Source organism: Lolium rigidum, chromosome 4 (assembly GCF_022539505.1).
Source record: "Lolium rigidum isolate FL_2022 chromosome 4, APGP_CSIRO_Lrig_0.1, whole genome shotgun sequence".
Taxonomy (NCBI): Eukaryota; Viridiplantae; Streptophyta; class Magnoliopsida; order Poales; family Poaceae; genus Lolium; species Lolium rigidum.
The window spans coordinates 161777273-161849361 of record NC_061511.1 but is presented as its reverse complement, the minus strand read 5'-3'; the positions used below and the strand labels follow the sequence as shown (position 1 = coordinate 161849361).

At 42.4% G+C, this 72089-nt stretch overlaps 2 protein-coding genes, 1 long non-coding RNA gene and 1 pseudogene across 3 annotated transcripts; 2 read left to right on the top strand and 2 right to left on the bottom strand.

Annotated features, from left to right (window-relative positions):
- The first annotated feature begins 12941 nt into the window (after positions 1 to 12941).
- On the top strand, positions 12942 to 14122 carry LOC124647721 (annotated as a pseudogene).
- An 11283-nt stretch (positions 14123 to 25405) lies between these two features.
- On the bottom strand, positions 25406 to 26870 carry LOC124649628 (pectin acetylesterase 9-like). Its single transcript, XM_047189225.1, has 5 exons — positions 26726 to 26870; positions 26419 to 26631; positions 25879 to 25958; positions 25705 to 25791; positions 25406 to 25534 (listed from the first exon to the last, which is right to left on the bottom strand). Exons 1-5 carry the CDS (start codon positions 26868 to 26870, stop codon positions 25406 to 25408), a joined length of 654 nt encoding a protein of 217 aa, XP_047045181.1.
- Positions 26871 to 32128: 5258 nt separating this feature from the next.
- LOC124708703 lies at positions 32129 to 34613 on the top strand. Its single transcript, XM_047240373.1, has 2 exons — positions 32129 to 33985; positions 34287 to 34613. Exons 1-2 carry the CDS (start codon positions 32129 to 32131, stop codon positions 34611 to 34613), a joined length of 2184 nt encoding a protein of 727 aa, XP_047096329.1.
- A 12982-nt stretch (positions 34614 to 47595) lies between these two features.
- LOC124706464 lies at positions 47596 to 49617 on the bottom strand. The gene is made up of 4 exons (XR_007004422.1): positions 49582 to 49617; positions 49361 to 49493; positions 48019 to 48063; positions 47596 to 47936 (listed from the first exon to the last, which is right to left on the bottom strand). It is a non-coding gene; the product is annotated as an uncharacterized LOC124706464 (long non-coding RNA).
- Positions 49618 to 72089: the final 22472 nt, after the last annotated feature.

Below are 72089 nucleotides of genomic sequence, written 5' to 3'. Positions count from 1 at the left end.
AAAGATGTTTTGCAAAGGGGTTTGGGTGGAAAACCAATCATCTTCATAGCTACACTAGTGATTCGAGAAGTGGCAATTTGTGGTAAAACTTGATTTATATATGTTTGTTAAGGTTTTCTAGGTGGCGAGGTTGCGTAGGAAGACTCCATGAGTAGTTGCCACTATGTTTTTATTTTTTTGGATTTTTTTGCGCATGAAATGACTCAATTAGCTATGTTAATCTCATTTGTTGACTCTCCGTTGACCAGCTACTTGAGGGTAAAACTGAGTATATTGCACTTGCCGGTCTAAGTCCTCGAGGGGAAAACCGAGTACGGATAAAATTTCTGTATAAGGCTCGAGGTTATAACTGAGTACACCAAACGTCCCAGGGTTAGACTCGTGTAGCGGTGCACGCTGCAGCCGTGCATAGCGGACGCGTGTTGCGGTACACGTCACCTTCGTCTTTATAGAGCCCCTCTTTCTCTCCATCGACGCACGTTCTCACTGGCTCACTGCAACCGCCTCTCCTGTCCCATCATCTTCTCCACAACCGAAGAAAAAACCCCGAAGAAAACCGCCGGCGATGGAGAAGAATGAGATGCCCATTGTCGGCACATGAGCCGCCGCCCCCGTCCAGGCCCCCGTCGCTGCTTCCAACGTAGCGGCCGGCGCATCGGCCGCCGCCCCCGTCCGGGCCCCCGTCGCTGCTTCCAACGTAGCAGCCGGCGGATCGGCCGCCGCCCCGTCCGAGGCCCCTGTCCCTGCTTCCAACGTAGCAGCCGGTGGATCGGCCGCCGCCCCGTCCGGGCCCCTGTCGCTGCTTCCAACGTAGCAGCCGGCGCATCGGCCGCCTCCACCGTCCGGTCCCCGTCGCTTGGGACCCGTACGAACCGAGTGCAATACGACGCGCCGGAGAACCCCTACGACACCGAGCATCGTCGACAACGAGCCGGAGGTAACCCTTTGTTCCCTTGTTCTTATCTCATTTCAATCATTTTGTGTTAGATCTAGCGTTATTACGGTTCGTACTGTTCCTAGTTCAATCCTTTTGTGTTAGATCTTGCGTTATTACTATTCGTCCGTTCCTAGTTCGATCCTTTTGTGTTAGATCTTGCGTTATTAGTGTTTGTGATTTGCTTTTGTTTAAGATTTGTGCCGATGATGATGAATATTTGGGCATAAATTGATTCAGGGTTTGGTCGGTAAACAATTGGTGTGTACAAATTTGTTGTGCATGATCTTTGGTTTGCTGACTCAAATCCTGGATATAAGTGTGTCCAATGTAACCGAGGCTACCTCTTTTTTCGAGCCCATATTATCATGCATGATTTTTTCTTCACTCTCTGTTCCATCATCGTTGCAATTGACTCCGTTTTTTGCACGATCTTTGGTGCTACGTGACAGGTGCGGAGCAGCGACGTCGGCCGACGACGACGAGTCCTTCCACACCAAGACTCGTCACGTCCTCGGGAGGCTGCAGTCCGGCCATTACGATGGCCCCTTTGCTCGAGGCATTTACAAGTGCCCCTTACGCAACAGGAAGCTCCGCGCCACCGACTTCAACTCCCTGGTGAACCATGCTGAATCCATTGGCGGATGTGGCGCTAGAGTTGGAAGGACCGTGAACGTGCATGCGTACATGGCCAAACACAAAGCACTTGGGATTCACCTGCGCAACCTCCAAGCGAGTCACACGCGCTACCTGGAGGCGTTGAACGTGCCTACTGCACTCTCTGTATGTGACTGCTCTATCTGTAGAGCAGCTTAAATTCATGTAAAATGTAGCTTATGTTGGATCTATCGGTACTACTTTTGGATCTGTCCTGAATATATCTATGCTCTATGTTGGTTGCTGTATGCAGCTTATCCTATATTTTCTCTCTGGATTTGTGCCCTAGATTTCCTACACGATTGGGTAAAAACGAAGGCATAAAGAAATGAATGGCGTTAAAAAAACGAAGGACAAGCTGCTCTAGATTTGCTACCAATTTGGGCTATCAAATATGAATGAGATCGAGCGAGAGAGAGGAAAAAGGTACATTGAAAACTGCTAATCCGGGCGAAAGAGACGGAAACCACTCGTGCTCCCGTCCGGACCCACACGGCTCCACACGCTACGGCCCCACAAACATGGTCTCGTCCCGTCCCACGCGGTCCCTTCCTACCAGCCCCACACGACGCGGTCCCACACGACGCGACCCCACAAACGACACGACCCCACTCGTCAGCACGGAACGGTCAACTTAACGGATTCCTTCCGTCCGAGCTCCTTCTGCGGGTTCAGACAAGGGCTTGGGGAAAACTGAGGAAAAACTAAGGAGCTAGGGAAAACTGAGTACAACTAAGGACCCGAGGGCACGAAAATAGAAATCCCTTTATCTTATTGGAGAGACACCACTAGTGAACTGTGGACCCCAGTCCATTCTTTTACATCTGAAATACAATCAACTGCAATCTCTGTTCTCTGTTGTTCTTCACAAGCAAACATCATTCTCCATACCATACGTTTAATCCTTTGTTTACAGCAAGCCGGTGAGATTGACAACCTCACTGTGTTAAGTTGGGGCAAAGTATTTTGGTTGTGTTGTGCGGGTTCCACGTTGGCGCCGGAATCCCTGGTGTTGCGCCGCACTACACTCCTTCACCAACAACCTTCACGTGGCCTTCATCTCCTACTGGTTCGATAACCTTGGTTTCTTGCGAGGGAAAACTTGCTTGTTGTACGCATCACACCTTCCTCTTGGGGTTCCCAACGGACGTGTGCTTCACACGTTATCAAGCTCTTTTTCTGGCGCCGTTGCCGGGGAGATCAAGACACGCTGCAAGGGGAGTCTCTCACATCCAATCTCTTTACTTTGTTATTGTCTTTCTTTGCTTTATTTTATTTCCTGTTTTGTTTGCTTTCTTTATATCAAAAACACAAAAAAATAGTTACTAGTTTTACTTTATTTTATTATGTTCTGCTTAGTTTATCTTTATTACTGTTAAAATGAATACTCCTGAGAACACTAAGTTGTGTGATTTCACTAGCACCAATAATAATGATTTTATATGCACTCCTATTGCTCCACCTGCTACTACACCTTCTTTACTAAATCTTGTTATGAGAGAGCAATTTTCTGGTGTTAGTTCTGATGATGCTGCTGCCCATCTTAATAATTTTGTTGAACTTTGTGAAATGCAAAAGTATAAGGATGTAGATGGGGACATTATAAAACTGAATTTGTTTCCTTTCTCCTTAAGAGGAAGAGCTAAAGATTGGTTGCTATCTTTGCCTAAGAATAGTATTGATTCATGGACTAAATGTAAAGATGCTTTCATTGGTAGATATTATCCTCCTGCTAAAATTATATCTTTGATAAGTAGCATAATTAATTTTAAGCAATAATGAACATGTTGCTCAAGCATGGGAAAGAATGAAATCTTTGGTAAAGAATTGCCCTACCCATGGACTAACTACTTGGATGATCATCCAAACTTTTTATGCAGGATTGAATTTTTCTTCGAGGAACCTATTGGATTCAGCTGCTGGAGGTACTTTTATGTTCATTACTTTGGGGGCGGCAACAAAGCTTCTTGATAATATGATGATCAATTACTCTGAATGGCACACTGAAAGGACTCCACAAGGTAAGAAGGTAAATTCTGTTGAAGAAACCTCCTCCTTGAGTGATAAGATTGATGTTATTATGTCTATGCTTGTTAATGGTAGATCTAATGTTGATCCTAATAATGTTCCTTTAGCTTCATTGGTTGCTCAAGAAGAGCATGTTGATGTGAACTTCATTAAAAGTAATAATTTCAACAACAATGCTTATAGGAATAATTCTGGTAACAACTATAGGCCATATCCTTCTAATAATGGTAATGGTTATGGTAATTCTTACAACAATAGTAGAAGTGTACCCTCTGGTCTTGAAGTCATGCTTAAAGAATTTATTAGTACACAAACTGCTTTTAACAAATCTGTTGAAGAAAAGCTTGGTAAAATTGATGTTCTTGCTTCTAAGGTTGATAGTCTTCTTGCTTGATGTTGATCTTTTAAAAGCTGAAAGTTATGCCTAATGAAGATAAAGATATTAAGTCATTTGCTACAGCAAACGCCATACAAGTTCGAATTAATGACAATATTAGATTGATGGCTGAATTGCATGCTAGGTGGGAAAGAGAAGAAAAACTTGCTAAAGAGAATAATGTAGCTAAAGTTTGGACTATTACCACCACTAGTAATGTTGGCAATGGTAAAGTAATTGGTGTTGGCAATGTTTCTACTCCTAGTACAAAGCGTGCAAAATTGCCTGAAACTGCTGAAATTGTTCGTGATAAAAGTGCTAAAAAAATTCAGAATATTGAGGACATTGATCCCATTGCTTTAGATCATAATGGTTTAGATTTTGATAATTGTAATATCTCTGAAGTTATTAAGTTCTTGCAAAAACTTGCTAGAAGTCCTAATGCTAGTGCTATAAACTTGGCATTTACAAAACATATCACAAATGCTCTCATCAAAGCTAGAGAAGAGAAATTAAAACTTGAAACTTCTATTCCTAGGAAGTTGGAAGATGGTTGGGAGCCCATCATTAAAATGAAGGTCAATGATTTTGATTGTAATGCTTTATGTGATCTTGGTGCAAGTATTTCTGTTATGCCTAAGAAACTCTATGATATGCTTGACTTGCCACCATTGAAATATTGTTGTTTGGATGTTAACCTCGCTGATAATTCTATAAAGAAACCTTTGGGGAGGATTGATAATGTTCACATTACGGTTAAAAATAACCTTGTCCCCGTTGATTTTGTTGTCTTGGATATTGAATGCAATGCATCTTGTCCTATTATTTTGGGAAGACCCTTTTTTCGAACTGTTGGTGCTATTATTGATATGAAGGAAGGAAATATTAAGTATCAATTCCCTCTTAAGAAAGGTATGGAATACCTCCCTAGAAAGAGAATGAAGTTACCTTTTGATTCTATTATTAGAAAAAATTATGATGTTGATGCTTCATCTCTTGATAATACTTGATTTACACTTTCTGCGCCTAGCTGAAAGGCGTTAAAGAAAAACGCTTATGGGAGACAACCCATTATTTTATTTCTGCAATTTTTGTTTTATATTTGTGTCATGGAAGTTGTTACAACTGTAGAAACCTCTCCTTATCTTTACTTTATTGCATTGTTGTGCCAATTAAAGTCTTTGATAGTAAGGTTGATACTAGATTTGGATTTCTGCGCAGAAACAGATTTCTTGCTGTCACGAATTTGAGTAGATCTCTCTGTAGGTAACTCAGAAAAATCAGCGACAAATCATGAGTAATCCTCAGATATGTACGCAACTTTCATTCAATTTGAGCTTCTTCATCTGAGCACGTTAAGTGCCTCTAAAAAATTCGTCTTTACGGGATCGTTCTGTTTTGACAGATTCTGCCTTTTATTTCACATTGCCTCTTTTACTTGTGTTGGATGTAATTCTTTGTTCCATTAACTTTCAGTAGCTTTGGGTGATGTCCAGAAGTGTTAGGAATGATTGTGTCCTCTCTGAACATGTGAATTTTTGATTATGCACTAACCCTCTAATGAGTTGTTTTGAGTTTGGTGTGGAGGAAGTTTTCAAGGGTCAAGAGAGGAGGATGATACAATATGATCAAGAAGAGTGAAGAGTCTAAGCTTGGGGATCCCCCGTGGTTCATCCCTGCATATTTCAAGAAGACTCAAGCATCTAAGCTTGGGGATGCCCAAGGCATCCCCTTTTTCATCGACAACTTATCAGGTCACCTCTAGTGAAACTATATTTTTATTCCGTCACATCTTATGTGCTTTACTTGGAGCGTCTGCGTGCTTTTATTTTTGTTTTTGTTTGAATAAACTCGGATCCTAGCATTCTTTGTGTGGGAGAAAGACACACTCCATTGTTTCATATGAACACTCGGTGTTCTTAGCTTTACTTTTAATGTTCATGGCGAAGGTTGAAAACTGCTTTGTTCATTGCTATTTGGTTGGAAATAGAAAATGCTCCATGTGGTAATTGGTATATTGTCTTGAATAATTTGATACTTGGCAATTGTTTTGAGCTCTCAATTAGATCATGTTTAAGCTCTTGCATCATGTAGTGTTGAACCTATTAGTGGAGAACTATTGTAGAGCTTGTTGAAATTTGGTTTGCATGATTGGTCTCTCTAAAAGTCTAGATATTTTCCGTAAAGGTGTTTGAACAACAAGGAGACAGTGTAGAGTCTTATAATGCTTGCAATATGTTCTTATGTAAGTTTTGCTGTACCGGTTCATACTTGAGTTTGCTTCAAACAACCTTGCTAGCCAAAAGCCTTGTATCGAGAGGGAATGCTTCTCGTGCATCCAAAACCTTGAGCCAAAACCTATGCCATTTGTGTGCACCATAACTACCTACTACATGGTATTTCTCTGCCATTCCAAGTAAATTGCTTGCGTGCTACCTTTAAATTTTCATTCCTGGTCTTTGCAATACATAGCTCATGGGAAAATAGCTTAAAAAACTATTGTGGTATTGAATATGTTGCTTATGTATCTTATTTCTTATAAGTTGCTTGTTGAGCGGTAACCATGTTTTTGGGGACGCCATCAACTATTACACCTTTGTTGAATATCATGTGAGTTGCTATGCATGTTCGTCTTGTACTGAAGTAAGGGTGATTTATCATGATTAAATGGTTTGAGTATGCATATTGTTAGAGAAGAACATTGGGCCGCCAACTAAAGCCATGTATCATGGTGGAAGTTTCAGTTTGGACATTAATCCTCAATCTCTTATGAGAATATTATCTGTTGTTGAATGCTTAAGCATTAAAGAGGAGTCCATTATCTGTTTTCTATCTTTTCCGGGTACGGATGTCCTCAAGTTGAGATCTATCAAAAACGAGAAATTAAATGCGATCTATCTCCTTGGACCTTTGTACAGGTGACATAGAGGTACCCCTTTGTGACACTTGGTTGAAACATATGTAATGCAATGATAATCCATGGAAATCCGAGCTAATTAGGACAAGGTGCGAGCACTATTGGTATTCTATGCATGAGGCTTGCAACTTATAGGATGTTTTATGCATAACACATATGAATTATTACTACCGTTGACAAAATTGTTTCTATGTTTCCAAAATAAAAAGCTCTAGCACAAGAGTAATCTCTGCTTCCCTCTGCGAAGGAGCCTTTCTTTTACTTTATGTTGAGTCAGTTTACCTACTTCTTTCTATCTTAGAAGCAAACACTTGTGTCAACTGTGTGCATTGATTCTTACATACTTGCTTATTTGCATTCATCATATTACTTTGTGTTGACAATTATCCATGAGATAAACATGTTGAAGTTGAAAGCAAGCTGCTGAAACTTATATCTTCCTTTGTGTTGCTTCAAAACTTTCTACTAAGAATTTATTGCTTTATGAGTTAACTCCTATGCAAGACTTATTGATGCTTGTCTTGAAAGTACTATTCATGAAAAGTCTTTGCTATATGATCGGTTGTTTAGTCATTATCTTTACCATTGCTTTGAATCACTTCATTCATCTCATATGCTTTACAATAGTATTGATCAAGATTATGATAGCAGGATGTCACTTCAGAAATTATCCTTGTTATCGTTTACCTACTCGAGGGGCGAGTAGGAACTAAGCTTGGGGATGCTTGATACGTCTCAAACGTATCTATAATTTCTTATGTTCCATGCTAGTTTTATGACAATACTCACATGTTTTATATACACTTTATATCATTTTGATGTATTTTCCGGCACTAAACTATTAACAAGATGCCGAAGCGCCAATTCCTGTTTTCTGCTGTTTTTGGTTTCAGAAATCCTACACAGGAAATATTCTCGGAATTGGACGAAACAAAAGCCCACGGTCTTATTTTCCACGGAGCCTTCCAGAAGTCCGAAGAGGAGACGAAGAGGGGCCACGAGGCGGCCACCCCACATGGCGGCGCGGTGGGGCCCCTGGCCGCGCCGGCCTATGGGGTGGGCCCCTCGGGCGCCCCCCGACTCTGCCCCTTCGCCTATTTATTCTCTCTGTCGCGAAAACCCTAGTACCGAGAGCCACGATACGAGAAAACATACTGTGACGCCGTCGCCGCCAATCCCATCTCAGGGGATTCAAGAGATCGCCTCCGGCACCCTGCCGGAGAGGGGAATCATCACCGGAGGACTCTACATCATCATGCCCGCCTCCGGATTGATGCGTGAGTAGTTCATCCTTGGACTATGGGTCCATAGCGGTAGCTAGATGGTTGTCTTCTCCTCTTGTGCTATCATGTTTAGATCTTGTGAGCTGCCTATCATGATCAAGATCGTCTATTTGTAATGCTACATGTTGTGTTTGTTGGGATCCGATGAATATTGAATACTATGTCAAGTTGATTATTGATCTATCATATATGTGTTGTTTATGATCTTGCATGCTCTCCGTTGCTAGTAGAGGCTCGGCCAAGTTGATACTTGTGACTCCAAGAGGGAGTATTTATGCTCGATAGTGGGTTCATGCCTCCATTGAATCCGGGACGAGTGACGAAAGTTCTAAGGTTGTGGATGTGATGTTGCCACTAGGGATAAAACATCGATGATTTGTCTAAGGATATTTGTGTTGATTACATTACGCACCATACTTAATGCAATTGTACGTTGTTTGCAACTTAATGCTTGGAAGGGGTGCGGATGCTAACCCGAAGGTGGACTTATTAGGCATAGATGCATGCTGGATAGCGGTCTATGTACTTTGTCGTAATGCCCTAAGTAAATCTCATAGTAGTCACCATGATATGTATGTGCATTGTTATGCCCTCTCTATTTGTCAATTTCCCAACTGTAATTTGTTCACCCAACATGCTATTTATCTTATTGGAGAGACACCACTAGTGAACTGTGGACCCCGGTCCATTCGTTTACATCTGAAATACAATCAACTGCAATCTCTATTCTCTGTTGTTCTTCACAAGCAAACATCATTCTCCACACCATACGTTTAATCTTTTGTTTACAGCAAGCCGGTGAGATTGACAACCTCACTGTTAAGTTGGGGCAAAGTATTTTGGTTGTGTTGTGTAGGTTCCACGTTGGCGCCGGAATCCCTGGTGTTGCGCCGCACTACACTCCTTCACCAACAACCTTCACATGGCCTTCATCTCCTACTGGTTCGATAACCTTGGTTTCTTACTGAGGGAAAACTTGCTGCTGTACGCATCACACCTTCCTCTTGGGGTTCCCAACGGGCGTGTGCTTCACGCGTTATCACCCCACCTCTCTCCAAGTCGCACCAACAAGGGGGAGGAGATAAACCTCTCCCCAAACCTTTATCTCTTATTTAAACCATTCAAATCTAGAGATAGATCTTATCTCTAATTTAAATCACCTAAATCTTATCTCTAAGGGGCTGGCCGACTTGGGCCCACATGTCATAGTGTGCCTAGCCCACTAGGCCATGTAGCACTCATGTGGCCCCTCCCAGGGTGGTGGGCCCACCGGTGGCCCTATAGAACCTCCTAGAAGTTCCGGTCAAAACACCGAAACTTTTCCCGAACCCCGGAAGATGACTTCCATAATATGAATCTTATTCTCCAGACCATTCCGGACATCCTCGTGATGTCATGGATCCCATCCGAGACTCCGAACAAACTTCGTCTCCATCTCATATTCCGAATCTACTTATGCGACATCGAACCTTAAGCGCGTCACCCTACGGTTCGTGAACTATGCAGACATGGTCGAGACTCCTCTCCGACCAATAACCAACAGCGGGATCTGGAGATCCATAATGGTTCCCACACATTCAGCGATAACTTAGTGATCGATTGAACCATTTACATACGATACCGATTCTCTTTGTCACGCGATACTTTACTTGTCCGAGGTTGGATCATCGGTATCTCCATACGTAGTTCAACCTCGTTACCGACAATTACTCTTTACTCGTATTGTGGTATGTCATCTCTTGTGACCCAGTCATATTCTTGCAAGCTAATTAGACAACAATCCACCGAGAGGGCTCAGAGTATATCTATCCGTCCTCGGGATGGACAAATCCCACTCTTGATCCATATGCCTCAACTCACACTTTCCGAACACTTAATCCCATCTTTATAACCACCCATTTACGCAATGGCGTTTGATGTAATCAAAGCATCCTTTCGGTGTAAGTGATTTACATGATCTCATGGTCGAAGGACTAGGTAACTATGTATCGAAAGCTTATAGCAAGTTGAACTTAATGACTTGATCTTATGCTACACTCATTTGGGTGTGTGTCCATTATATCATTCATCCAATGACATAACCTTGTTATTAATAACATCCAATGTTCATGATCACGAAACCATGATCATCTATTAATCAACAAGCTAGTTATAAAAGAGGCTTACTATGGACTCCTTGTTGTTTACATAACACACATGTATCAATGTTTCGGTTAATACAATTATAGCATGGTATGCAAACATTTATCATAAACACAAAGATATTATAATAACCACTTTATTATTTCCTCTTGGGAATATCTCCAACAATCTTCACATGTCCATTATCACTAAATGGACAGTAATCTTCAAGCATGATATTCTCGATATGCTCATCTTGAACTTTCCCTTCTCAAACTGACGATCAACACTTTATGTCATCCTCTCATGAGCTATATGTAATCTTTACTTTTGATGCATGCCCATGGAAATATACTTGACCCACATAGACAAGACAAATGTACAAATATAATCGATTAGCTCATGAAGCATAATTTACAAGACTTACCATACCACAAGATCCCATGCTCCCATGTGGTACACTTTTTATGCTTCATGTGTTGACCAACTTGAATTCAGTCTCCACTCTTAGTCTTGGTCAACATTGTATCTCTTCATGCTCTATCATAATAGATCATCTATTTCTTAACACATGAGCTAGAGCATGGCTAAATTAAGTTCTACACAAGAACTCCATCTTCATATCTTCTTCTTAATCATATCATATTTTTCTCTTCAAATCAATGATCTTGATTCCAAGAGTCAATGTAATTATTTTATCTTCATGGCATCTATACTTGAATCCAACACATGGACTACAAGAATTACCTATGGAATATTCCTTCATATAAACTCAAAGAAAACATTAATCAATATGGATTGTCATTAATTACCAAACCACACACATAGGCAATGTACCCTTACAAATTACACCCCGCGCTTAACCTTGGAAGTACACTCACACGTGACACGCATCATCACGGGAGCACTCTACTCTACACCAACGGATCTTCATGAAGGTCAGCCTCTTATTAGTTGTGACGCATGTTTTCTCCCGCAAAAAAATTATTCCTTTCGTTTAGGGTACTAATAATAAATTTGGACGCTAGGCGTCGGCCGCCTCAGCCGGGCGAAAAATTAACCATCGTGTCGGCCCATGAGAGAGTTCTCAACTGTCTCATGTTACACAATGAAACTTTTTCATTTTACTCCTTTAGTTTTGGGGAAATTAATATGCAGTTCCGAGCTCCTCACTTTAAAAATAATGGCTATATATATCGGTTTAACCTTAACATTCCTGATATTTACAACAAATATGCCACCATCATGATGTACCACTAGTATTCCAATAAAATTCACGAACAAAAAATGTATACTATTACAACAAACTCATTGCAACATTTCAAAATGCTACAAAAAAATTATTAAAGGTTATTTCGCAACAAAAATGACAACACTTTCAACAAAAATGACAACACTTTCAACAAAAATAACAATTGCAACAAATTTATAGCGAACCCTTAGAAAACATTGCAACTTTCTTGCTAAAGGTTATTTTAAAATCACAATTAATCATAAGAAACGGCAAATAAGATCATCGAAGAATCCAAATCAAGAAACAAACTTGAAGTAAACGCTTCAAAAACTTTCCACCATCTCACAGTAAAAGACATAAGCGTTTGCTAAATTTTGGGAGCATGCACACACAACACGCGCACACGCAAAGTACGCATAAATTTTTTCTTCTAAATATTGTTTGCAACAAATATGGCCAACACTTTCAACAAAAATCACAAATAACTACAACAAACTTCTAGCGAACCTTCAGAAAACTTTGCAGCTTTCTTGCTGAAGGTTATTTTAAAAGCGCATTTAATCATAGAAACGGCAAATAAGATCATCGAAGAATCCAAAACAAGAAACAAACTTGAAGTAAAAGCTTCGAAAACTTTCCACCATCTGCCGTGCAATCTCGCAATAAAGGACATAAGCGTTTGCTAAATTTTGGGAGCATGTACACACAGCACACGCTTACGCAGTGTATGCATTGTATGCGTGTGGGGGCCAAAAGAATAGAAAAGGAGCGCACAACACGCTATCGGTCCGATAGCCGCACACTGAGCACTGGCCACGACGACCGAGCAGACGCGACGCGTGTGACCGGTCGCCGGATCGCAAGTCCTTTATGTTTCCTAAAATAAATGAGATCTTTCTAATGTTTGGAAGATTTGATTCCATTTATCTTCACCAGGAAGTATATTTCATTTTTTTGGGAGGACTTGAAACAAGAAATTGATTTTGAGATATACTACACTTATTGTTTGAACGCGAATGAGAACGGCAAACGCGTACATATCAAAAGGAGTAGTCCATTTAAACGGTGGCAACAATTGTTTTCCATTTTTGTTCTCCAATTAATAAGGAGATTTAAATTTCAATTATTACATCCCTGCGAATCAAAAAGTAACACGAATATGCATTGATTGGTAAATATTATGGACGCAGCAAGATTTTCTTTTAAATAGTTCCCAAATCCAACGAAATTAATCCGATGCATTTATCAGGAAATTGCGGCGCGCGACCATAAATAGTTTGGGCGCGTGCCCTCGAGGAGACCCACGAAGACCAATCGACCGACCCACCCGGCCCGCTTCCCCTCTCGCGCCACTCTCGCCTTGCATGCATCCTTCGACTCGACGGCGGGCCATGGCGGCGCCGCCTCCCAATCCGGGGAAAGGCCCTAAGCCGAGGGGATTCTTCCCCGGCGACCGCCTCTTCGCCTCCCTCGCCCCCTACGTCAGCTTCGTCGACTACCTCAGCATCCGCCTCGTGTGCCCCTCGTGGCGCTTCTTCTGCCGCCGCATCGGCCGCGCGCCGCCGCCCTTCCCGTGGCTCATGCTCCCGGAGCCGACCCCCGCCTCGCCCTCCGCGCCCGCGCCGGTCACCGTGCGCCGCCAGTTCTACGACATCCCGGGGGGCCGGCCCTACGCGTACGACGTCCCGGGGAGGGCTACCACCGCTGCGTCGCGTCCTCCGCCTACGGGTGGCTCGTGTTCGTCTCCGTGGACGCGCCGCGCCGCCTCGTGCTCGTGAACCCCATCTCCGGCGCGCGGGTGGTCGTGTCCTGGCCGTTCGGGGACAAGTCCCCCAACGCGCGGTTCCACGCCGCGCTGACGTCCTCGCCTGCCGACCGCAGTGCGTTCTTCCTCGTCGTCGCCACGGACAGGCTCGTCGCCTACTGCCGCCCAGGGCAGCAGGACCAGGCGTGGCGCACCCTGCGCGCCCCGGGGTTCCGCTACGACGCGGCTGGCAGCGACATCGTCACCGTCGGCGCCATGGTGTACCTGATCGACAGCAGGAGGAAGGTCTGGCGCGCGGACCTCGGCGATCCGGAGCCCAAGGTGGAGCGCAGGAACACGGCGTGCCCGCTCCCGTTCCCGTCCGAGGAGGGGAGCCTGCGCCACTACCTCGTGGAGTCGCTCTGGAACGTCCACCTCGTGGTCACGGACGAGCACCACGCGCGCGTCGCGCTCTTCAGGCTGGACTGGGACAAGAGGACCTGGGTGGCGATGGACCGCGTCGGCGGCGACCGCGTCCTGCTGCTGGGTCGCGGCTGCTCGGCCTTCGTGCCGCCAGCCGCAGGCCGTCCTCCGGGCATGGTGCTGTTCGCGCACCAGCCGTCGCTAAGTCTGGCTGACGTTGACGTCGACGGCGGCGGTGCGGCTCCCGCGTGGTTCTGGTCGGAGACGAGGTTGAACAACGGGTCCGATGGTATTCTCGTGATGAAGAAGAAGATGAATCACCGGGAAGGCGCCTTCACCGCCGGTGACTCCTTCTGGTTCTTCCCGGCCATTGATCCAGATGAAAGCGCTGTGCGAACTAGCTAGTTGGAACATGACATTCTCGCTTGATCAGGTAGGCTGATTTCGACCTGAACTATACTACTCCAGTATACTGATGTAATAGTATTCTAAGAACAATGGGTCGGTCCTGCCAAAGCTGTATCTTACTTCTTCTGTTAAAAGTAGCAAAATCTTCCAAAGAGCTGCTGCTTCAGCATCCTTCTATGTATGATTTTGCGATGCAACTCGTGATAAATATATGTAATTCCTAGTAATCATTTCATCATTTGTCGACAACAACTGATGCGCCGAATTGGGTGCGGTGCATGGGCATATCCGCATATACATGAAGAAACGGTGGATAAATCATACGTACAACTTTGCATAATCGGTTTCTTAGAGCATTTCACTGGAATTCCTTCAAATTTCTCCCATCTAGCTTGCGTTCTTTGTAGAATTCTAAACCATAGAAAATTATGGCATGCACAAAATCCATAAGAAAAAAATTCACTTTTCCTAGTAAACAGCTAGCTGTTTTGCAATTGACAAACAGACACTTTTTTTTACCGTCCAATGTCCTCACCAATCTCGGAGCAACTCTCTCTGGCTTCTAGTCTGTTTCTCTGTCGAGGCGTGGTGGGAGTTTCCTTCTACTATTTATTTTGAACATTCATTTATTTTGTCCGAGACCCACCGCTCTGTCCCCTGTTGGTCCTGCGACTGCGAGGAGGCGGAAGTATGGCGGAGAAGCTCCAGCGACGTCGCAACATGCTCGGCCGCCATCGGAGGCGCGGTGGCTGCAGCGACGCCGCATCCTGCTCGACTGGTTTGGGAGAGGGACGGTGCTGCTCGAGACGGAGGAGTGCTGCGACGCCGCAGCCGGCGCTAGTAGCGAGGGGGAAAGTTGCTGCTCGTGTTCTTCTCCGTCCACCGGGGAAGAGGTCAACGATTCGCGAGCACGGAAGGCCTGTGCGTCGCCGTCGTGCTGGGTAATCTCTTCTCTTCCTTTCCTCGGTCTTTTCTGTTCTATGATTGGGGTGGGTGGTCTGTAGCCCACGAGGTCCGACATCCGAGATTTGATCTATTTTTCACAGTTTGTGAGTTGTTTGGAGCTGCATCTGTTGAGAGTAGCGCCGGGTATGTGTGTTGTAGTGATCGATTTTTGGGTGTTTAGCTAATTTGTCCTGAATCTATCCATTTGTTCTGGAGCTCGATGCAGATGTTTTGGGCGTTTGGGTGATGTTGACTTGTAGTTGGAGGAACAGGTTGTACAGATTAAACGTGCATCTTGCACCTTTGGCTGAATGCTACGAACGACCCTTGGGCTGGTGTAGCGATTGGATTCTCATCCTGTTTTCTCAGTTGAATAATTCAGTGAGTAATTCAGTTAGGAGCTTGGCAATTACCCTGTTGTCATTTTCTCGTAGTAACTATTTTTTGAGATGTATGGAGATGTAATACAATAAATGGTAATGTCCAGAAATACCCCCAAGTCTGTGTAATGACAGATAATTTAAGTACAACTTAATCTGCAAAGTGACCATTGAGTACAGCTCAGAACTACTACTACAGGGGCAATGTGAGGCAGTGAAACGGTAGTCAGTCATGGTTGAGTCATGTTAAGGTCTTACAGATAGAAAACTTCCATTTTCTAATATTGGATGTTCTCAGGTTTCCCAGGCATGCTGTGCTTTTTATCCTTATTTAAGTGATGAGTCTGGCTGTTGCCCATCCAATGTTGAAACTTGAAAATTGTGAACAAAGAAGTGCATAAAGAGATGTGGTAGAGAAGTCACGGTTGCATCTGCTATACATGTTACATACATATGTTAATAAGAAGAAACTTTCTTAACGCTTCCAATGAACTTTGTATGCATGTTTACTCAGTAAATTGCAAGCTATAATTTTTCTCGAGGAAGGGAATGTAGAGGACTTTCTCCTTTTGTATTGTCTTCTCTGAATATTGGGGGTAGCAGGCAGTGTTTATTTGTAAACAAATATGCTGATGTAAGATTCTTGCTTAATCCTGTGTTATGTTCCTGTTTGTTATAAATTTAGTTAAATTTCGTAGGATGATCAGCTAGGTAAACTCCGAAATGACATATATAGGAAAGGACAACAATCCATTCTGCTTTTGTGTTTCAGTCAGTTTGTGTGTGGAAGTTTTAGTTGGTTTACTCTGTCTATCACAATCCAATTAAGACCTCCGTCTATTTTTCATTCATACATCCATTTCTTCAATTCCTCAGTCTTGATTTTTCAGCCATTAGTTTCTATTTCTTAAGAATTAAAATTTTTAGTTTGTCGATTCATTCTTCAGTTATGATTTGTAAGTCTTAATTGGTTTATCTTTCTTCATTTATCAGCTTTCAGAGTTCACTTGTGTCCTCTTGATTTTTCATTTATCAACTCATTCTTCAACCATTATTTGTTTTCTGTCTCTTCATTAATGTCTCTCTTAGTAATTTTCTGTATCTTAGCCTCTCAGGTTTCAGTATCATTTCTATCAGTTTCTCTCAGTTTGTTCTCTTTCTTCATTTGAGTCATTCTATCCTTGAGCATTTAGTCTTAGTTTGTTTTTTGTCCTCAATCTTCTTTAGGGGTTTTTCAGTTTTTTCTAAGTAAAGAGGATCTCTTAGTCTTCAACCTCTTTATTTTTCATTACATTAGTTTATTTCTTAGTTGTTTCAGTTTTAATTTTTCTTTAATGTTTCTTTACTCGTCATCAGTCTTTAGTCGTAATTATATCGGGCTTCATTGTCTATTCATTTATCATTAGTATTTTTGGGCAATTATCTGTCTCTCTGTTTCTATTTTGTCGGTCAATCTTAGTATCAGTTATCAGTGTCTCCGCCAATAGCCCCACTCTTTCTTTTCCTCAGTCTTCAGTTTCCAAGTATGTATTTATTCAATTCAGTCTGGCTGACAACTATCTCATTATTAATTTAGTTATTCAGTCCTTTATTATCTATTCTTTATTTTGCCTTTGCAGTTTCTCATTCTTTCCTTAGTCTTCAGTCATATATTTCAGTATTCATTCAATTTATTTGTCCGTAATTTTCAATCATGAGTATTCCAATTTTCAGTACAATTTCCTTAGTTCATCACTAACTCAGTTATTTTATTAAGTCTCTCATTATTTCAGTCCCTCATTTTTTGGCACTTACTCAATATCTTAGTTGTTCATTTTTTTTAATCTTTGTAGCTCAGTTTGTTTCGTAAGTCTCTCAGTTCTTCAGCACTCATTTCTTGGCATTTTAAAACTCCATTTAATATTTCAGTTTTTCAGTCACTCATTTCTCGGCATTTCAAAGCTCAATCCTGATTCTTTTGCTTTGAATTTCTTGAGTTGACTCTTCAGTTCATCATTTACCTCCTTTTGATTTGGTCATCAAGTATCTATGTCTTGTCTTAAATTGTAAGCATCCTTCTTTCAATATAGTATTGGATCAGTATCTTCTTTCACTCCTAAATCATAATATTCTTCTTCATTACTCTCTCTCTCTCTCTCTCTCTCTCTCTCTCTCTCTCTCTCTCTCTCTCTCTCTCTCTCTCATCTTTGCATTGAATCTTTAGTTTTAAGTATGTAGGGATCTCACTCCTTGCTCTTCATATCTTACTCTCTTTTTTCCAATGTTCAGAAAGTTCAAAGTTAAGAGGTTGTTGAGGTTGCTGAGTTCAGAGTTCAGATGATCTTTCTTCATATTTGGAGATTTTCATCATTCACTTTTGTTTTGGAAGTTCTCTTCATTTATGTGTCTTTGGTCTTTTAATTATCAGCAAGTTAACACGGTGGTGTAGAAAGTATCAGCCTGGACGAAAGGTAAACTCTTTAGTGACTTTTTTCTATGTAATACAAAAAAATTTCTTACTAAATTTGTCCCTCTTAACACCAGTGCAACGCCACCCAAAACATGTGATGCATTGTCACTTTTCTATCTTAATATCATGAGAGCTGAAACTTCTTTATTTTCCCTTTTTTGCACTTTGGGTACTTGTGCATTTGCATACCTTATCATATCACCTTTGATCACCCTTGTTAAGAGGGTATCTCAGTGTTCAGTTTTTTTTAGGGTAAGAAAGGCTTTCATTCATATACAACAGTTTTACAATCACTCAATACAAGTTGATGAGCGTGTGTCGGGGCGTGCTGGTGCTAGACTCCAGTGAAGTCTTCGCTATGGCACAACCAGATAGTACATGTGTACAACATTACTATCTCTCTTACTACTCAGCAAAACGGGAATGACTTGAGGCAATCATCTGTAGGTGGAGCAGAACTGGGATATGTCACTCGTTATTTCAACCACAAGTCCACAACAGCGCAACCACATTCTGCAGCCGGTTGGTAGATGTCATTATCCTTGCACAAGCTCAGATCTTGAAGACTATCCTTGCACAAGCTCAGATCTTGAAGACAGGCTAGAGCCTTGGCTTCTTCAGGTTCACATCTTGCCAAGAAGTTCATAGCTGCCAGGATCACTAAACCCTTGGAATTTCTAGCATCAGGAAGAGCCTTGGCTATTTCCCTCCATTCTTCATGTGGGAGTGTCTCGTTCTCCCATAGTTTTTGCGCGGATTCTGGACGAGGAGCAGTGGCGGCTTTTTGCGTGGATCATGTGGTTGTAGCATGTGAGATAGTTTTTTTTAGGGAGAAGATCTGACAGGCGTGTCTGGTCTTACAAGGGGATGCCCCGTTCTTTTTTATGGGCTTCTGGCCTTTTTGTTTTGTTTTGTGGATTTTATTGTTCTAGGCTTAAAGAAGTAATTCGAACTCAATGTTAAATGAAGACTCAAAACTGGAATGCTGAATATGGGGTGAACTGAAATCTGCCTGTTTTGTCTGGGCGAAACAGACACTTTTGTAAACTGAGGCTGGTTCATTGAGTTTTGTATTAAGTTAACAGTTGTCATCATTTCATTGGCTAGAAAAAAGTGTCTGTTCCCCAATTAGAAAACAGACGGCTGTTATCTAGTCACTCCCAAAAAATTCTTCGTTTTTCGTGTGGGAAACATGTACTATTACACATTTAGCGTTTTCAATTTCGGTAGAGTTGCATGATATCTAATGTTTCGATTTTCCTATTCTACCATTTTGAAAGGAATAATTTCACACTAGAGTACTAGAGGATATGTGAGCTTCGCCTCGCAGCCTGCATTCCGTTTTGGCATGGCGTGGTCGCGTGATAGAATTGTAAGCGTTTTCGTATGCCCCACTGCCGTGAATAACACTATTATGTTTATTGACATTTTGTTTTAATTTCACAAGTAGATCTAAACCGGTTGGTCGTGCATTTTTTTTGTTGCGGTATGTGCTAACGTACTAGGCATAGATGTGATGTACATGGCGACGCAACCTGGCTGTAGGATTGGCCTGACATGCTGGCGGTTGCATATGAAGTTTTGTGTTTACGCGCATAAGTGTGTTTGTTGGGTCACTTTATATTGCCGTTCACGACTGCTCCGTCCTACAACGTGTTTCTGTGTGACTGTGTGAGTGTACCGTTGTGCGAGTACCATCACATTTTCACATTTCGATTGAATTGTTGAGTTGATCTTTATTGCTTTTCTTGAGATGGTGGGGATAATCCACGATATCATTCATAGATTTGTGTACCGTTCCACCTTTACACTACTACAACAATGCCCTGACAAATATACTTCCAAATGGTTGTTTCTAACCAAACTTGCATAAATCATGAGCATCAAATGTAACGACAACCTTGGTCAACATCTTTGTTCATGCCAGGAAATTTCATATTGATGTCAAAGTCGGCTTGGTCTTACAGTTGCAGCTGCTAGGAACAATACCACTGCATGTTTCATCGTCTAGTAAAATCCTTTGGAGAATATCATTATTTTAGCATGTTATAAGCGTGCCTCCCAACCCTTGTGGCACCTCCCATACTCGCAAGCGTCCATTAATATGCAAAAGGAAGAATATCTAACTGATTTTCCAGAGCCTTTGTAGATATCATGGTTAACACATAATATACGATGCTAAAATCACTAAACAACATTGGTTGTTAGTCCTATGTGCATATAACCCAGCTGCAATGGAACCAACACTCACCACATAGGCATATTCATAATTGGAGAAGCAATGCCTTTGCTTTTCAATGCAGGAATAATAGAGATAGAAATTTGTACGTATTTGCTATAAAATAATCAACGGCATGAGCAAGCGCTGAACTTGCTTGAAAACTACAAGGTAATACTATTCGATGCTTTGAGATGACCTGTGACCTCGGGTTCTTAAATGATAGCTTCATTATCTGGTAAAACAATGCTTGAAGATTCAGTTGATGCGATAATGCATAATAATGGCATGTATTCATGTATTTGTGTCTTTTACCCCGTTTGTGAATTTGTTGTGGTCTTAAACCATTTAAACACCATTTTTGGCATTTCATAATGTTTTCTTGAATATTCATTTAATAATATTTATTTGATTTGAATGAATTGATTTGATTTTCCATTGGACCTTTTAATAAAAATAATGGTTTTGGATTTTACTAAGATTTTTCTTGGATTTAGTTACTTAAGAAAAATCTTTTTTGAATCAAATAATTCAAAGTTATTTTTAATAAAATATCATTATGTAGAATCACAATCTTCTCTCGATTTAATATTTCTTATAAAAGAAAATAGTTTTTAGAAAATTTATGGTAGTTTCGTCTATTTTAATTGTGCTAAAAAAGGTTTTAAATAATTTAATGAATTTCTCCAGGAATTATGAAAGTACTAAATTTCCCCTGGCCCCACCAGCCAGACCAACCCGAGTGGTTTAGGTCTAACCTGCAGTCGTGTCAGCGAGACCGACCACACCACTCTCTCCCTCGCCCTTTCCCTTCTCTCTTGTGACGCTGCTGGCGACCGCATAGCTGTCGCACACGTCGCACGATTTCGGCCAACTCCGTCCTCCTCCGTCGTTGCCATTGGTTACTTTTTACCGATTTTTCAACGAAAAATAGCCATAGCCCATTGAGTGCTCTACCCAGGCCATCGACATCCAAACGAACCCACATCACCTCCTCCATCTTCATGTCCGTGTTGATTCACTTTTCCTCTCCTCTCGCGGCTTCGCGCACACCTCTACGAAACCTTGGGTTTCGGAGATGTGTCTTCTCCAATCTCTGTGGACCTTTCTGGTTCTCTGATGCCTTGGGTGGCTTCGTGATGCTCATGGAGTGGCTCTTCTTTCTGGTTTCGCGGCTAATCTCAGCTGTCGGGGTTATGGAGAACATAGTAAACCATGATGGGGGGCCAAGATTAGCAAGCCCGGTTGGCCCAGTGGGCTGGTTAAGAGATAGGTCTAGCCAAGCGGCCCATTTCTAGAAGATGAAGGTATAGCCGACTAAGGAGGCCCAAACCGAATTTCGTAAGGTTCGGAAAGACGAGGGACTTGAAGACACCACTCCTGCCTGTCATGGACGAAACACCTATACGGCATGAGTTGAAGTGTTGAAGTCCTAACCCAAACATGGTTTATTATAATCTGATTGTTAACAGAAAATATATTAATGGTTTTGCTAAAAATTAGCTAAAGACGCATTTTCTATAAACCAATCGTTAAAATCAGCTATCCAAACAACCACTAAGCTGGACATAGAAAACCGTATCGATTAATATGAAGGGGTATTATTTAATATAAATTTAATAATAATGTATAAAATATATCACTAGCAATCGTATATATGCATTATCGAAATTAACATGTTAAATATATATTCCTAAATACTATGTATAATTAAAATGGAGCGTGGGTATGTATGGGGGGGGGGGGGGCAAGGCATGGGCGGGCCCAGAACTTTGTAAATGGGTATTCAAACAAATAAAAAATACAAAGAAAATAGGAAAAAATGGTGAGGAGGCCAGAATTCGAGCACAGAACGTGCATATGCAAGCCAACTACCTCTAGCCAGCCGACCAACATACTATTACTGTCAATTGGTAGACTGTATTCTATACAGTGTCATGATAATTGATAGCTGTATCATATGATTTGAAATTTTTGACAAATATTTTGGGTATTCACCTGCATACCCATGAATACAAGTAGGCCCGCCCATGGGGCAAGGCCCTCCTTTGACATGATATAATCCACCCTTGCAAAGATTTAATGATTCTTGTGGTTAATTTAGAAACCCACACAAATAAAATGAGAAGGTAGACATATAAAAATTAAACAAATGTTTGAAAATAGGAGAAAGGAGAAAATAAATTGCGCAAAAAGGATTCAAACTGAAGGCACGATAAAAGAAGGATTTGAATACAAGACATACTATATCCATACTTGCCTCTAGGCTATTGATTCTTAGTACTTTGGACTGGGCCAATTATTCATATTATACATGATGGACTTGGCGTGAATTTCTTTGCAAGGTTTTTGGTATTGAATTGAATAACACTATGGATACAACCTATGTATCTCGCATAACCATGCTTCACATTGTATCTTGCAACGTCTTTAACCGTTTTTTATAGTTATTGGAAGAACACCATGAATGTGAGTTCATGAAGGTATTTATAGGTGAATCTATAGCTCATGTATATAGAGCTCTATGAATCTAGTGCGGACAAAAATATATAACTATGTTTAAGTACACAAGACCATCCATGTCATGTCGATTAAATAAACGAAAAAAGAAACTTGTCCCGCGAGCTGTATGTAGAGCGAGATCGTAGCCACCACAAGGTCATCCCGACTGTGGATGCTCGCAAGTTTGTTGACTACAAACGTGGACAGGAGAATGGTGCCAATTAAATAGTAGATGGTTGTGCTAAAACTCTCAAGTGGATAATATATCAGCTCAATGGATTTACTCAAGTGAGACTGAGACATACATAACATGAAAATGATAGACATTACAATAGAAAAATTCACAGCTTGAATGAGAACAAATTCACAGACTGAGACATAAATAACATATGCCTGTTTCCAGGTATAATATGTCTTTTATTTTTGTGGCATGGTTTCTACATTAACCACAACAGTTATTACAACCTTTGCAAGGGAGGGCCTTGGGCCCCCCTATATCCATGTTCCACTATTTAAATTATACATAGTAATAAAACTAGAGATATAAAAACCGAAGTAAGATTTTAAAAATAGGAGAATACCAAAGAAAGCAAAAAAAAGTGCAAAGAAGGATTTGAACCCAAGACACTCAAAACAAGGATTTGAACACAAGGCATACTATGTCCATAGTAGCCTCCAACTTATCGCTTCTTATTTCGAATCGGGATGTTTATTCGTAGTATACATGATGCACTTGGTGCTACATATAATTTAACTTGACATTTTTTGGTATTGAGTTGAATAACACTAAGTAGATAGAGGATTTTCTGAGCAGACACTCAGGTGCACACTCTAGGATGTTTATAGGTGCATCAAGATCCACTCTAGCCTTTTTTTGCTCTCAAACAAATTCACTTTTTTTTGTATCTCTCACACCATACAATCTTTGAACTTGAAACTTTACAGTTTCACTGAAAAAACTGAGATGGAATTTGGTAAAAATAGTTCAGGATTTTATGACATTAAATATATATGTAAACATTTTATTTTGACTTTTAAATGTTTTAAAATTTTATATTGCACAAAAAAACTCAAAATATTTTTTCCACATTCTAGTTGTAATGTTTTAGTGATCTGCAAAGTTTCAAATCCATATGTTATATAGTTTAGGAGACACGAAAAAGAAAAACTCAAACGAGTATATGTGTGTAGGTGTCATGGTGCTCACTCACAACTTTCCCACTATGAATACAACCTAATTATCTTGCATAACCATGCGTCCCATTGTATCTTCCAATGTCTTTAACTTTTATGTATTGAAATAGTCACTCCAAGAACGCCACGAATAAGACCTAAAGTGTCCCTGATTATAACATGTGTGCACCTGCAAATAACAGGAAAAATATGATCAGATATTACATGCACACTATAATCAGTTACAGGAATTACAAGCACACGTTTGTCCTACTTGATGAAAAAGATTTCCTGCCGGAGTAGAAAATATCCTTATTTTTTGAACAGTGCAATTAGAGGCACTTTTCTTTTTGTGCAAGGCACAGTTGATCATATGTTTGCACGAATGGTTGCAAGTGCAATTTTTTTATTACAATGGACATCTTTGATATCTTAGAACTTTCCAAATGCACAAAGTATCTAAACCCCAAACTCAAACACCAAGCCTTGCAGTTACATTTGTATATTCCAATAACTAACCTGATTAAAATGGTATAATGTTGTGACAACACGAGTCACAGGGATAGGGGCAGTCAATTGCTTGAGCGGCATCCCTTTCAAAGTACCAATCACCGACCAGCTCTGCAATTGTCTAAAACTCAAATAAGATTTTACTGCAAGAAAGATCCATCGCTAAAGGTCCACAAACATACAGCTTGTTATCATGGATTGATTAGTATCAGTACCTCATTTTGTAGTGTTGGTGAGTTTGGTGCAAACCATGTGTCCTGCAGCTCACTCTGGCAATGTGCAAAGCAAGAATTGACGAACATCCCCACCATTGGTTCGCCTTCAAACGGTTCCAGAGCTGTTAACATCGCACTTCTCAGGCCTGTAGAGAAATTCCTTAAGACAGCAACTTAATGAAGAATCTTACACGCATTGGCGCGTTGCACAAAATTTGTATCAAGCACAAAATTAAACCTTGGAGAGTTGCAATTTGGGATATGCTGCACGTGCTAGGGTCCGCCTTACAGCGACTCCATTGACCTCTAGGATCAGAAGAAGGAGGCACAAGTATGTGATGGAACTGCCCAACGAAATATTACTGTATTACTAGTGGTTGGATGCTGAAAATATGAAGTACTCGTAGTACCATATTTTTTTACCTGATATACGTCGTAAGCTGAATTCAAGATGAAATAGGGGGTTCTAATGTTTGGAAGCACGTATTGAGGAAAAAAACACTGCAAGAAGGCGTGGAAAGCGTAATTAATAAAACTATAGCGCAAATGATCTGGTTAGGAAATGCAAAAAGCCCTGACCTGATAAGGATCGAGTGAGGAATTCAGACAGTCCTTGTTCAAATTCTTCTCAGCTCCCTACATAAATAATAATAATTCAAAACACACTTGAGAATAATCTTCAAAACATCGTAAAAGCTCCCAAATTACTGTGTGAATAGGTGGTTTACTGAGGAAGAAAACCTGCACGGCAACGAGGCTGCTAAAGAAAGGCCTAATGGTGTTGTTGCCAGAAATGTCATCCCTGCAAAATGGCATAACTTCTTTCAACACATTTGACTTAAATCTCAACCCTCCAAAAGAAATTGGTTTGCTTGATCAGCTCCAGCGTTACACATCAAGGAAAAACCCGGCATCGCTCATGCATTTCACCGTGGCGGTGCCTCCCAGACGCTCCTGGAGGTCATCACAGTGGAAGAATGTAGCTAGGCCTCCTGCTGAGCAGCCCGAGAGCAGCACCTGAAGGATTCAGAACTTGCTCAAAACCAAGATCGCTTAACTGTCACACAACTATCTATCTTTATGCAGTGATTTGAGCCAAACTGAAACTCAAATAGTAATTAAAAGCATACCATTCCTGAAAAAAAACATGGGGAAAGTATGTAGAATAGTGATGAGATCTGGAGAACCTTTTCGGCTCTGTGGAGGCCTTTCTGGCAGAGATCTGTGATGATAGCATCCCATATCCTCTGACCTCTCATGTAGATGACTGAAGACTGCGGCAAAAAACAAGCAGTCAGCACCTGGTATACGTACTGTACAGTACACCCGGTGATTTGAGATGTGATTTTAGGAGTACGTACACCATTTGTGAACTCTGAATCGCCTGCGAAGGAGCCGCCGTCGCAGTACCGCAGCTTCACACGATTCCAGTTGTAAAAGTCTGGTCGAATTGTCGGCAAACATCGTGTCAAAAAAATCTATAGCAAATGAGGATGACTGAATCTGAAGCTCTGATGTTTTGGAGCAGAAATTATCGCAGGATGGCCTGATGCAGATAATGGGCTGATTAATCATTCTTGTAGGACCGTCAGCTTGAATTGGCAATGGGCCAGGATGATAAAGCAGAACCGTTGGCGCTGCTGCATGCTAGCTACGCTACCTACCGGATTATTATGATCTGTTGAGTCTGGCGGTCACCTTTCGCTTTAGCAGACACAGTACCACTGTTAAGGCAAACATGCAAATGCCGTGTTGATCATCATCCTCTATCATCTACGAACTGGCGTGCAAGGCACGATGAGATGAAGAATGGGTGGGTGAAACGTCTTGCTGAGGAACTCTGAATTGTGTTCGAAACAGAAATGAAGCTGGAAGAGCAGCAGTTGTGTTGAGGGAGGCACCTGGGTTCATGGCGGGATCGTTGCTGAGCACGCCGGAGAAGACCTCGAGCTTGGTCATGAGGCTGGTGGAGCCTCGGCGCGTGCCGGCCCTCTCGGCGCACGACCGCGCGCTGTTGCACCAGCCGCCGCCCTCGAACTGGAGCAGCCAGCCGCGGGCGCCGGCGCCGGAACCGCGGTGGAGGTGGTACGCCGGCGGGCTCCCGTCGAGGCACACTGCAAATCGACGCGCGCCATTACGCACGCATGTCAGGCTTAGGAAGATGAGCTGAGCAGGGCAATGAGGGGACGGCTGGAGCAGAGTACTTGCCTGCTCCCGTCGACGCGGCGTCCGGGACGAGAGTCATGTCCACAAGCAGCCTCTTCTCGACCGCCGCCGCGGCAGCAGTGACGGCGACGAGGAGCACAGCCGCGGTGAAGGCAGCTGCCCACGTCCAAGGCCTCCGCCGAGCCATGCCGACGACAGCTGCGGGTACCGACAGAGGTCGACAACGGGCAGAAGAGGCGCCGCGCGGCAGTCAGAAAACTTGTGTGAGACGTGGATTCTGCGTGTCAGGTGGCTGCAGTCCAGGCCTGTCTCGAGCAGTCTATATGTACAGCCAAAAATATAGCCCGAGAAAGCTATATTTGGCTAGTTTCATATTAATTCGGTATGTTTTAGATATCTCAATGAAATCATGCTAGTAAAATCAATAAAATCTTAGCAAAATCTTATCATATCTATGTGATCTTAATATTTTTCTACCATTTTATTTAAGTATCTAAACAATACCGCATTAATACAAAACTAGTCAAAATATAGCCAGAAAGCTAGCACGAATCACGAAGACGGTGGATGCGACACCGGTAAGTACGGGTGGCGTTAGAAATGCATTTCTCGATGGCGATGTGAACTTGTTTTTTTTTATCACAGCGCTAGTACCTACTAGCGTCGTGCCCATTATTCACGCAGTTTGCTAGCATATTTGACTAGTTTCATGTTAATGGGGTATATTATAGACAAGGATTTGGCTCCCGACAGGAAAAAAATCCCGGGGGTGCTCGGGATTCCCGGTTACCGCGGTAACCGGGAAATCCCGCCCGGTTACCGGACGAATTCAAAATCTAAAATTTAAATTCAAAGAGAATATTCGCTAAAATTATATAGAATATTCGCTAAAATTTAAAATTTTCGCAAAAAACAAAAAAAATCGGGATTTTTAACCCGGTTAGACCAATTCCCGGGGGTGGTCGGGATATCCGGTTCCCGGCCGGGAACCAGATTTCCCGGGCGGTAACCAAATCCCTGATTATAGATACTTAAATGAAATCATAGTAAAATCAGTGAAATCTTAGTAAAATATTGCCATACCGATATGATTTTAAGATTTTACTATGTTCTATTGAAGTATGTGAACTATACTGCATTAATCTTAGTTGAAATATAGCAAAGATAGCATGAATGAATTGCGCGGATGGTTGGTACGACGAAGATAAATACCCGCAGCCCCATGAAAAATGCATTTCTCATGGGAAATGGTGACGACAAGAATGCACCATGTCGACGAGGACTTCATGCTTGTGCGGATTATATCTGCATCGACCAGCGGGGAGGGTACATACGACACATTTAGCCTCGGTTACGGCTTCAATGCCTGAGCGCTTCCCTGATGGGCCGGGGCCAATTAGATCATGTACCCTCGCTCGGATGTGTTAGTTTTTTCATTTTTCATGTTAATTTTGAAATTTAAAATTATTGAAAATAAAAATTGCTTGAATTCAAAAATTATTTATTTTAAAAATGTTCAAATTTATAAATTTTCAAATTAAAATAGTTTTAATTTGGAATTGTTTGAATTGTTTCAAACCTGAACAAGTTAGAGCATTTTCCAAATCTAGCCTTTTTAGTTTTTTCATTTAAAATCTAACCGTTCTATAAAATTTGAATTTTTTTCAAATATGAATATTTTTATAACAAACTGAAAAAAAGAAAGGAAAACCAGTAAACCAAAATAACACAAAAGAAAAACCTGAGCTGCGAAGGTTCCCAAAACCAGATCCCATCTCCACCGGCGTGAGCTCTGGGCCCCTGCTCCTCTCTCCCAGGCGGCGGCGGCCAGATCCCATCTCCACCGGCGTGAGCTCTGGGCCCCTCTCCCTCCGCTTGCCATTCCGGCGGCAGTAGGGGGAGGGGACCTCGTTCCTCCTCCGTTTTGTAGTTAGGGCTTGTCTGCTATGGTGCGTCGTTGGGGTGGTGGGAGCGGCGCTCGGGCAAATAAATCTGCCTCAACTCCACTCCCACACGGCGGCGATCATCACGGTGGCGTCTCGGAGTTGGTGGCAACGTGTGCTTGTCGATCTTTCAGGTCGGCAGCTTGGTCTTCTCGTCGTTCTTCAGATCTGGCGAGATCTGTTTCTCGACGTGTCACTAGCGTTTGTCATTGTCCACGACGGCGCTGGGGGCCGGGGCGAGGTGGTTCTTCTGGAGCGAAGATATTGGTCCGGAGGTGGTGGATATGTCGTTCTTCTCCGACTTCATCGATGGAAGATGGCGTATGTTGGTCCAAGATAGCACGGAGACGTCCCCCGGTCGACGTGCCACAGCGACATGTGCCTCGCTGCTTACAGCAGGCCTATTCATCGACTCACAAAACCTCGTTGGCAATGGTGCTTTTTTGGATCTTGCAATGGTGGAGGCTCGACGTCTCTTCTTACGTTCGTCTCGGCGGCGTTGGAATTGGACAGCGGCCGCTAGCTACGGTGGTTGCAGGAAACCATAGGGATCATTTTATATTTTTCGATCTTTTAGGATTTTATCTGCAAATTCAGGATAATCATTTTATCCCGGTTTATCTTTTAGTTTTCACATGTGTTGCTTCATGTAACTTGATTTTCGATTAGTGAAATATGTGGTTGCTCTCAAAAAAAAAAAAATCGGAACCGAAAAGGAATGTGGGCTGACCCACTTCCCGATCTTGGCGCTGGGAGGATACGAGTCCCGCCAGGGGCTCCTTTAGGCTGCTCATAGTGGAGAGTAACTTAGACTAGTAACATATGTTATGTTACTAGTCTAAGTTACTACCTTCATAGTGGGTAGTAACTTAGATGTGGTGTCATGCAATGTATTATTAATTATGTTGTAGACTCATATTGCTTTGAGATGTGTGATGTTATGGTAACATAGCTAGTTACCACCTCACTCTCTTTCTTCATTTATTAGTATGCCATGCCATCAAAATGCCTTGATATGTGTGATGTTACTACCTATGTTACTCCCACTATGAGCAGTCTTACACCGCTCATTTTTTTCCTTCCTCGGTGCTTTCCTTTTATAAGAAAACTTCCCGATCATGTACGCCTGGTTGAATACACTGTTTTCTTGGGGTTTTCATCATGTTCGCCGGTTTTCCATCTGGTGTATGGGGTTAGCGAGAAATGTCCGAACCTTTTTCAAAATATGAACAATTTTGAAATCTAAACAGTTTTCAAAATCAAGACAATTTTGAAATCTACATTTTTAATCTAAACTTTTCAAAATCTATTTTTTCCAGTATGAACAATTGATAAAAATGAATATTGTTTAAAATTTAAACATATTGAAAAAACCAAACAAAAACGGGCAAAAACATCAAAACAAGAAATAAAAAAAGCAAAACCCGTCCAAAAACTAGGCCCGTGATGTTGGAAATGGGTCAGGCCCAAATCAGGCAGGGGTGCCCCGCAACGGGTGGGAGCGCCTAATTCCTGCTTTAAGCGGGAGCGAAGGTCCCTCCCGCGGAATCCTTGTTTCCATGGGCCGCACCGACGCATCCCAGTTAAACATACGTTTTCGTTTTCTGGTCTTGTTTTTTCTTTAGATTTTTTCATAATAATTTTTTTTAATATTTAGTTCGAACATTTTAAAATTTGAACATTTTTTAAGTTTGAACATTTCTTTTTATATTAGAACTATTTTAAAAATTTGAATATTCTAAAATTTGAACATTTTTTAAGTTCGAACATTTAAAATTTTGAACATTTTTAATTTAAGCATTTTTAAATTTTGTAAAATGTAAAAATCAGGAAAACATAAAATAAAAATTGGTGAAACCGGGAAAAACCAAAGAAACCCACTGAATCAGGGAAACCGGGTTGGAAGTTTCGAAAAACTTCTCGAAATTGGCAGAACCAAGAAAAACCATCTAAAAAACCACCTATTGTTGTCGCTAAATTGGCTGGCCCAAACTGCCGATCGCTACAGGCGGGAGCGATTCGCTCACGCAATGAGCGATGAATAGGTTTGGCCGCAACGGGTGGCATGTTGAGTTTCCATGCTAAGAGTGCGAATATTCCGCAACTAGGTGCTGGTGCACCCCATTTTCTTTGTGACAATTCCAAGTTTTTGAAAAATGCAAACTAAAATTGTAGACCTTGGTTATGCTATATGTTGACAACCTGGAAATTTTTGTTTCAAAATATGATCATATGTGATATGTGCAAAAAAAGAAAAGACATAGGTAATTTACACATCATTTGTCCTTTTTGTGTAGATCATATATGGTCATATTTTCGGATGAAACTTCATAGATACGTAAGATACAACACAATGTAGGTTCATAATTTTAGTTTGTATTTTTTTTAAAACTTAAACTATCACAAAAAAAAGATTTCACCCTCAACTAGTTGTGAATTGGAGTTTCCATGCTACAGGTGTCAAGTAAGGATCGGCCGGCCGGCGTCATTTCCTCTTCCTCCGTTGGTTGGTTGGGGAGAATGGACGATGGATTAAGCTTTGTTTGCGGCCACAAACTAACGGGACATGGGCTGGGCCTCGAAGGGCACATACAACAAGTAACGCATAACGGGTGGCAAACGTTTGCCACCACAGGCTCAGCCCAACAGCCCAGTAATCGACGCCTACTCCAGAACCTTCGCTGCCTGGTCAGTCTTACACTTTAATCCCTTAACCATTTCGCCATCTCACTGTCGTCCCTAAACGAAGGCGCCCCAAATAGATTTCGGAATCTCCATTTCGTTTCCGTCAGCCGCCAAGAAGAATATTTCCCTCACACTCACACACCAGACTACGAGGCAGATGCGCGGGGGCTGAGGAATCAATCAATCCGGTCCACTCCCGCTCCTGCTGCGCTGCTCTGGTTCTCGACGACTGGAAGGTAAAATGGCATTTCTCGGCTCCTTTCTGGTTGATTCATGGTACCCTCCTTCTTCTCCGCAATGGTTGCGGCGGATGGGCGTAGATTTGGGCGGCGGAGCTTGACCAAGGTTGGAGTTTAGGGACTAATGGCGGGCTAGTTTCTTGATGCGTTTCTTCGAAAGTGTAGGTCGGATTTGGTGCAGAACTCCAGTCTGCAAATGTTTTGAGATTTTTTCTTCTGCCGATATGGTGGTGGGATTTGACTGACTACCATGTGGAATAGTTGGATGTTCTTAGTTGATTCAATGATAATGCGCTGTATGACCTGAGAGTAGATTTAGATTTATTCTTGTTATGCTAGACTTCTAGTGTTGGGCTACTGTCCTTCTTGACTTCTTGAGACATAGTATTGAAGTTGTATGCATGTGAAAACTCTTTGTTCTTTTGGAAGATCGTAAAATATTTCTACTGTCGAGCTTGATGCATATAATGGTTGTCTTGCCTTGTATGATCTTTTCTTAGATAAGGGCTGATGCCTCTATCCTTCTTTTCCTGTTCTAAGTTGAGCAATGTATTCTGGTTCGAATGCAGGTTTCCGACATGGGGAATCGTTCTCGTCCGAGTGTGGCAAAGGAAGCCATGGAACCGATTGACGAAGAAGCAGAGAGTCCTAGCAGGGAAGCACAACCGAGCAGATATCGTCAGTTGAAGTGTTCCGAAGCAAAATCGGGGGAAATGTACCTCGACCGGATACCAAACTTCCATTGCAAAAGCCTGCCTTCAAGACGCCTTGAGGCAAACTCAGAAGATAGCTTCATGCATAGTCGTGGTTCTATGTACCAGAGCTCCAGTGATGTTAGCAGACTCAGGAAACTCCAAGACGGGAGGAAGAAATTAGATTCTGCGTACGGAAGAGATACAGTTATGTCATTTGGGACTTCAGATTCATCCACCCAGCCAAGCACAAGTGGAGCTTGCTTGGTTCCTGAACGAAGCCGTTCATACAAGTCGAGGTCTTCTATTAACAGAAGTTGTGAATCTATTCAAGATGCCAGGGAGTTTCTGGACATTTCTTCGCGCGAGGTTCCTTATCAGAACTCGAGGGCTGGAAGGCCACGAAAGGACTGCAATTTGTTGACAGCTGATGTAAAAGATGATTTCCTACAATTACCTGTTGAGGAAGACACCGCTAAATTTTCCTGCGGAAATACGGCTCCTCATTTGCTAGAAGGCAGTTGTAGTGAAGGTACAAGATCAAGCTGCCAATATCCTCTTGGTGTTCATTCTGATGCAATCAATCATGGCAAAGGTGATTTGGTGAGTAATCTGCCCAAGTCATTGTCAGCTAAGGCGTGTGTTTCTGATGATGCCTGTCCATCAGATAGTGGTGATGGTGTTGACGGCAAGAAAAAAGCTCGATCTAATCCATTCAGAAAAATTATGGATCCTTTCATGAAGTCCAAGTCTATGAGGAATCCCTCCCGCATGGAGATGGTAGATGAGAAATGTGGCAATCCACCAGTTAGAGGAAAAGATAGCGCACTGCGCAAACCTTTGTTGAGTGGTAACGCCAGAACTGAACACAGCTCCGCACCTACATGCCAGACAAGTGGGGAAGCCCGTCCTATGACCGTTACTTCATCACCAACTCACCTTCATGCTGTTCTTAAACTGGATCCTGATGAGGGTGCTTTTGGTTTCGAGTTTTCTACCAAGGGTCTGGAAGAATCCATTTATGCTAATACATGGAAATCCGGAAATGAACTGAACTGGATTTACACTTTCCATAGCGCTGGCAAACGATCTAGTGCCGTGGGAAGGACCTCCAAGGATAGGCGTGGGTGTCCTCCTCCAATTGTTGGTCAGATGCATGTGTCTTCCTATCTCTACTCTGAAGTTGAAGAAGATGGTATTTTGAATAACTCAGCCACTAGCGAGTTTGTTTTGTATGACATTGCTCATGCCCGACGGAGCTCTGCTGTCGATATAACTCAACGTAAAGATGCCACCCAACCACCATTCTGCAATGTTGTCCGTAATTCAATCTCTAGAGAGTCTCTAGAGAGAAATAATATGCTGGAGCGGAGAAGTACTGCAAGAAGTAACTCAGACGCATTGGCATCTTGTCTTTGGTCCCAAGAAGATCTGCATCCTCATTTGGAGGTTGCAGCTGTTGTAATCCAAGTGCCGTTCCACAAAACAGGGTCCAAAGAAGTGAAAGCTGGCTCAGCACCTGGTACGGTCAAAGTGGTTACAACAGGCGGGGCACACGGGTTACCAAGAGATGATGACACCAGCCCATCACCGTTACTTAACCGTCTGAAGAGCGGTGGACAGTGCGACTGTGGTGGATGGGACATGTCTTGCCCAATCGTTGTCCTTGACAATGCATATGATAGTTATTGGGTTGATTCTGTGATGAATGAAAGCAAGCATCCTATGGAGCTATTTGTTAAGGTAAAGCGAATAGTTCCTATGTCCAGACACCACTTGTGTTTGCTTATTACCACATGTTTGCATTTACCCTCAGATAGTAGCAACTAAAGTTGGTCTTGTTTCGGTTTCTCCAACTTGATTAGAACATCAAAAGAAATATCCTTCTATGATAGTTGAAATGCATTATTGTTTGGTCCCAGTTAGAAGCAATATATAGTTATATACCCATTTTACTTATACATGTTTTATTTTACAATTACACTGGTAAAACCATATTTAACTGAATGCAGTATTTCATTGTGTACCTCAACTGTTGAAGCAGGGTAACCAAGAAGTTCTCCCTGCTCTTTCAATGAAAGTAGATGCGAAAGGGGATCTCTCCGTGGATTTTCATGCACGATTATCAGCACTGCAGGCATTTTCAGTCTGCATTTCATTGCTTCACTGCTCTGAAGCTTCTTCAGCCATTGGTATAGAGAAATTCAAGCACAGGCTCTATTGTAGCTCATTGAAGATACTCTTGAAAGAAGAAGTGAAGCAGTTAATTGAAACAGTAACAGGGAAAGAGAAGAAAAAAGTGAAGAGGAGGAAAGGAAAAACTCCATCTATTGTCAACGGCCCTCCCTTCTCACCCATGGGAAGAGTATAGCAAAAAAAAAAATGCCATCATGGTCAACTTTTGTGGTTGATCATGCTTTTTGCAAGATAAAAGGGAGAGATATAATGTTCATAAGGATGGAAGCATCTTAGAATCAGGTAGTTGTCCATAAAGATGTCAACATCCTGTAGATTTATAGCAGTTAGGATTAGGAAGGGCATTACTGTTGTTGCAGTTCTGAAGAGAGAAGCTTTTTGGGACAAACATTCGTCCAAGATCCAAGAAGATAAATAACCCCGATCATGGCCACTGCTTCTGCATACAGTATCACCTTCTTTTTGGGCTGCAACTACTCCATCTTATCTTTCATTCAGCCTGAAGGTCATACAAACATACATCTGTACAATATAACCAATGTTTGTTTCTCCTGTTTGTTCATGAGTAATGAAATGCTCTTCTCCAGCAATTTTTAACTGGAGTCTGGAAGCAAGCGTCAGAACTGGTTACCATATTTTTGCATTGGTTAGTGTGTTCGGTGCATAGAATTACATTTGCTGCTTGTAGTAAGTAGGCATTGGCTAGTGTTTTTACTATGTTCATGTAGGAGCTTGTAGTTGACACAATGCAAAAGTTTTGGCCGGTTCACATGTGTTCATTTACTTTTGCTGTCTTGCAGCATCTAGAGGTTGACTGAAGCTTATTTTAGTCAGATCTTGGGTGCTAGCCTGCGAGCTTAGGGGCATGCAAACAATCTGGACCCTGCGTAAGAATGCTCTAAGCTGTCAACATTTCTAATATAAAAAGGTCTCAAGGTTTTCGTGTAAGCACATCAGTCGACTGAGCTGGCGAATTTGTGGCATTCGCGAGGTTAGATCTGCAAAATGTGGCTGCATCTGCTCACCTCCGTCTGCTGCGTCCAGGACTCCAGGCAAAGATGGGCATCAACTGGCAGGAACAGGGTTTTTGGACCATCTCAAGTCTTCGACCCATATCCCTAGGCCATTTTCTTTATGTGGATTCGGTGAGAGCATCTGCCCTGCTTCTTGCTACAGCCACATTTACTATCTACTACCATCCACTTTGTTTTCATCTCAAGTGGAGCTATAATTATTTTATTTTAAATAAAAAAGGGTTAAAATATTTAAATGGAGACAAAAGATTTGAATCTATCCATTAAATAAGGGCGAGAAGCCGGATAGAGAGGAAAAAAGATAAATAAGTTCAAACAAGGATTACTCAAATGTTTGGCACCCGTGGTGGTCTAGAACTTCATCTCACTCTTGATAGAAGCAACAAGGATCGGTGGAGCCGTGGAGGGGCGGCCTTGTTGGGGAACACCCTTGCATGCTCATTTCAAATCCTTCAATTTACAAGCACCGTGAGTGCATTCCGGGTGGTGTTGCTAGACATGGAGATCCACCACTCTGATGAATAGCACATCCGTTCAACTTGAAGTGTGAATGAAGTGGATCCCCAACATCTCTTTGATCATTGCCCAAACCCATTTTGAGTAGCGGCATTGGAAGAAAAGGTGCGCCGACTCTTGCGATTTCCTACAAAGAGGGCAAACCCAACAATTAGGCCAAACTCGCTTCTCAAGTCGGTTTGCCACCCATCTATTTTTAATTGCCAACCAAGTAAATAACCTGATTTTGAAAGGAAACCAAGACTCCCAAACCGTCTTATTCATGCAAGTAAGAGTAGCATCAAAAAAATCGAACTTTGTATGCCGATTTTGAGGAGTATTTCCCTTGAGGTTCCACACAATAGAGTACTCCTCATCCTGCCGGAGTTGCTTCTAATCTCCACCCATAGGTTAATGAATTCAATGATGCAACCAAAACAGCATCCTCCATTTCTCCTCCAGGTTTTCTGTAGACATTTTTGAATGAGGGACTCCGGGTCATCTTCACATATTCTAGTCAGAGCCGGCATCAGCAACCTCACGTCAACACTATCCTTGAAAGTTCTCCTTTAGCCTAGATAAATAATAAATAATGATAACGAAGGTAAAACTCGCAGTCACACTGCAAATCTAGCCACACTACAATGGTGTTCTAGGCGACTGAATTCGATGCAGAGGAATGGTCTCACACGAGGAGATGCTCTCTCCCCCTACTTTTTCCTTTTTTTGCGAGAAAAGTAGGAACTTTATTGATCAGGTGGGGTTACAAGGCGATCATGATCAAGCAACTGAAGAACAGCTTCAGGTCCCGACCCTAACCAGATAGCATTACGGCGTTCTGCCCTTGCAGAGTTTGTTAGGACATGACTAACCCTAACCTGTGATCGTTCCACTTTAACAAACTTACAAACTCGATCTTGATTAACTAGAGCTCTAAGCTCATCTACCCAAAACAAAAGAGAAGACCTATCTTGTTTAGAAGAATTTACGGCGGCTACCACCTGAGAACAGTCCGTTTCCACAATGATAGGTAGATGTGAGTGAAACAGAGCCAGGGATAACCCTTCAACACCAGCTCTCAATTCAGCCTCCAATGGGCCAGAGCACCCATCCAAGAATTGGCAAGCTGTGAAGATAGGGAAGCCCGTGTCGTTCCGTAGAACCATACCGATACCCGCCGAATTGTATGAAGCATTGAACGAACCATCGATGGACAGTTTAATCCAACTAGATGGAGGGGCTGCCCATGGTTTATCCGGCCCCTTCTTCACCGAGACGGGAGAGGGCAGGGGCATAGAGTCCACCATGGGCATCTTGCCTTTCAGAATCACATCCGTGGGAACTTCCTTTGCATTGTGGATTAATTTCAAGTAACTGCACAAGAATATTTTCGAGCCTTCTACTGACGGCAAAGGTTTCTCATGGGTGACTTCATTCCGGGCATACCAAATACGCCAAGCAACAAGCAAGGTGGTATCCACTAGGTGACTAGGCAGGTCGCTAAGAACTGACTGAAACCAGTGTCTACTAGGCTTCTGAAAGTCCGAGCATGAGGGCAAACTCCAGACCAGCCGCATCTCCTCCCACAAACGTTTTGCGTGATTACATCCAGCAAGAGCATGAGCAACACCCTCAGTTTCAGAGCCACATATATTGCAAATGCCAGTAACTCTCATATTGCGTGTAAGCTTATTTTCTTCCGTAGCCAAGCTATTAGTCGCCGCCTTCCACGCAAACACCTTCACCTTGGGAGGGACTGAAGAACCCCAAATCTTTGCCCAGCAAGGATTATTACCTTCCGCGTCGGCGCTTGACTCTGCCAGGGCACATTGCTCGGGTAATTCAGCCAAGCCAAGTCTATAAGCACTCCTAACAGAGAACACGCCCGAAGGCTCAGGTTGCCATGCAAGCACATCCGCCTCCCTGCGGCGACTTGGTTTTATTTTCAGAATAGCTTCGGCATCAATAGGGGAGAAAAGAGACCAGATTAAGTTCTCCTTCCAATTACCCAGATCATCCATAAGAGCTGAAACTCGTCTATAACGTCGATTACCTCTTGGTGTAAGGGTTCTGAAATATGTAGACCGAGGGAGCCAGCAATCCCGCCAGATACGAATGCTACGCCCATTGCCGACACGCCAAATGAGGCCCTTTTTCAGCAGATCCAAACCGTGCGAAACTGCAGTCCATGTCGAAGACGGATTACCCGTAAACACAGTATCAATAAGCTCGCCATTAGGATAGTAACGAGCTTTTAGAACCCGGGCACATAAACTATCAGGGAAGGCCAGAAGGTGCCAGGCTTCGCGACCTAGGAGAGCTTGATTAAAGACTCGCATGTCGCGGAAGCCCAGACCACCATGGGATTTAGGTCTCTTCATCTTGGCCCAACTTAACCAATGTGCTTTTCTCTTCCCGTCCTTCACTCCCCACCAATAATCTCTGATTAACTTTGTGAGGTCATCACACAGTGAGAGTGGTAGCTTAAACACACTCATAATGTATGTTGGAATGGCCTGCACCACCGCCTTGATTAGGATTTCCTTCGCACTTTGCGCCAATAGACCATCATTCCACTCCATGAATCTCTTCATAAGCCTTGCTTGTAGATTATCAAATTTCCCCCGGTGCATACGTCCCTCCGGGGTTGGGAGACCAAGATACTTTGGTTCAAAATTCTCTTGTTCAACTTGCAGGATTGTTCGGATTGATGCTTGCACACCCTGCGGACACAAGGCACTAAATAGAATAGAGCATTTAGCTGGATTTAACAGTTGACCTGTGCAAGCAGCATACGCATCCAAAGTGTCTCTCACACAAATAGCTTGTTCCTCAGTAGCACGAAAGAATAGAAGCGTGTCATCAGCAAATAATAAGTGTGATATACCAGGGGCCCTTCGACACACCTTGATCGGAGTAATTCTACCATTGTCAACTTCATTCTTCAATAGGGATGATAAACCATCTGCCACAAACAAGAAGAGGAAAGGGGAAAGGGGGTCCCCTTGCCGGAGGCCACGAGAAGGAGAAAATGCATCCAACAAAGTTCCGTTGAATTTAACTGAGTATTTCACCGTGGTGACACATGCCATAATCCATTGCACCCATCGGTGAGAGAACCCATCTTCAGCACTGTACTCTCCAAAAAGTGCCAGTCAACTCGATCATAAGCTTTTGATAAATCCAATTTGTAAGAACAAAAGGAGGAGTTTGTAGTTGTACCATGTTCCATGTAGTGCATGCACTCAAATGCCAAAAGTGCATTGTCAGTAATCAACCGACCTGGTATAAAAGCGCTCTGGTTTTCAGAGATGATATCACCCAGTATAGGCCGCAGCCTATTTACCAAGCATTTAGACACCACTTTATATAAGACATTGCACAACCCAATTGGTCTGTAATCCTTGAGCTCCATCGGATTGTCAATTTTAGGGATCAGAACTATGGATGTATCATTCACTCCTTCGGGCATAAGACCAGTAGAGAAAAAGTGGCGCACCGCCACTAGCACCTCATCACGTAACAACTCCCAATTCCGCTGATAAAAACGAGCATGAAACCCATCAGGTCCCGGCGCCTTGATTGGTCCAATTTGGAATAGGGCTGTTGAGACCTCCTCATCAGAGAATTCCTTGCACAGGTCGGTATTCATATCCTCTGTAACTTGTACAGGGGTTAGATTATTAATCCTTTCACAATTTAGAGTAGGATCTCGTGTATACAGGGATTTAAAATAGGACACCGCCATCCGCTGCATATCAGTCGGCACCGTTTGAACTATTCCATTCTCATCCTTCAACTTAGCAATTTTATTTTTCCTAGCTCTCCAGACCGCACGATGGTGAAAGAACTTGGTGTTGCGGTCACCCTCCTTCAACCATTCAATTCTTGAGCGTTGAAGCCAAAGCATTTCCTCTCTGTAAAGTACTTCATTCATCAATTCAGTGGTTGCCCGAATTTCCTCCCTCGGACCATTGTTATTTTGTAATTGTTCCAATTTCTCCTGCAACCGGGCCAGTTCTTTCGAAGTATTCCCGAACTTGGCTCGACCCCAAGAATGCAGTTTCTTCATTAGGGAACAAAGTCCCCTGTTTACATCTCCCAAATCCTCTTTATGGCCTATGCCTCTCCATTCTCTGTCTAGGACTTCCTTGAACGCCGGATCTCTTTCCCAAAAAATCTCATACTGCAGTGCTCGTTTAGTAGGGTATTCTCTATTTTCTCGCTGTAGGGAAAGGAGCACAGGACAGTGATCTGAACACGGCGAGACTAAGTGGACCACCGAAGCAGCTGAGAAGATATCCCGCCAACTATCATCAGCAACCACACGGTCTAGACGAACTCGCACATTAGCAGCACCTGCCCGTTTGTTGTCGTATGTAAACGGCAAGCCAGAAAAACCCAGATCCTTTAACTCACAGATTTGTAAACAGTCACGAAAGGCGGCCATCTGTGACTCTGAACGCAACGTCGAAGAGAAGTGTTCATACTGCCACAATGCTTCATTGAAGTCACCTAAGACAACCCACGGCAGGGTACAATTTCTTTTCAGAAATTCAAGCTGAGACCACATACGATGACGATGCTCCACTCTTGGCTCCCCATATACAAAGGTAGCATGAATAAGGGGTTCATTAGGTGCTGTACGTATATGAACATCAATGTATCTTTCGGTGATCTCTTGAATGTCTACCACATAACTCTCATGCCAGAAAAGAGCAAGTCCACCGCTCATACCATTACTGTCAATGCCATCAAAACCTCTCAGCCCAAGACGACTTCGCAACCGTCGTAGACGATCCTTCTTCTGTCTGGTTTCGCATAAGAAAACCAGCTGGAAACGGTGTATCCTTTGTAGAACGCAAAGCTCGCGAACTGTTGGGGAGTTTCCTATACCCCGACAGTTCAAGCTACCCCAATTCATTGAGTGAACAGCCCGGACAGCAGCGGACCAGAAACCAGACGAACAGACAATCTGCACTTCAATCGGGCGAGAAAATTCCAACCGAAACACAATCTCAACCCAGAAGTAAGAGTACCCTGTTGTACCACAATCAGCCGAGAAACTTCCACCAAAACCGAGAACCAAACCGCAGAACTCACTCTGGATAGAATCCAGGGGAGGAAGAAGACCCTAAAACGGGTAAAAGTATCAACGATGCCTAGCCAAGCATCGGAAGAAGCGGCCGCCGGCAGCGGCAGCGGTAAAACCTAAATCGCCATCATAATCGCCTGACGCGAGAGAAAAACGGTTCGCCTGGGCTCTAAGGTTTAGCATTCATAATGAGACATACAGTTATACGTTGCAACGTTCTTGAGAGGCTAATTCGACATGCCCTCTCAAATGGTGACTTGTCCCGTCCTTTATCTTTTTTGAAAGTGTGTCCCATCCTATTGGTAGTGATCTCACCTACCTAGTGTGTTGTTTCATGGCAGGAGCTCCTACTAAACACTCGACCGGGAGCGATTGCGCTGTGAGCCTGTGACTACAGCGTTTTCTTCCTGGGTCACTCCCAATGCGGCCAAAGAGCATTTCAAATTTTCCTTTTGCCTTTTTTAATACGAACATTTATGTTAATAAATTTTCAAAAAAAACATGTATCTAATTTGAATTTTTAATATTCATATTTATATTAACTATTTTTTAAAGAATATTTATTTTATTTGAATGGTTGTTGTACGAACGATTGTTTTAAAGAACATTAAATCTTATTTTGACAAGAAAAAATAATAAAGCAAAGCAGAAAGTAGAAAAATAAAAACACATACTAAAACTAAAAAATAAGAAAATATACAAAGAGATAAAAAAAGCAAAAGGAAAAACCCAAGGAAATCAGCAAAACCGTAGAAACAAGCATAAACTAGCAAGAACCAGGAAAATATAAAGAAAACATTCATACCAGGCGCTAGTAGGCCGGCCCAAACGGTTAGCACCGACGTGAGGGTAGTGCAATCCCTTCCGCGTGGGCAGGCGATCCTATTCCCCGCTCGCTGCGAGGGCGAGTGTGTTGCCGCTCTCTCATGGGCTGCTCCAAATACGACAAAACAAAATGATACATTTTTATTCTTATTTTATCATTTCAATAAATCCATAATAACTATCTAGTTTTTGTTCAATTACAAAAGTGTTTTTAATGATTATAAATGTTTTAATCCTATGACAATTTTTAGAACTTTCGTGAATATTATTTCTGGCAAACGACGAAACAAAATGATACATTTTTATTCTTATTTTATCATTTCAATAAATCCATAATAACTATCTAGTTTTTGTTTAATTACAAAAGTGTTTTTAATGATTATAAATGTTTTAATCCTATGACAATTTTTAGAACTTCCGTGAATATTATTTCTGGCCGGTGAATAGTCTTTTGAATCCTATGAAAATGTTGTATTCAACACGGTGTACATTATTTAAACCTAATGAAATTTTTAAAAGTCGATCATTATTATTTTTAATCCCATGATAATAACTTTTCAACACCATGATTTTTTTTACCCTAGGTGAACTTTTTTTAGTGGTCACAAAATATTTATTTTAAATAATAAATAAACAAAGAAATAAATAAAGAAAGAAAACTGAAAAAGGAAGGGTGGCAGAAAAGGGGGGAAAAGGAAACAGAAAAGAAAAATGAAGAAATAAAGAAAGGAACATGAAAGAAAAAAAACATACTCCTACCTTAAATGGGCGGTGGCCCACCTCCGATTTCGGGCTCAAGGCCGTAGGGAAAACCTATACACCGACCAGGTCGGTGGCTACCGGCCACCGCACACCCCTGGTCGGGTATGGGCCAGGCCCATTTATGTCTGTTTAGCTGGTAGTAGTTCGTTTTTCCTTTTCTTTTTCCTTTTCTGGTTTCTTTTTCTGTTTTTCTTTTTTCTGTTTTTGGTTTTGTTTATATTTTTTAAATTCGAAAATTTTAAATTTTATAAATTGTTCAAACTAAGAAAATGTTTAAATTTAAAAATGTTTAAATTTGAAAACCGTTCAAATCTGAAAATCGTTCAAATTTGAAAACGGTTCAAATTTGAAATCTGTTCAAAAAAATTCAAATGCGAAAATATAAATAAAATGTTTAAATTCAAAAATGTTCAAATTTGAAAACCGTTCAAATCTGAAAACCGTTCAAATTTGAAAAACGTTCAAATTTGAAATCTGTTCAAATTTGAAATCTGTTCAAAATATTTCAAATGCGAAAATATTGAAATTCGAAAAATGTTCAGACTCTGAATTTGTTCAAATTTTCAGAAAGTTTAGATTCAAATTTTGTTCATATTCAGCAAAACACAAATGAAATAGCAGAAGAAAAAAGAAAGAAAGGAGAGAAATGTTACTGGGTCGGCCCAGTGCCTCCCGCCTGAAGTCTGCGGACGATCCGCTTAATGGGCCGAGCCCATATACGCCCTGGAGGGTGTGCGGTGGGTTGCTGCCACCGACCAGCTCGGTAAATAGGAGCTCCCAAGGCCGTATTGAGATGGAAGTAGGAATTGCGCCTGGTCCCTGAAATATCTCTGTCTGGTAGCCCATAGACTTCTTTGGTTGCCCGCTCGCAACCGCCCACACATCGTGCGGCCCAGGAAACGAAAAGAGAGGACGCAAAATCCCATGGAACAAACAAACACGTGCAAGACGAGCTGACGTGCCGGAAATTGGATATCGCCAAGATAGCAAACGTGCGCGCATTCCGGATCCTGGAAGGATATTCGTCCCCAAGATTCCGATGCGCTTTTTTGATGGGCAACGCGCACATCAAGCCGGTGTCGGTCGTTCTCCATATATATCCTCTCCAAAAGGAAATTAAATACTCGAGTATTTGTGAAATGTCTGAGCGGTCGCTTTCCGTCTATTGTACTACTCGAGATCCAGATATGACAAGAAAACAATTTCTACACCATATCTTCGGTCATACCACCCCGTATACAAAATGAGATAAGAGCCAATTGAAACGAGTCTATTGCGTGTTTCTGTAGTGCAAAAAAAAGTCTACCGCGTGCACCCGCAGGTGGACGTAACGTGCGATTTCGTTCGATCCTAAAGCTGAAAAGGCGGCTCCTGAAGCTTCCGTCGCTTGTGGTTAGTTAGCTGGGCAAGGATAACATTTTTTTTTTGAAGTAATCAAGGATAACAATTTATTAGTGCAGCAGCAGGAAAAAGAGTGAAAATGGCTGGTGGCTGCAAAGATGGAGAAGGATAACCGCATGCTTTCTCCACTATTTTCTTGGTCTGGTTCTTTTCGGTCGAAACTCTCCCATAACACGGCTAAGCTTAGTTGCTCATACAACCATCTGCCAACAGGAACCTACAAAAACTGCGGAAATAGACGCGCACATACATTGACTTGAAACCTACAATGATGATTTAGATTTTTTTCAACTATAATTGACCATAATAAGTTTAATGAAAATGATTAAGATTTTGTTTTTTTACAAATGGGATATGGGATATAATAATATCAAGATGATGCCAACTATGCTTGACTTTTGCAAGACATGAAAGATGCACACATTCAATTTATTACAAAAGGAGAAAAGAAGAAACGCAACAGTGTTCCACGAATAGCAGCAGCCACGGTCATCCCTCAACAACACACACGGGCTTCGAGAATGGTGCTCCGGAACCAACTCTTTCGAAAAGGGAATGACACGAAACCTCTGCCGTGACAGATCAAACCACTTACCGCTAGATATCATGGGTTTTCACCCCCACAATATCAAGCAAGTTTGAGAGACACCAAGCAAGACCATCAACATGTAATACGTATTTCGAAAGCATCGTGATTGGTAGGTACAACCAATTAAGGTTAAATCTTTAATTTTCATTTCAAAGGTCAAGATCGAGTACTCAAGAAAACACCACAAAAACAAAGTCACATGTACTGCCGCTACCACTTGTTGGCCCAATTAATGAAGAGATGTTGACGTGCAAGAGGCCACACGGCCGTTTAGTCATGCTCACACAATGGGGTGGCCCATAGACACACGTCTTTGCAAAGTGCATGCAGATCACACGCAGTTTGCCGAGGGGAGAATTTTAATGGTACCGCCAAAACCCCCTCATTAGCGACGCCCGGGAGGCCTCGCACCTAAGTCGTGAGTGATAACCAGTGGTAAAGTCTCGTCATGGTAACCACCACGTCTTCATATCCAAGGCAAAGATGCCCCGTACTACCATGATCTGAAACCACCATGCACGGGCTTAGATGAGATCTATGATGTCGTGTCGAATCCGAATCCACGAGTCGGGAATCCGCGCCACCAAACTGTTGTCACGCATCACCCCTTTCAAGCCGTGCTGAGGGGACAACCTGATGTTTTTTTCTTACTTCACATGCCTTTGGTCCTCGGAGTAAATTTTATGAAACAAAAGATAATCCTTAGTAAATAAATACTAATATAAATTTGTATTATTGAGGATTCGAATCCAGCTGTTGAGATACATCCACTAAATCTAGGCTCACTTCTTCAGGGAAGTAATAAAGCCAGAGTTTTATTCCCACTGTCTCAATTTCCAAGGGGTTTTACTAAGTTTTAGGAGTGTGTACATAGGAGTTTGTACATGGGTTCTATGAATTCTCCCATCTGTATCACAAAACTGGACCAGGGCTTGAAATACCGAGAGCATGCGTCATACCTGACCATGTATTCCAAAAATTTGCTATAGACATTCTAAACACGTTCTCTCCCACTTGGCCACGCCATCTTCGAGTGCCGTCGAGCTAACTTGAAAACCAGTCTGTCGTCTTCCTCGAGACGACGTTATCATGCACACTACTGCAGCCCACTAGGCCACTATGTTTCATAAATTGGGCAAGCAGGTGATGTGGAGATATGGTTTCTAAATTATTGCTTACAGTGCTCGCTGGAAGGATAAGGAAATTAAAGGTATTATTGGTAATCAATCTACCGCCACTAGCACAAAGAAAACCGTATTATTGGGGAAGATCGGGTGCAGGTTTAGCTCACGAGTATCATGGGGACGTCTCGAGGTCGTGTCGGCGCCAGCCATAACCTGCCCATGATCCGTCGGCGTCAGAGCTGATTCAGCTCCAGCTCGGCCAGTCCCCAGGCTCGGATTAGAAAGCGATCCAGGCGTTTCGGAAACCGGACGGGGAGGGCACGGCTGACGTGACCGCCGGGCGCTTGTGCGCCGTCATTTGGGAGAGGAGGGTGGCGGGGCTGTCTGCTTCCTGTCGTTGGCGGGGCCACCGGCTAGAGCTAGACGACGATGTGGCGCTCATCCTGTCGGCCCGGCGATTCCAGCCGTCCAGGTCGCACTCCTCGCAGATGCTGGGTACGGACGGCATCGGGGCTCTCTGATTGGTGCATTGTGTTTTTTTTTTTTTTGCGAATAGATTGGTGCATTGTGTTGGATCGGTACCTTGGCTTGATTTATAATCTGGGACGGTCCTCGCCTTTGACGATTCACATATCCAGTCCCTTTATCCAGCGTACTATTAATTACATCCGTTCCATATAATTTTTTTTTTTTACATCCGTTCCGTAATATAGGGTTTTTTAGAAAGCGAACGGAGGTAATACTAAATAGACACAAAGGTCATGAAATACATGTGTTCCCTCCCTTTTTATTTGGTTCACGTTTTAGGCTTAGTTAAATTTAAACTTTGGCAAGTCTGATAAAGAATGTAGGAAAAAAGAAACGTTAACATCCATAATACCAAATGAACATAACATTAAATATATTTATAACGATTGTGATAGTATAGATTTTAAATGTTTTTACTTCGACTAAACTCATACATGAAGTAATTGTAAATGGAGGGAGTATTCACTTTTTCATCGTCATGCCACCAGCAACTTCATTAAATCTAAAATTTAGTTTGCTACACGTTTTGCTATATGTGGCACATTTGATGGCACAAACTAACATTTTACTTACCAAGTTTTGATGCTCGGTGAACTGGAGTTTATCTATTGCGCTTTTTCCGGCAAACCACCTTTTATATTAGAGATTTCTGTAGAGTGAACCTACCCGCAACTGTGGCGTGGCGGAACAACAAGTGTTAGATTTCAACCATTTACAAAAATTGCTAGAGAGATAAGGAGTACACCCTTCGGCAAAATAAATAAGGCTTTTAAAAAAAGTCAAAGCCAATTAAATTTTGACCAACTTCTTCAAAAAACTAATAAACAACTACAATATTATATAGTTATCATATGGAAATATATTTTACGATGTGTCTACTTACATTAATTTGGGATTGCGAAAGTTATCAGTTTATTGTATAAACATGGTTGACGATAGAGTGCGCTACGCTGCATTTAGAGATCTAGGCCGCTGGCTTGGCGATTGCACGGTTCCAACAACTTAGATAGGTTCTTATCTAAATCAGATTAGAACCAACTGTCATATTATTGTGTAGTAGGGGTACACAATAACTAGATGATTCCCCGCGCGTTGCTGCGGGAATTGCTTGAAATATATTTGGATGATATTTTTTATAAATTAGTTGGGAAAATCGGATATAAATGTAGAAGGAACTGGATGTGTCGATATGAGAACTGAAGAACAAAATAATATTTATTCTGTCAAACAATCAGATCATGACGATTTTCTTATTGAATATAAATAGCATGGTACATGACAAAGTTTATTTGGAGATGTTCGGGTAGGTGCCTTCTTCTTCGATGATAATTTGGACATGCGGGGTTCCTTTAATCATGTATTGATGTATTTGGCAGCCTTGAATCTGTGATCCTCGGGAAGCTTTGTTGTTCCTTTGAAAGTAAGGACATGCGGGGTTCCTTTAATCATGTATTGAGTTATGTATTTGGCAGCCTTGAATATGTGATCCTCGGGAAGCTTTGTTGTTCCTTTGAAAGTAATACATGTCAGTGGTTTTGTAGTAGTCTTTATGTCTGCAATAGCTTCCATGTACTTTTTGTGAATCTCTCTAGGTGAATGAACAAAATAGGGGGGAAGGTTTTTTTTTGTTGCATCAGCTTGAATCCTGCATAAAATGTTTTTGTAGAGTTAAATAAGGAAAGTGTGCAAAGATTGAAAAAGTAATAAATCTGTTGAAGTGGACATACATGTTGCCTTCTTGCGGATTGTCCATGTATGGCCTAGCCAAAATTCTGTGCACAAAAAGATGATGAATTTGTAGAGATTAGTATGTTTGGGGTTGTGTTATATAGGTGTTTGCCACTCTTGAAAATTGTCTAACCGGAAGAAAGTATTTAGTAATAATTAATTGTGTTGTGAATGTGTAGAAACTGACAGAAAGTAGTAACGTTGTATTTTTGTACATAGGCACAAACAACAGTAACATTTTGATTTATTATATTTTGAAGTACTTAATGAAGGCATTAACATGGTACGTGCGTGCATGATCACATGGAATATTTTTGTGACAACAATGCGAAGAATAAACATAGTCGAGCAGTGTAAAGATATTGATCAGCTCACCGTTGAAAAATGTGCAAGGCAAACCTCTGTTTCTGTTTGTAGCCATGTTATGTGTATACGCCTGCGACGACTATTAGCAGCAGCACACGGGGTAGGTAGAGGATCAGAATTACTTGGTATGGAGGAACGATGTGGTCAGCCACGTCGACGTGGAAGCCCTTGTGTATTATGTGAAGAACTTTCTGCGCTATCCATTTTTGTATAACGTAACAAATCAAGCGGTAGAAACCTGGGAATGGCCTATCATGAAGTGACACTATTTATATAAATCATAAGTTAGATGCGTCATGGTGAGGGGCTCTATATTCTTGGTGTTTTTCTTTTGTGCTAACCCATAGCGAGGAGACATGTATATGGACCAGCTTCAGTAATTGTAAAATTTTAAATGAATGGGTTTTGTTGACCATAGCACAAATAGAACTCCCTTTTTAACTTCAAAGTTAACCTGAGATTGAGGAGACATGTATATGCACCGGCTTCAGTAATGGTAAAAAATCTAAATGTATGGGTTTTGTTGAACCGAGCACAATTAGAACTCCCTTTTTTCATTTGAAAGCTAACCTGAAATTTCAGTCAGAAGTTTTGTGTACTGATCTTTAACTTTTTTTGAGATTTCAAGTAGCACGGTGGCAGTCTGGCAGATAGCTATGCAAGCACAAAAAATGAATCACAAGGCGCTGTTGACAAATAATGGAATAATAAAATGGAAAAGCATGGAGAAACTGAACTCCTTCGTACCATTTAGTGTCCAGGTTGAGAGCAAGTATTAGCAATTTCAGTATGAAAAGTGTCTTTACTGATAGTAGGAAAGGTGAACTGAAATTTCTTCACCATTCAATTGAACTTGATCGGTAGATTGTTGTGGAGTTTGTTTCAGTTTTTAAAAGAAATCTTAACCAATAGCAGGAAACATGAACTGAGATTTGTGTAAAGCAAAATTTAGAAACACATGGGAAAAGAATGTACCAGTAGTAGCGGTGAACCTTAGGACCTTCTTTCACCACACAGCAAGAGTCAGCAAATAAGAGTAAGGACTGAGGGATTAGGAAAATCACGCCATCAGCGTCCAAATCTCCAAAGCCAGGTGTGCCAGCCAAGTCTGCAGAACCAAAGGAAAGTGAAATTGTGAGGAAGTGAACAGAAGGAGATTATAGAAAAAGGGAAGAAGAAAGCAAGGAGTGGCTCACCACGGTGGGAGTTTCAGATATGTCGCAGATGCGAACAGATGATGGGGTGATGCAAGTAATATATAGGCTGAGACGTAGCAGTGAGGACTTTTCGTGTTCCTCCATCAGTTACCTAAGCAATTATTTCTTGAGAAAATTACGGGGGAGAGGAAGAGAGAGGATAACTCGCTCGTTGCTGCGAGAAGATGGAAATGTGCTATATAACCTGCATTGGATAGTCTTGGTTGGAGAAGATGAAGAGAAAAGAAGAAATCAATTGGTGCCTTTTGCTCTGTTCCATGCGTTGAAACCAAAGGAGATGGTGGGTAATTAATGGAGGATGTCAGGCTTGGAGTCGGAGGAGAGGAATAATCCGTGGAGAAGACCAAGGTGATTTCTCTCAAAGCGGACGAAGCTATTTCAAACATCTCTGCAATTAAAAGATTGATGGCTTGAGGAGAGCCAAGTAATAAGTGCCAATTCAATTCACGCATAACTTACGTGCGGAAAGCAATGGCCAATTACTAATCCATTATAATTATGGGAGCAAACGTGGCTGATGCCTAGTCTATTTTGAGGGGACGTTCTGTAGTGATAATCAAAAGAAAAAAGTGAAGAATGACATGGCAAACTGCTGACATGGCAGCCTATGATTGCTTTAAGATGTTTGGTGAGGTGGATATCTTGCATGTTAAGAGAATTCATCTTAGTGGGTTGCTCCTATTTAGGTATTATAGATATGGTCCTATTACACAATAATAGCATGTTATTATTGTGTACCATTGAACATACCCCTACTACACAATAATAGCATGTTATTATTGTGTACCATTGCAAATCTGGCCAACCGTCGCCAACCGTCCGTGGCGACGCGCCCTTGGCGACGCAAATCGCCAACCGTCCGTGATAAGGGGAGGCCCGATCTTCTCAGTAAGCAACGGCAGTGATGATGATCACGGGGTGACGGCAGCGGAGAAACACGACAATGAAGTAAATGATAACTTGTATGACGCAACGAGATCTCTCGATTGGTCCCTGTCGCCAATGCAACAGCTCTCAACCCTGCAAGATATTCGCAACTCCACACACTTGCGCACGTAGCCGCCGACCACGAAGCGGTAAGTTGCAACCGTCTAATTCCCGATGGAACAGCAGATCACACAAGACTTTTTCAGGATCTACACAATATCAAGCAATATGGTGTAGGGATTCAATAGTTTTGCTAGAGCAAACAACTAAGAACTAGGGTTTATCTTAAACGTGGTCTAAAACAGCTAGGGGGCGTCCTGGGCACTTATATAGGCGTCCGGGACGACTTCTGGTCGAAAAGATACAAGAATAACCGACCCGGAATAGATCCGGTCGAGACAGACTCGGACGAATCCGGTCTGGAATCCGGTCAACCGGGCCAGGGACCGGGTCGGCCGGTCTGGCATCGGGTCAACCGGTCGGCAACCGGGAAGTTCGCAAAATTCGTCCGGTTGGGTTCCGGTACGATGCATCCGGTTGGTGACCGGTCAACCGGGCCAGGGTCCGGACCGCCGGTCCGGGAGGCCGGTCCAACCGGGCGCCGGACCGGCCTGGACGTCGACTTCTCCTTTCGCGCATGCCTCCCGCTCCTCCTCGCGCGTCCATGAGATATCTTCATGTCCAGCTCCATGTCCAGCCTTCACGTCCATCTTGACGTCCGTCTTCATGTCCAGCTGCTCCTCTACTCCTCGTGCGATGCTCGTCTCCTCTTGATACCTGATGATACATAAGTAATAGGACTTAGGCAGTATAAAGTTCTCATCAATCAAAATACCGTTTAGAAACAAGTTCACATGTTGTTTAAGTAGCTTTGCACGAGCCCTTGTAATTGGTCCAATCCGAACTTCATTGGACTTGAGCTTCACAGCAGGTTCATCTTCATTTATCAATGACGGAGGTAGTGGTGTAGTAGGGATGTCCTCATCATCTCCCCCTTCAAAAGGCGTCGACCTCGACGCTCCAAGGTCTTCTCCGTCATAGGGTGTCAAATCAGCAACATTGAAAGAATTACTGACACCAAACTCATCAACTGGAAGATCTATCGACTATGCATTATCATTGTCTTGGCAAGCACTTTGTAAGGACCAGCACCACGAGGCTTCAACTTAGACTTCCTCAGCTTCGGGAACCTATCCTTGTGAAAATGTACCCAGACCATATCACCAGGCTTGAACAACATCTCTTTGCGCTTCTTATTCATCCTTGCAGCATTGCTCTTGCCTTTCTTCTCTATCAACTCTTTAGTCTTCACATGGATTTTTCGCACAAAATCTGCCCTCTTAGATGCCTCCATATTAACTCTCTCATGTATGGGCAAAGGTAACAAGTCAAGTGGAGTAATGGGTTTGAAACCATACACCACCTCAAAAGGACATAGCTCCGTGGTAGAATGTACCGCCCTGTTGTAAGCAAACTCTACATGCGGCAAACATTCTTCCCGCTCCTTCAGGTTCTTCTTGATCATGGATCTCAGCAGTTGTGACAAAGTTCGATTCACCACCTCAGTTTGACCATCAGTTTGGGGATGACAAGTAGTACTGAACAGTAGCTTTGTTCCCAGCTTTCCCCAAAGTGTCTTCCATAAGTAGCTCATGAACTTCACATCACGATCAGAAACAATAGTCTTCGGGACTCCATGTAGTCGAACAATCTCCCTGAAAAACAGGTTAGCAATATGCGACGCATCGTCGCTTTTGTGGCGAGCAATAAAGTGTGACATTTTAGAAAATCTGTCCACTACCACAAATATAGAATCATGGCCTCTTTTAGTACGCGGCAAACCCAACACAAAATCCATACTAATATCTTCCCAAGGTGTAGTAGGTGCCGGTAACGGAGTATACAAACCGTGAGGCTTCAGCTTGGACTTGGACTTGTTGCAAGTAATGCACCTCTTTACATACCTATCCACATCCCGCCTCATCTTTGGCCAATAAAAATGATCAGCGAGCATGAGTAGCGTCTTCTCACGCCCAAAGTGACCCATCAAACCTCCAGCATGTGATTCATGCAATAAGAGCAAACACACAGACGATTCTGGAACACATAGTTTGTTAGCTCGAAACAAGAACCCATCATGTATGTGATATTTATCCCATGCTTTACCAAGAGCACATAAGCGATATGGTTCAGCAAAATCATGATCCGTAGCATACAAATCTGTTATCACCAGAATTTGATCGGATCAGAGGTGGGCCGCGTTTAAAGATGGGCTTGAAGAATATACATGGAAGAAATACATGAATCGGCCTTGTATACAAAGTTTGGGCTAGTTTGCCCGTGTATCTGTAATATAGTAGGATACGTGTCGGTTAGATAGAATTTGGCTCGTGCACGGTTGGGATTATTCTCACGTTAGAAAGTCTACGGACTATAAATATGTATCTAGGGTTTATGGAATAAACAACAATCACGTTCACCACAAACCAATCTAGGCGCATTGATGACCCACAAGTATAGGGGATCGCGATAGTCTTCGAGGGAAGTAAAACCCAAATTTATTGATTCGACACAAGGGGAGGTAAAGAATACTTATAAGCCTTAACAACTGAGTTGTCAATTCAGCTGCACCTGGAAAAGCACTAGCAACAAGGGTGATGTGAAAGTAGCAGTAATATGAGAGCAATAGTAACAATAACATAGCAGCAGTAATAACAATATGAGAGCAATGGCACCAGAAGATAGTTGATACTACTTCCAATGACATGTAGAACAAGTATATGATGATGAGAGATGGACCGGGGTTCCCAGCTATCTACACTAGTGGCAACTCTCCAATAACAAGTGTTGGGTGAACAAATTACAGTCGGGCAATTGATAGGATTGAAATAGCATTAAGACAGAATATCAAGATCATTAATCATGTAGGCATGTTTTCCATATATAGTCATACGTGCTCGCAATGAGAAACTTGTACAACATCTTTTGTCCTACCAGCACGGTGGCAGCCGGGCCTCAAGGGAAACTACCGGATATTAAGGTACTCCTTTTAATAGAGCACCGGAGCAAAGCATTAACACTTGGTGAAAACATGTGATCCTCACATCACCGCCATCCCCTCCGGTTGTCCCGATTTCGTCACTTCGGGGCCTTTGGTTCCGGACGGTGACATGTGCATACAACTTGTAGATACAATCTAAGCAATAAGTATAGAGCTCAAATCTAAGATCATGCCACTCGGGCCCTAGTGACAAGCATTAAGCATAACAAGATTGCAGCAACAATAACTTCATAAACTTTGTAGATAGACAATCATAATGTAACAATCCATCGGATCCCGACAAACACAACACCGATTACATCGGATGAATCTCAATCATGTAAGGCAGCTCATGAGATCATTGTATTGAAGTACATGGGAGAGATGATACCAACTAGCTACGGCTAGAACCCGTAGTCCATGGGGGAACTACTCACGAAGCCTCGATGGAGGCGATGGCGTTGATGGAGATGGCTTCCGGGGCACTTCCCCGTCCCGGCAGGTGCCGGGACGGAGACTTCGTCCCCCGAATTGGAGTTTCGCGATGGTGGCGGCGCCCCGGAGTCTTTCCGGAGTTTCGTCCCGTCGTCCGGTGTTTTTAGGTCGAAAGGGATTTTATAGGCGAAGAGGCGGCGCAGGGGGCACTCGGGGCGCCACACCATAGGCCGGCGCGGGCCCGAGGCCAGGCCGCGCCGCCCTATGGTGCGGTGGCCCTCTGGCCCCTCTCCGACTCTTCTTCGGTGTTCGGATGCTTCCGGGAAAAATAGGAGGTTTGGTCTTCGTTTCGTCGAATTCCGAGAATATTGCCCGAACAGCCTTTCGGAACCAAAAACAGCAGAAAGCAGAACCGGCATCGTGGCATCTTGTTAATAGGTTAGTTCCGGAAAATGCATGAAATCATCATAAAGTGCAAGCAAAACATGTAAGTATTGTCATAAAACAAACATGGAACGACGAGAAATTATGGATACGTTGGAGACGTATCGGCATCCCCAAGCTTAGTTCTCGCTCGTCCCGAGCAGGTAAACGATAAAAAGAATAATTTCTGTAGTGACATGCTACTTACATAACCTTGATCATACTATTACAAAGCATATGAAATGAATGAAGTGACTCAAGGCAATGATCTATAGTTGCTAACAAGTAGATAACATATAGCAAAACTTTTCATGAATAATACCTTCAAGACAAGTATCAAAAGTCTTGCACAAGAATTAACTCATAAAGCAATAAGTTCAAAGTAAAGGCATCGAAGCAACACAAAGGAAGATATAAGTTTCAGCGATTGCTTTCAACTTTCAACATGCATATCTCATGGATAATTGTCAACATAAAGTAATATGATGAATGCAAATATGCAAGTATGTAAGAATCAATTCACAGTTAACACAAGTGTTTGCTTCTAAGGTGGGAGGAAGTAGGTAAACTGACTCAACATAAAAGTAAAAGAATGGCCCTTCTACGAGGGAAGCATCGATTGCTATATTTGTGCTAGAGCTTTTATTTTGAAAACATAAAGAGAGCATAAGGGTAAAATTTTGAGAGGTGTATGTTGTTGTCAACGAATGGTAGTGGGCTAACCCCCTTGCCAGACAAACCTTCAAGAGCGGCTCCCATGAATTATTTTTATTTTTGGGTGGCCCTCCTTCCAACCTTTCTTTCACAAACCATGGCTAACCGAATCCTCGGGTGCCTGCCAACAATCTCATACCATGAAGGAGTGCCCTTTTATTTTAGTTTTATTATGATGATGACACTCCCCCCAACCTTTGCTTACACAAGCCATGGCTAACCGAATCCTCGGGTGCCGTCCAACAATCACATACCATGGAGGAGTGTCTATTTTGGTTAATTAATTTGGGTCTGGGAATCCCATTGCCAGCTCTTTTTGCAAAATTATTGGATAAGCGGATGAAGCCACTAGTCCATTGGTGAAAGTTGCCCAACAAGATTGAAAGATAAACACCACATACTTCCTCATGAGCTATAAAACATTGACACAAATTGAGAAGCATTTTGAATTGTTTAAAGGTAGCACTCAAGCAATTTACTTTGGAATGGCAGGAAATACCACATAGTAGGTAGGTATGGTGGACACAAATGGCATAGTGGTTGGCTCAAGTATTTTGGATGCATGAGAAGTATTCCCTCTCGATACAAGGTTTAGGCTAGCAAGGTTGTTTGAAGCAAACACAAGTATGAACCGGTACAGACAAAACTTACATAAGAACATATTCCAAGCATTATAATACTCTACACTCGTCTTCCTTGTTGCTCAAACACTTTTACCAGAAAATATCTAGACCTTAAGAGAGATCAATTATGCAAACCAATTTTAACAAGCTCTACAGTAGTTCTCCACTAATAGGCTTAGACTACATGAAAAAACTTAATCATGATCTACTTGAGAGCTCAACATAATTGACAAGTGTCAAATTATCCAAGACATATGAGGCATTTTCTGTTTTCAACCAAATATAGATAAATATTGTAGCTTCCAACTTTTATTCATTGAACATTAAAAATAAAACGAAGAACAAGCGTTCATATGAAAAAGCGGAGCGTGTCTCTATCCCAAACATGGATTGCTAGGATCCGAATTTATTCAAACATAAACAAAACGAAAAATAAACACACAGACGCTCCAAGTGAAGAACATATGATGTGACCGAATAAAAATATAGTTTCAGGGGAGGAACCTGATAAGTTGATGAAGAAGGGGATGCCTTGGGCATCCCCAAGCTTAGACGCTTGAGTCTCCTTGAAATATGCAGGGATGAACCACGGGGGCATCCCCAAGCTTAGACTTTTCACTCTTCTTGATCATATATCATCCTCCTCTCTTGACCCTTGAAAACTTCCTTCACACCAAACTTCTCATAAACTTCATTAGAGGGGTTAGTACTCAAAAAATTTGAATCCACCTTGGTCCTGTAGTGGCACATTGCAAGAACTCAATAAAACATTAGCTACAGCCCTCTACGTCTAGAAAACCTCGCTTAAAGTCCACAAGAGACAATGCAAAAAACAGAGACAGAATCTGCCAAAACAGAACAGCCAGTAAAGACGAATTTTAATAAAATATTTCCGTTGCTCAAATCAGAAAACTCAAAACTAATGAAAGTTGCGTACATATCTGAGGATCACTCACGTAAATTGGCATAATTTTCTGAGTTACCTACAGAGAATTAGACCCAGATTCATGACAGCAAAGAAATCTGTTTCTGCGCAGTAATCCAAATCTAGTATCAACCTTCGATTAGAGGCTTCACTTGGCACAACAATACACAAAACTAAGATAAGGAGAGGTTTCTACAGTAGTAAACAACTTCCAAGACACAAATATAAAACAAAGTACTGTAGCAAAATAACACATGGGTTATCTCCCAAGAAGTTGCTTTCTTTATAGCCGTTAAGATGGGCTCAGCAGTTTTAATGATGCACTCGCAAGAAATAGCATTTGAAGCAAAGAGAGCATCAAAAAGCAAATTCAAAACACATTTAAGTCTAACATGCTTCCTATGAAAAGAAATCTTGTACACAAATAAATTCATGAAGAACAAAGTGACAAGCATAAGAAGATAGAACAAGTGTAACTTCAACAATTTCAGACATATAGAGAGGTGTATTAGTACCATGAAAATTTCTACCACCATATTTTCCTCTCTCATAATAATTTTCAGTAGCTTCATGAACAAACTCAACAATATAACTATCACATGCAGCATACTTTTCATGATTTCCAAACACATAATTTTTATCAAGTTCAAGAATAGTGGAATTAAAACTTTCAAACTTACTTTTATTAATAATATTACAAGGTAGTTGATCAATCTCAATAGATATGGGACTCATAGAATAAGTCAAGAACTCTCCAATCCCATTTTCATTAGTAGTACAATTAATATTATCAAGTAACATAGGACCATCATCTAGAGCTTTATCATAGACATTTGCCAAACAAAATTCTTTAGTACCATGCATTTCGACATCGGGCACAAACAAAGCATTATCATAAGATTTATCAAAGTAGCATGGATTATCATAAATAACAGTAGCATAATCATTCTCACAAGTATTACTCATAGGTACTATTTCAAGAGAATCCACAGGAACATAACATTCAACCTCTTCCGGTAAGCATGGAGGACAATCAAATAGTGTAAGAGATAAAGAGTTACTCTTATTAGAAGGTTGACATGGGTAGCTAATCCATTCTTCCTCCTTTTGTTCGTCGCTCTCCTCTTCTTTTTCATCCAATGAGCTTTCAGGTTCATCAATTTCCTCCTCTTTTTCATCCAATGATCTTTCAGGTTCATCAATTTCTTCTTCCACCGGTTCCTGCAAATTGTGAGTGCATTCTTGTGCATTAATGTGTCTCTCTTTATAATCAAGGATATAAGGATTCCTACTGTAGCATTCTATGCAAGAATTAAGGATAATAGAGACATAATCTTTAAGGTCCTTACAAACAACACAAGTTTCATAATTCTCAACCATGAAGGATTCTATCTCGGAGGCTCCCATAAATAAGACAAATTGTTCTACCTCTTCGAACCCATAATGAATATAGCAATTCCGATTATAGCTCTTAATAAAAAATTCCTCACTAAAGCCACATTGAAATTCAAGATGTTTAGTGTCCTGTTGAGAGCAACAGTTTATATCATGGAATTTAAGCAAGATTTTAGCAATTATATTCAGTTTTTCTATCATAGCGCTCATTACTTTACCAGTTCTTGATTCTCTATAATTATTATAACATTCTATAAGCTCCAAGTAGGTTGTAGGTTCTCCCATAACAGCAATTTTTAATTTTTCGATTTTTCAAATTTTTATGGATTTTTGGGTATATGAGGAAAGTAAAACAAAACTGAAATAAACTAGACAAAAGTAAACTAAGCAAATACTAGACATAAATAAACTAAGCACAAATAAACTAGACAAAAGTAAACTAGCAAAACAAAATAAAATAAAAGTAGAGAGAGAGGTAGAGTGTACTCCCCAGGTGAACTTATGAGTAGAGCTATGCCTCCCCGGCAACGGCGCCAGAAAACAGTCTTGATGACCCACAAGTATAGGGGATCGGGATAGTCTTCGAGGGAAGTAAAACCCAAATTTATTGATTCGACACAAGGGGAGGTAAAGAATACTTATAAGCCTTAACAACCGAGTTGTCAATTCAACTCGCACTCGGAAAAGCACTAGCAACAAGGGTGATGTGAAAGTAGCAGTAACATGAGAGCAATAGTAACAATAACACAGCAGCAGTAATAACAATATGAAAGCAATGGAACCAGAAGATAGTTGATACTACTTCCAATGACATGTAGAACAGGTATATGATGATGAGAGATGGACCGGGGTTCCCAGCTATCTACACTAGTGGCAACTCTCCAATAACAAGTGTTGGGTGAACAAATTACAGTCGGGCAATTGATAGGATTGAAATAGCATTAAGACGGAATATCAAGATCATTAATCATGTAGGAATGTTTTCCATATATAGTCATACGTGCTCGCAATGAGAAACTTGTACAACATCTTTTGTCCTACCAGCCGGTGGCAGCCGGGCCTCAAGGGAAACTACTGGATATTAAGGTACTCCTTTTAATAGAGCACCGGAGCAAAGCATTAACACTTGGTGAAAACATGTGATCCTCACATCACCGCCATCCCCTCCGGTTGTCCCGATTTCGTCACTTCGGGGCCTTTGGTTCCGGACGGTGACATGTGCATACAACTTGTAGATACAATCTAAGCAATAAGTATAGAGCTCAAATCTAAGATCATGCCACTCGGGCCCTAGTGACAAGCATTAAGCATAACAAGATTGCAGCAACAATAACTTCATAAACTTTGTAGATAGACAATCATAATGTAACAATCCATCGGATCCCGACAAACACAACACCGATTACATCGGATGAATCTCAATCATGTAAGGCAGCTCATGAGATCATTGTATTGAAGTACATGGGAGAGATGATACCAACTAGCTACAGCTAGAACCCGTAGTCCATGGGGGAACTACTCACGAAGCCTGATGGAGGCGATGGCGTTGATGGAGATGGCTTCCGGGGGCACTTACCCGTCCCGGCAGGGTGCCGGGACAGAGACTTCTGTCCCCCGAATTGGAGTTTCACGATGGTGGCGGCGCCCCTGGAGTCTTTCTGGAGTTTCGTCCCGTCGTCCGGTGTTTTTAGGTCGAAAGGGATTTTATAGGCGAAGAGGCGGCGCAGGGGGGCACCTAGGGGCGCCACACCATAGGCCGGTGCGGGCCCAGGCCAGGCCGCGCCGCCCTATGGTCTGGTGGCCCTCTGGCCCCTCTCCGACTCTTCTTCGTTGTTCTGGATGCTTCCGGGAAAAATAGGAGGTTTGGTCTTCGTTTCGTCGAATTCCGAGAATATTGCCCGAACAGCCTTTCGGAACCAAAAACAGCAGAAAACGAGAACTGTCATCGTGGCATCTTGTTAATAGGTTAGTTCCGGAAAATGCATGAAATCATCATAAAGTGCAAGCAAAACATGTAAGTATTGTCATAAAACAAACATGGAACGACAGAAATTATGGATATGTTGGAGACGTATCACGCATCGCCAACTCCCTTGTCTCAAGGGTTTTCTTCCGGGTAAGCATCATGCTGCCTAGATCGCATCTTGCGATCTAGGCAGCACACGTTTATTCGTTGTTCATGCGTTGCTCGTGCTAAAGCCTTGTTGATGGCGAGCAACGTAGTTATCATAGGCGCGTTAGGGTTAGCATTGCTTCATCGTATCATATGCTTTCGTCCGTGCAACCCTTAGACGTCTAGCCGTCCTTACACCTATCTTAGGTGTAAGGGCGGCACCCCGCTTGATCATTATTTAGTAGATCTGATCCATTATGATTGCTCCTTGATCTTCAAGGATTAGTTTAATATCTGCATAGTTAGGCCTTACAAACGGGCTGAAGGATCCAGTGGCACGTAGGGTGTAGTTTGCTAGCCCTAGACGGGATGTTCCGGGGATCAACTTCATGTTGGTTTTTAGGCCTTGTCTAGGGTCGGTTTACGATCATCGTGCGTGGCCGCCAGGCTCAACCACGAGTAGGATGTTCCGATTATGTGGTGAAAACCCTAAATCGTAGTAGGTCGTTTTAGCTTTATTTTGATCAGCGGGACCACCATCCGATCGTACACCTCGTACGAATCATGGGTGGATCGGCTCCTTGAGCCGATTCACGAGACAACCTCGAGAGCCGATCGAGGCTCGTATTTAATGTTTACGTGTATGCCATGCGAGGAAACTAAGCGAGGCAAAATCCATCACCTTCCCGACCAGGTATAGGTCAGGTGGCACGCCCTTGCACCGGCATCGGACGTGCGTGCCGAGTCTTTGCGGGCCGTCGCTCGGAGGGACCAGGGCCAGCCGCAGTCCTGGGAGCCTCCCGGCTCTACTGTGTTGCCCGTCGCTGCTCGCCGGTGGGTTTCTGACCGCAACACATTCTGGCACGCCCCGTGGGACGGTCTTTCGCATCAACCGCATCGCCATCTACATCTGAGATGGCGGAAGGCACTCCAGTCACGTACGTGGATCTGACCGAGGAGCTCAAGAAGAAGTATGACGAAGTCAAAGCGATCCTCGAAGCCAACCTCATCGGCTCCTTCCAGAGAACCCGCTCACACGGCATCAGGTGGAAAGGGTTCTCACCTGAAGGCGCGCTCGATGGAGTGGACCTGTCCGCCCCGTCAGAAGAACGCACCGGGTCTCCGCGTCGGGAGATTAACTTCATGGTAGCTCATTCGCTGCACCGCCATTCCGAGAGCACTGGTGAACACTTTGGAGCGTGTCGCTCTTCGGGTGATCCGAGAAATCATGAGGCATCAGTACTCTCCGTCAGGACCATCTCTAGGGACTCACCAAGGAGAGATGCCACTCCAGTCCCGACCACCGTTGCCATTCGCGTTGGCAGCACCAGAAGTGCCGAGTTCACCGGCATACGTCGTTAACATGGTGGAGTGCACTTACCCTGGGAGGTGCCAGCCAGGTTTCTCGTTCAGCATCAACATGGTAGAACCTGGGCACCACTCTGGTAAGGACAGAGACGAGGGCAGCTGCTCTCATAACAAGGACAAAGAGGAAGCCGCTCCACGCGATCGGCTCCGGCACGATGGCAAGCGCTACGTCACAGAGGGAGAAGTGAAGAATGTGCGATATCAGCGACCCCTCTCAGATCACCTCCTCAACAAATACGTGAGTCAATACGACCAACGCCGGCGATATGACGACAACGACGAAAGAGATCGTCTGGCTAGCAGAGACGCCAGGAGAGACCGCCGGCATGATCGCGACGAGGAGAGATATGAGCGCCATGCCAAGGAGAAGTCAAGGGAACAAGACGACGTGGATAGGCACTGGGACTGTCCTTTCTTCAGACACTGCTGGGATTCAGGAATGAGCCGATTGCCTACAATCGGCAACTGCCCAGAATGTAAAGAGAAGAAGAAGGGTGCAGGACACGTGTCAGTATTCAAACGTCTAGGGCCGCTCCCATCTCGGAACAAGTACGCTGAGTCCTCTCGGGTGGAAGATCTCGAGGAATTGGAAGACGACGATGAAGAAGAAGAAGATAAGTACCACCGGCCAAGGTGGTGCCCTGATGGACTCAGGCGTTCCCAAAAGCGTAGGGTTCAGCGGCTACGTGGTTTGGAGGAAGCTGAAAGGTTATACCTGCACACGTTAAGGAAGGCGCGGTGTAATATCCCAGGTTTAGAGGCAACAAAATGAGAGAACGCCAAAGTGTGCATTGCATTCATGCATAGAAAATCCGGGGAATTTTCGCGCTTCAAATAAAACTTACCACAGTAATTGAAGTTTCACTTGACTTGCTGGAACTGAAGTAGATCATCAAGTCAAGCGCTATAAACTTCACTGTGATCTTTGCTAAAACCTTATTTTGGGTAGAGATGATTTGATCTATGGGCTAGATCAAATGAAATTAGTTTTACAACAAACAACACCTTAAGTAAGGGTCAACTACAAGATCTTATCAAAGATCTCAACATGACATTCCTTACAACAACATATGAATAATTATTCAACTATAAAACCAAGAACTCAATTAATTAAGAAACTATTCTATACTTATCTTTTCCATGTCTTTACTTGATAAACATTTCTACCATGAGTCACATGGTATATCTTTTCAACTACAATACTTGAACCAAATCAAGAACACTCATATTCATTCTTCATTAAACCTTGACCATTCAAACATTGTTTCCCAACTCATACCATTAAATCTAGAGAAAGGAGAGAATCATTCATATGCTTATTCTATACATTGAATAGAACCTAAATTACTATTTCAACCTTAGCCAATTGAGGTACTTGTGATACTAACCAATGATACAAGAAATATAAGTCAAGTATCAAAACCTACTTGACCTAGCTCATACTTGATGGTAAGCAAGAACCTATTCTTCTAGTAATTATAGAGAGGCAAGTTTTGTGATCATTACAACTTGGTAGTGATCATAAACCCTAGAGAAACCCTATCTATTCAGAAGAGCTCAACCTAAAGAGGTATACTCAAGTATATGTACCAATACTTGATCTTGGAGAGAGACCCATAGTTAACTAATGAATTGTTATGAGACTAATACTTTGATCATTACAAATTGAGTGATGATCATAAACCCTAAGAGTTTAAGTGAGTGTGTTGAGTTAAGGATTAAAGAAGAGAGATTAGTGAGGAATAAGTGGATTATGTCTAATACATGATCTTGCTTTATAAATTAAGATGATAAGTTAAACCTATATATGTGATCCATAGATCTCATTCTTCACATGAAATGATAAGTAAATCATTAGTAGTTAATCCAGACCAATACTCATGACTTGTATAGAGTAGTATTGATATGGTATCCAAACCTTGCCTATCCAAAAACTTGAGATAAACATAGCATTTCCTTGAAACAATAATTCTACCTAAGTGAGGAGGATAACTCTAGCCACTAGAATAGAATCAATGCTTATGCTCATACCTAAACCTAGTTGTGTATCACATGGGTGATCATAACTAAAACCCTAAACCATATTTGAATCCCAATTCAAATATCACTTTGGATTATAAGTAGAACCCTGCCATACCTCATGCCTATTTATAGTTTAACTAGTGAAGCATTACCAAAACTATAAACCCTTGGAAACAATTCTTCACATAAAATCATAAACCAAACCATCTCCATTACCATTTATTTTAAACCCTAGCCATAATTTAATTATATGTGAACAATCCATATTATTAAATACTAGCTTAACCTAATCATGAGTTCTTTATGCACTAGCTATAAATTTCAAACCATTTAAATGGATCTGGTTCCTAAATTAAAAGGAAGTGAGATAAAAAGCTAAACCTATTTCTTTGTTAATTAAACCTCACTAAGTGCCACTTCAATTAAAAATTCAATAGTTGTTTAAACAAAAGAATTAGGCAGTAAGTATTATCATGTAGTTATATCGATGTTCAAAATTATTTAGAACCTGTAAAAAACAAAACAAAACAAAATTCAATTTGAATTCCAATCAGTAAATAAAAACAGAAAAAGAAAAGAAAAATTTGAAATAAAAAGTGGAGGGAAACTTACCTTACCTGGCCGTGCAACCCAGTAACAGACCACTTTGTTGGCCCAGCAGGAGACTAGGAGCAGCCCAGCCCACGAACCAATTCGACCCACCTTACCGTTTCGGCACAGAGAAGAAAAGGGGCTTCGTCTTCCTTCCCGGCAACGACAGCGCGGTGGAGGAGCTTCGACACGTCCTCGTCGAGGATAGAGACGCCGCCGGACGCTGCAGACAATCTCAGAACCTCGCCCTATCAATCTCGCATCCGTCCTTATCCTTCCGGTGCTAAGATTCGTGCCCGACTACACACCAACATCGCCGCCGCATCCAGACCATCACCGGCGGTGAGAAGATGATTCCGACCGTGTCTGCGGCTATAAATAGACGAGAAGAAGCACCTCACAACCCTAATGTCGCGCCACCTCTTGTCACTCTCTTTGCTGCTCTCTAACCTCCCCAATCACCGAAAACCGCTGCCAGCACATCTCCGGCTAGCCGTCGATTCGAGCTTCCCCGGAGTCCAATATTGGGCCGAGGTGGTGCGCCTCGAGGCTTTCTTCCTGCTGATCAAGCCACGCATCGGGGGAAGCAAGGGGAGACCGCGAATCGAGCATCTCTCTGCTACCGATCATCGCCGGGAATGGCGAGACTGAGATCGCCTCGGACCATCCCTTCCGTCTCCGACTACCTCAATCAACTCAGGGTGAGTGTCCGCATCTCAGGGACTCTTCCTTTCGTCTCGGCATCACCCCTAGCCTCCGATTAGAATACCGCCGCCGTGCGCCGCCGCAGTTGATGCTCACCGGAGCAACTCCGGTGACCATTCAGAGGGGGAGCCGCCACCTTTTAGCTCATCGGAGGTCCGCGCATCCAACCAGCACATACACACACGCGCGGGAACCCCGAATCATCGGCGCCGCCCTTGATTTCTCGCCGGCCACCGTGTTCCCCGGCCGGTCAAACATTTTGACTTGGTCGGTGCATGTGGCACCTGACGTGGCAGCTGACTGGACTAGGTCCCACCTGTCTGTCTCTGTGTGTGTAGAGCGAACCGGTATGTTTAGTAATTAGCATTTGAATTAAAAAACCAGTAAATAGTTAGAACTTTGAAAAATTGTAGAAAATTCATTTCAGCTTAGAAAATTATGAATAATATATCAAAATGCTCACAAAAATAAACTCTATTCAAATAAAATATAAAACAAAAATGTGTGTCAAAATAAAAAATTCACTTATTTTTAACCTTATTAATTATGCCATTTCACTTATTTAAAATACAATTTGAATTAAATAATTAGTGAAGTTTCAAAATTAAATTTTAACTATTCAGTAACTAAGTAAAATGTTAAGATCAATTTTATTTACATATTTACATTTACTTAATTATTAGTGGTAATTCATAAACCCTAATTTGCAAATTACCATTTACTATTTTCTTTAAATAGTAAAACCTCAAGAAAAGATTATAAGCCAATATTATTTTGGTAAATCAAAACTTATTTACTTAAACATCTTTAGTTAACAAGTTGATTATTTTAAACCCTAATAACAATTATTAAACCCTGATTCTTAATTAAACCAAAATAGGAGTACTCTAATTATTAAATCTTGTGAAGATTAATAAAATATCAAACCATTACTAATTTTGATTCAAAGTAATTAGTAACCACAACTCTATTACCAATCATCATTTTAGGAGTTGTAACCTAATTTAGAAACCCTAGTTTCAATTTGAGTAAGACCTTGATCCCATTATTTCATGTGATCATTCCACCTTAGAACCAACTCTAAAACCCTAGTTGCTTATCACATGTGAACATGTGAATGTCACCTTACATAGGGAACCATATTATGTGACCAACAAATACAAGACATGATCCACTAGCATAAAACCAAGTCACATGAGATTATCAGTTCATGTTCCTCTTCTTAATTAAAACCTACATGATGCACTAATATCACCTAGGTATAAACCCTAACTTGTTAATTGAATTAGTACATTGATCACCACTCCTATATACCATACCATTAAGATCAACCTCAATCATTAAACCCTAGTAGAACCATAATGATAAACCCTAGTATCAACTTTGTGTAGCAAATCACATCACATGTTCCTATCCAACTAAAACCTACTTAGGAAATAATAAGCCACTTAGCTTAGAAACCATTAGAGACTATTTAGTAAAGCAAATGTGAAGCCATAGTAAATCTAATAGCAAACCTATGGAACCATCTCAATAATCATCCTTTAATATGATACCATAATCAACCATAGTAATAAACCTACCAATACTTGCTATATAGAAGCCCATTCAACTTAAGAACCCAACTAGTCCCTATTAGTGGAACTAAATGAATTCAATAGTAAACCCTAGAAAGCCATAGCTCCTATACATAGTAGTTCATATTCTTATGTAACCTATTCTTCAAAAGTTATTCTTTTAAAGTACAAATGTCAATCAAACCTTATGTAATGTCCCAGGTTTAGAGACGATTGAGGGGTAGATTTTAGAAAGGGATGTGCATTGCATAGTAAATTCTGGGGAAATTTCGCGCTTTTAAACAAAAACTGCATCGAAGGGGGACAAGTTTCTCTCTCGACACCTTACAGGGTTAGGGTTCCGAGAGTGCGACAAACTTGCATCTCACTTCACTAGCTTAGGGTTTTGAGAAGAGAGGGGAGAGTTTGCTTGATTGAATTCTAAATGATAAGACATGGTTGAATTCAAACCAAGGTTGAATTTGAATTTCAAATTCAAACATTAAATAATTACCTTAAATAATTCAATTGAGGAAATTCATTAAGTATATAACCAATAATAAACAAGATGAACAATTATTAAAGTGAAGCTCCTTAGAGAAAACTTTGAGCTTTATTGATCATCACACACATTACATTGTCATTACAATATTCATAAGTGAAATAAAAGAATAATACAACACATTACATAAATGGGCGAGAATAGAAGAAAGGAAAATAAAGAAAAATTACAAGTTAATATCCTAGTCTAAATTCTACAAGATCATCTTCACTTGATCTTGTATATGATGAATTCCATGTCCATTTTGCTCAATTGATGATCCCTGCACAAATCAAAGCAAACAAACAGAATTAAGCCAAGTGGCAAAGCCACTTGGCAGATTAGAAAAGAAGTAAAAATTGGTGGATAATATCACAGCTCTGCCGAGCTGATCCTCTCCAAGTCCTGGTACACCACACCAGGCTACACACACACACACAGGCAGCTCACAGTTAATGTGTGCATGCTCAACACCAAGGCATGGGGTGTGCATGCATCACAGCACACACATACACCAGCAGTGAGTCACAAGCTGAGCCAGACCAAGCTGTCGACCTGGGGAAGAAGAGGCCAGTCATATATAAACCTCTTCAACAGTGAACCCTAGCCATTCCATCGGCAGCATCTCCAAAGGGTAAGAACACCAAGAACAGGAAGAACAGCCAGAGCTGTTCAACACCGCCTAAGATCACCACGAGAACCAAACCAAGATTCACAAGCTTGCAAGGAGGAGAAGGGCATGCAAATCAAAACCACCGAAGCAATCCTCTACACCAACAACTCATTCTAGGAGGCTGGAGTGAGGTATAAACCAAATCAACCTGAGCAAAACCAAGTTTTGCTCATAAATAAGCATGCTATGCATCACAGGAGCACAGAAGGGTAGGAAACCCAGATTGTATCATCATTTGGCTATCCAGTCATTTGGTGGAAGCAAACAGAGACAACAGCCAGTAGAAATCATCCAGGGAACACTGGTTATGTCCACACTGGGACATAACCAGAGAAATCCAACATGGATTCAAAGCCTGGCTAGCTACCAAGCTCACTTGACAACCCATAGCTAGCTAAGCCATCAGACATGATAGACTATCATGTGTCTATCTAGATTTGTCAACACCAAGAGCAGCTGGCAACCAAAGATGGTCGAGGCCGGTAAGCCATGATCCACCACGGTTAGCCACAGAGATTGTGGGAGCTACCCTGACAGCACCAAGTGGCTGTCAAGGCCACCTCAACCACAGCCAACACTTCCAGTCAACACATCATCACCCTGAGTGGGTTCAAAGAGGGGCTAGGGTTCCCAATCACTGTGGGCATCCATCTAGCTCTGCCACATTTAATTGGATGATCACAACTGCAGAGCAGTTCACATCACTTATCCACTTCAGTAAGATTCAGGCAAATACAAATAAGGGAACTAAGCAAATAAATCAAAACACCAGAGCTTTGCAGTGAACCATTGGATCACTGCAAGCAACAGCAGATGCTTAAGCCAGCAATAGTACACACCAGGCTAAGCCTGTATGAAGCACTAACAGCACTGGTGAGCACCAGTGAATCACAGAGAGAAACACACACTTGCTCACAAGCAAACAATGATCAAGTAATCATCAAAGCATCACTTGCTCTTGCTACAGGTCACCACAGCCAAGCATAGTATCATCACAAAGCCCAGACAGTTAAGCTAACCAGATAATTGAACAATTGCATCACAGATAAATGAATAGAGCATTTTAATTGTATCCAGAAGCACTCCATCAAGGGATGGAGCCGCCAAGTCAGTAACAATGCTATATGGAGCCTAGTCATGTAAGTATAGTACACTGAAGAGCACACAGAAATACTGGTTCTTGTAAATTTACAAGATTATGCACACACAGGATACCCTAGTGGCAAGAGTTATCATAGGAGCAAGCCAGTAGGCCATGAGCATCACCTGGATGCTCATGAGCAATCACAGGGAGGCCACAGTAGGAGTATGGCATATAACAATAGTGCATAGAGCAAAGTTAGAAGAGCAGCAACAGCTAGCAAACCATGGCAACAGCAGTAAGCACATCAGCATAGGCAACACAGCAGTAGCACACGCAGGGCGCAGCAACATAGCACAGCAGGAGCAGGCGAGCACAGCAGCAGCGCACAGTCACGGCAAGCATCTCAACATGGAGATGCAAGCCAGCAGCTGAGCAAGGCGAAGAAGATGAGTAAGACAGAGAGAGAGAGGGAGGCGAACGCACCTGGAGCAGAAGCACCACTGCGTGCCCATGGCGGCACAACGGCACGGCCGACCGGGGCGGCGCCGGGCCGCGGCCAGAGCCGGGCGTCGCGGGGCACGAGCGCTCCGGCACCACCACGGCGTGCCCACGGTAGCGCCATCGCGTCCGGAACCCGGCGTGCGATGGAGCAACTCAGATCCGTGCGCCATGCGTGCGGATGTGTTGGAGGCGAGCGGTGTGGGCGACGCAGGCCGGATCGACGCGGAGGATCCGGTGCGCCGTCGAGCGGCGGTCATTTTGCGACCAACCACGCCGCCGGAGCCGGCCGGAGATGGCCGGATTAATTCGGCGACGACGTCGGCGACGCGGGTCGCCAGAGCGACGGGAGAGGATTAGGGTTAGGTCGAGTGGCGCGAGGGGGAAGGCGAGTGAGCGACCGCTCGGGTCGGTTGGACCCGAGCCGGTTTAGCCCAACCCGCTGGGCCACCCTGACAGGTGGGCCCAGGGGCAAATTTGGTATTTCACAAATACCAAATAAACCAGAAACTTGGAAATTTCATAGAAATTAATTATAACTCTAAAAAATAATTAAAAATATGAAAGTAGATCAGCAACAAATTCTCTATTTAAATAAAATATCAAAGAGAATTTTTGAATACAAATAAGAATAAATCTTCATTTGATGAATTAAATAATCATTTAAACCACACACATAATTTTCAATAATAAAAATAAGTCCATTAATGCCTTTGGACTTCAAAACACCTTGACAACATTTCAAGGTTGTATTTATCCTAAATTCAGTATCCCTAAGATGTTCTTAGTATTTAACCTCTCATAAAATAACAACGACATCGGAAGGGGGGAATAAACCCTAAAACTGGAATCATGCATTATTGTTTCTTTAACCATTGCCCTTATCGGACAATGATGCTATTTTTCAGAACAAGAGGACAAGGGTCAGTCCACACCTTCCAACTGCAGAACTTTGCAGTGTTCGAGCAAGTTCATCACTTGCTCATGTCATCCGAGTATTTTTATCAAATTACTTGCAAAGTATTATGGTTATCACTATTGCACAAAAATCAAAACCACTACTTTCATAACTATGAATATGACTATGTGGTGGGCAATGGAACCATGGATTGTGTTGATATGGTGGAGGTTCCATTGCAAGGGTTTATATCCATCTAGGGTTAAACAACAAATGTCGCCAGTGATTCTTGTGCCGTAATACCCGTGTTAACCATAAGATCTGGAGTGGGACGGAATAGTCAAAAGTGTTTCCACCTCTCGTTCATCAACGGATGCGCTTTACCGTAGACACTTGTTTCTGTCGGCGGCAAGCGGTAGGCTGGGGAACCCTTAAGTCCCCACGGCATAGTCCGTAGACACTTGTCGTTCGAAGAACAAGCGGTAGGGTGGGGATCCCATTCTAATTCCCCACGGTATTGCGGTCTATGATGGGTTGCAGCCACCAGCGTAGGAGTGTATGGTAAGAGCCTAGCACTGTTGTCGTGGTCGGGGTCCACCCTGAAATTACGGGAATAATGGGACCGACGTGGACCCAGGGTCGGCGCATGCAACAAAGGGTGGGTGTTCGAGGTAGCGGAGGAACATGATTGGCTAGACCTTATACCGGGCCTCACACCAAAGGAAGTGTGGACGGGAAAGCTGCCCGGTTGGCACCAAGGTTAAGATCTCTTATGGGTAAAGCAACACACCTCTCGCGAGTGTAAAGAAGCGTGACTCGTCACTCCCTGTTCCGGGATTGAGGAACTGCGAACGCGGCCGGAAAGGAGCTCCATGAAGTTCTAGTAAACCGGTGAAGGCTGACGGACATAGCTCTTTAAAATAAAAGCAATCTCTTGAAGAAATGTTTATCAAAACTTGCATTGGTATTAGACTTTCTGGTCTAATATCGTAGCTAGTGCATTAAACACCTCTTATCTATAATGAACTTGTTGAGTACGCTCGTACTCATACCACTCTTAAATCCCCTGCTTAGATTGTCTGAATCATCTGGAGGAGGACTACGACAACCATGATGGAGCCGAGAACATCGGCTACGAGGAACCAGACCTCTCAGGAGGTGTTGAAGGCGTAGACTACATCATCGTCTACGGATCCGGGGAGGCTTCCGGAGGAGAACAAGCCTAGAGATATCTGAGGAGTAGTAGTAGCCGAGCAGCACAAACTCTTACCATGTAGCTGCTCGATGAAATAAATGTTTGTTTAATGAGACAATGGTATTGTAAGTTAAGTTGGGTTCACCTCGAACCCAGGAGATATCCTCTTAGGACCCAAGAGGAGCTCCGAGACGACTTGTGTATTTGTATTGTAATAATATGTGAATGAGTTATGGACCTTGCTATGTTCTGTTGTACTACTCTGAGGGATGTGATATTTGCGGAATGGTACTTCGCGAATGTTACATCAACGACTGGCATACTACAACATGCAGTGGTATGCGAGGTCACCACGGTTGGTATCGAGCAAAAGCTTTGACCTTAGGTTGGAACCTAGTAAATGGGACTAAAACGTTAGGAGTCAAATAGGATTAGTAAAGAGTTCTCTAAAAATATGGTGTATATTCAATTGAGAATACAACAACCATATCTTTTAGTGCGATAATTCTTTATTATCTCTATTATGATGCATTATTACTAATCTCATAATCTTTCTATTTCTACAGCCAACATGGCAAGTTCACGACCAGGGAGAAACGTGAAAGTTATGGATTCCACACTGAACGAGTACCAAGGAGGACTGGCAGATATCCTACGAGCCATGTTACTAGAATTTGGGTGCGATCCCCAGATTCCAGTAAAGAAGTACATGTTTTATGACGGACCGGTGTTGGCCAAGTGCAGAGTAGGACTGCGACTTC

Excerpts from the sequence above, each read along its gene's own strand:
- LOC124649628 (XM_047189225.1), bottom strand. The coding sequence starts at position 26,870 with ATGGCTCGGCGGAGGCCTTGGACGTGGGCAGCTGCCTTCACCGCGGCT. Across the intron at positions 25,959-26,418 it reads CGATCCCGCCATGAACCCAG|ACTTTTACAACTGGAATCGT; the intron begins GTGCCTCCCTCA and ends CAATTCGACCAG. Across the intron at positions 25,535-25,704 it reads GCCTCCACAGAGCCGAAAAG|GTGCTGCTCTCGGGCTGCTC; the intron begins GTTCTCCAGATC and ends TGAATCCTTCAG.
- LOC124708703 (XM_047240373.1), top strand. The coding sequence starts at position 32,129 with ATGGGGAATCGTTCTCGTCCGAGTGTGGCAAAGGAAGCCATGGAACCG. Across the intron at positions 33,986-34,286 it reads CTATGGAGCTATTTGTTAAG|GGTAACCAAGAAGTTCTCCC; the intron begins GTAAAGCGAATA and ends CTGTTGAAGCAG.